The following is a 72,089-nucleotide window of genomic DNA, read 5'->3' as shown; positions in this document are numbered from 1 at the left end:
AGCACTTCCGATATCTGAGTCAGAAAACTTCGGTGATGTTAAACCCTAACCTCGAAATAAACACTTTTTTGACGGCAGAATAATCAATGAGCATGCGCGTGACATAAATTTCCGGATAGGGAAGAAAAACGAATTTTCCGAGTCGAAGTTACTTGGACATGTAAAAAGACTTACGCTTCGCGAACCTAATCATCTTTTCGATATGATTTATACGAAAACACTTTTCTGGAATTTTTGTTCAGTGAGCATAGCGTAGGCCAGTTACTTTTTTCACTCCAGCCACTGGTGAATTTAATTTTCTGGTGAATTATAATGGTGAAATGAATTTTAGAGTGATTAATAATGCAGTGGCGGATCTAAAGGTTTGAGGGGTCCGAACTCTTCTTTTGTCGTAAAACTTCGTGCAACATTTGGGAAAAAATTAGCAAATAATAGCACGAAACCCTCTTTTTCTGGTCCCTCTTTATTTGAACTCTCTGAATCCGCCACCGAAATGCTTTACCATCTATTAATGAGTTTCCTTGCAGGAATATTTCATTAAATGTCTTTATAATGAGTATATGTTGGTTCTCTAAATTTTTCATTCCATATGTATACAATTCTCCAACGTATTTGACAATAAGGGGAGGCTGGTTTTCTTCTAAAATTTTCCCAATATTTTGAGGTTCACCGACTGTAAAAGAAAACAATTATGGGTAATGCACGGGATAACATACAAAAGCAGGTATAAGTAACTACGAATTTAATTTTAAAAATATGTCATTCCTGTTTGGTCTTTACAATTGTGATTTGTTTGTTTGTTTTATGTCAAGATCAAGACATTGTTTGTTAGTTTGATTCAGTATGTGTATAAATGTTCAATTTCATTTGGCTCCAACACAATCAACTGGCCCATGCTCCCAGTTTACACAGGCAAATGTGCTACACATGAGAATCATATGGTTTGCATCATATGATTATCATATAAAACGAGCACCATATGATTATTATATGTTTCGGTTTACATATGATGATCGCATGATTATCATATGATAATCATATGTTTTTCACAAACATGATTGTCATATGTTTTTAAGCCAAAATTAATATATGAGAATCATATGATAATCATATGACTATCATATGTTAAATATCATATGATTACCATATGATTATCAAACGAATCGAACACCATATGATTATCATATGTGGCACATTTGGTTGTGTATAATGGAGTCCGAGTTGCTCATTTACTTTTGTGTCTTTGTAGTTATTGTGGTGATTTCATATTCGTTGTTGCGTACGTGGTTTTTTTTCTTTCTAGTCTTTATTCTTGAAATATATTCTTTTGATTACCCTCCTATCATTGGTCCCAGTGATTACTCTAACAAAAAAATTGACGCCTCTGTTGTACTCAAAATAACAAAAATTATCTTGTGTTTCTTTGAAAAGAATTTCACGCCCTGTGTAAAGAAGCAAGGGTTATTTTAATAGCAGCGTCACACATATGATAATTATTATGAAAAAGGCAACAGATAAAAAGGAACAATAATGGAGAAATTGTTAAATTAGAAAGGAGAACAAATGAAAGGAAGATAAAAGAAAACTGGCTTCTTTCGCTGCGAAGATTAGTGAGTGTAAAATAAGGTGTAAGATGATGTTACCTAGAGAAAGAAACTATGGCAAAATCTAGCTGCCAAGGAAGATGTCCGTAGTCGGCTTCCCATGCAGAACATATTTGAACATCAAATTTGAAATGAAAATTGGTCTACAGTTTTATTGTCACCCACCTATTTAAAATATCACAAGACGTCTTCTCCGTAAAATGTGAATTGTTCAAATTCTACGACATTTTCAATCCAGATCACAATGTTTACATTGTCAAATCGGTCGTAATTTTGTTTCCAAGACGATTGTCCTTTGTCGGTAGTTTGACGAAAACGGATTTATCGCCTTATTTTGCGTCAAAAAATCTTCTGAAGGTTATCGTTCCTACTAAATAATTGTTTATTTTCAAATTTAGAGAGAAATTTCATATTGGTCAACATAGAAATTTTTAAAAAGTACTTATCAGTATTTTGTCAACAATCAGCGGAATTACAACTGAAATTTCTTGTAAGGAATTATGAAATTCTTTTTGATGATGCATATCAATCGTAAGTACTGATGTTTGGTTTTTATAAACTGCGAAACGCATAACAAATAAAAAGAAAGACAACTTTCCCTCGATAAAAGAACAGCTGAAGAAAATTGATTAAATCGAAAAAGGTCTTGAACTGGCGTCGAGTATAAGAAAAAAAATCCTGCTTCCCAGAGCTGGCAACATGACAGGGGCCTAATATAAGTTTTAAATGGAAAATCTAGCTGTCTAGGGATGAAAATTGGTTAATATTGCTGCACAAAGATTACATCTAAGGTTTGCAGGCAGCTACCCTAAAGAAAAGAATTCAGTTAGGATCTAGCTGCCCAATGCAGATGTCAACAATGGAATATTCTAGTCTAAATAAGTCGTGATCAAATATCAGGTGCTTAGGATAGCGAGCAAATAGTAGATCTGGCTTCAAAAGGATGACACTAAGAGGTGGACCTGCATTTAGCCAAACGCGAATAGATCACATGATGACCGAGTTGTCTAGGAAAGGCAAAGGGAATGGTTTGATAAATTAGGTAAGCCTCTACCTGTTACTGATGTGAAGAAGAGGTGACTTTGTTAGCGAGAGATGAAAAATATTAATTTAACACTCGCAAGAAATACATTAATATTCGAGTCTTTCTTCCATTTGTTCTATATGTAGCTACACAACAATGAATCAAATAAGCTACTAAGAAATGGCAACAAATGGATGATCTTATTGCTATGGAAGACACGAATGGGGAATCTTGTTAACAGGAATTTGAATAGCTGGTCGATCTAATATCCTGGAGATGATACAAGGGGGATATATATATAGCTTTACTTAAAAAGAAAAAAATGAGGACGTCGCTGTCTATAGATGGTAAGAAGCTATGGTGTAATATAAATAGGAAGGCTTTAAATGTGGAGTCAAACTGGATGTCGCTGCACAAGGTAGAAGAAGGGGATACATGTACCATTAAAAAAGAAATCATATGAGGATATAGCTGTCCAGAATGAGCAGCAAGGGGAAATCTAAAATGACCATGATGGAGTCAAATTGAAAATCTAGCTGCGTAGAGATATTGACATGTGGTTGAATGTCTTAATGTCTAGAGATCCTTACTCGCACTGGCAACAAGGGACAAGGGAGTGATCTAGTATGAATAGGAAGGCATCAAATGTGAAATTTAGTTGCGTAAGGAGGAAAAAGTGTGATTAATCTTGCATCGCATTGAAAACAAGGGGAAGATCAAAACGCAGTTGCTATCCTTAAAAAAAATAAAGTGAGGATCTAGCTGCCAAAAATAGCAACAAGGGGAAGATCTATTATAAAATGAATGGTTCAAACAGATAATCTTGCTGCCTTTGGATTTTGAAAAGTAGTAAAGCTTTCAGCCTAGATATGACATCAAGCAAAGGATCTCCATGTATATATCCTAAATATATTCAAGAAAGGATGAAGGTGTCCATTAAGGGAACAAGTGAGGATATTGTAATCTTAGGAAGCTATGAAATGGAGAATCTATCTGACCAGGAATATGAACAAACTTAGAATTTATCCGCCCAGGGGTATGAACAAATGTAGAATCTATCTATAATTGGGCATAAGCAAACGTAGAATTTATCCACCCAGGGGTATGAACAAATGTAGAATCTATCTATAATTGGGCATGAGCAAACGTAGAATTTATCCACCCAGGGGTATGAACAAACGTAGAATTTATCCACCCAAGGAGATGAACACATGTAGAATCTATCTTTAAAGGGGTATGAACAGTGGTAAAATTTATCTGTAAAGGGTTATGAACAAACGTAGAATTAATCTACACAGGGGTATGAACAAATGTAGAATCTATCTGCAAAGAAGTATGAACAGAGGTAGAATCTATCTTCAAAGGCGTATGAACAAATGTAATCTATCTGCAAAGGGGTATGAAAAACGTAGAATTTATCTACAAAGGGATATGAACAGTGGTAAAATCTATCTTCAAAGGGGTGTAAACAGAGGTAGAATCTATCTTCAAAGGGGTATAAACAAATGTAATCTATCTGCAAAGGAGTATGAACAGAGGTAGAATCTATCTTCAAAGGGGTATGAACAAATGTAGAATTTATCTACAAAGGGATATGAACAGTGGTAGAATCTATCTTCAATGGGGTATGAACAAATGTAATCTATCTGCAAAGGGGTATGAACAAACGTAGAATATTAATTTATCTGCAAAGGGGTATGAAGTAACGTAAAATCTATCTGCCCAAGGCTACATACAAAGGGAAAATCTATCTACGGAGGGGTATGAATAAATGCAGCATCAATGAACGAAGGGGTATGAACAAATGTAGAATCTGTCTGTAAAGGGGTATGAACAAATGTAGAATCTATCTGTAAAGGAGTATGAACAAACGTAGAGTATTAATTTATCTGCCAAGATGTATGAACTAACGTAAAATCTATCTGCCCAAGGGTATAAACAAATGGAAAATCAAGTCTCCAAGAAGTAGCAACAAAGTTAGGATCTAGCATAACTGGAATTCATTCAAATTGAGAAGCTATGTGGTCTACGATGGGAAGCAATGAATATTTAAATGCTCATAGATTGCAACTATTTCAAAATTAATCAGCCCAAATCCAAGAGGTGTATTCACCTTTCCAAAGGTGAAAGAAAAATCAAGGGAACCAAGGCTATAGCGGTTGAAACGCAATTACTGCACCAAGTACTACTTGTCCAGTAAACCAGAAAAAAAGTTTTGCAGGTGAAAACAAAATAATTGCGTGATGCGAAATTGGGATTGTTACATCTAGTTTTAGGATATCACAGTCAATAGTTGATAATAGAACTATAGAGAAGATGCTTGGAACTAGTAGAGAGTCTAACCGCCAGGAATAGTATGTCTGTCTGTGATCTACAGTATTTGTCGGAAGTATAACAGCAGAAACATACCTTCTCTGAAGCTTTTGACTAATACAAACTTATGTCTGTCATTAATTGGAATATTGAGGAACGTTTCCTTTGGTCTGTTTAGATCGATGACTACTCGACCAAGAACTCGTGGTTGCTTTATCCAACGATGAATTCGAACAACCTTAATATGATATAAAATTTACTTATGCTCCCTATAAAAATCTCCAAGATATGTCATTAAAAAGATAAAAATATAAACATGAAATATATAACAAATGAAAACATACGTCTATGAACTAGGGACAGTTGATCTGAAAAACACAAGCATTCCTGTATTTTAAATTTAAAATGAAAAAAAAACAAAAAAAAAACAAAAAAAAACAAAAAAACAAAAACAAAAAAAAAAAAAACGCCAAAACGGTAAAAGTTATGTAAACCATGATGATTTATTTCTTGTTTATTTGTCCAATTACATGTTTCACAAGTAATATGCATATTGATGTAGGGGGCGCCACTCATAGAAGCCCGACACACAGAAAGTGCTTCCTCTTTGGCGACTAGAAGGTTGTTTATTGTACAAATAGACCTACCCCTTAAGATCCCAACGAATGCATTCTGTTTTTCTTGTTTTCGTTCTCGTGCTTAATCACTTCTTTGATTGATAATTAATTTGGAATGCTTCACATAAATGCAAATAAGTATTATCATTGGTTTAGTTAACTTTGTAAATTCGTCATACCTGATCATTACTATAATCATCATAATTTGTATTTCCGCAGAAACCACCAGCTACCACGACATACATGGGGAAATTGTCTTGATATTTCTTGAAAAATTCCGGGACTGGGTATTGTTCATCTTCGTTATACTGAAATTCGCATCCATCTGCCATGTTGTCTGTTGGAAATTAAAACTTTGGCCTTCAAAATAAATCACGGCTTCAAGACATATTTTGTGAGTCTCACAGGGAAATGAATAAAATCACATTAGATATGATTTATATTTGTACATATATGGTCTTTTCGTAAGAGTGAAAGAGAAAATACTTCTGTCCAGATCAAACACCAAAAAAAAAAAGAGCGGGAGAGATGTAAGTTCGTATTATCATGAAGTTAAACTCGTGAAGTTTTGTTTATTATATGTACATGATAAATGTGTACCTTATTCTCAAAATCATAAAATTGTTTTATTAAGCGCCAAACCAAACGCTATAACTTGATATTTTCTCGTGACACGTGCTGAAAAACAAGAAATTATCACAAAAAGCCATATACTTAGTATAAATAGTCATCTACTTGTAATACTGTCAAATACATGTAATTTACATAAAATACACACGAACACTTTAGTGAATATTTCAAGATAATTGAACAAGTTTTTTTTAATGACACGATCAACTTCCTGGTTTAATACATTTAGTATATTCAAATTAGTTAATAGCTATACAACTTCTTTTACGTAGTGAATTGAATTTGTTATCATAATCCCACTTACAGTTCTTGTTTGGGGAAACATACCCTTTTATGGTATATGGTGGAAGAGGTGTGGTGAATCGAGAATAAGGGATGGGGAATGTAGCTTTGGAATGGGAGATCAGTTTTAAAGTAATACAAATAGTATAAAATTTCCTTAACCTATTTTGATTATTCAAATGTTGAACAATATATATATATAAAAACGTCGCAGAATGTGACGACTCTATTCGCTACACTGCTCCATCGGATCAAATTGATACAGGGAAGATAACGTAAACTTATAGAAGGGTCTCAAAAATTCCCAACGATGTCAGTACTGTCAAATTTGCGATGCAAATTTGGTCGCTCCCTCCGCGGGACTTGACATCTACGGCAACACCGCCTACACAAAGTCCAGCGCCCTAGACCACTCGGCCAGCTGTTGTCATTAACAAAGATTGTTGTCATTTTAGTGGTAAATGCGACATGCTAATTGTTTCATTCAGTCTTTATTTGTAGGATTTAACAACACTCCATTGTTCTGTCTCTCCTGGCACTTGTTGGTGTGTTATGTACAGTAGAGTCATCGGCCTTTCTGTATGATTTACAGTATGATATGCCCAGGCTCTCTTTTTTATTCTGTTTTGCTAAAAACTGTATTTAATTTAATATTTAAAAAAACAAAAGAAACCGCGTTCCAACCACCGGAAATCTTTGTCATGATCCACCACAGGGTAGTCGCTTCTATTTTTCATTCAAAAAAAAGAACACCCGACATTTGTTTTGCATATCAATTATCACGTTCCTCTATGTTAGTATGTTAAACATTCGTTCACTGACAAGCTGCATGCATTGCAACAGTGCAATTTCAATCACTCACTTCGCTTCATGATTGATAGTTCTGAAACCAAATTATGTGTATTTTGACACTTACAGAACTATAAGTTCCTCTGCAAGATTTGCTCTCTGGTTTCCAGGGTTGAAAAATCTAAAGTCGTTAATTTTACCGTCATTAAGAATCGGAATGTATCAGTCAGTATGCATCGGCCCCGTGACTTAAGCAAATTAAATCTAATGCAGCATGCTTCACTGGTTCACGCTTATAAATTTGTAATAATAGGGTATAAGATTAAATCTATTCTTTAAACCTGTTAAATTTATTGTTATCTACATTGTTGGGGGTACTTTTTGAACTATATATGTATCTATAATTCACCAATGTTCCGAGGTTTAAGAACATATAATTATCTGTGTTCGTAAAGATATTAAATGACAGTCTGTCATCTACATGCAGCAAACAATAATTAAGATATTTGCATGAAATCAAACATTAAAAGCAACTATATAGCGATATTGAAGAGAACATTTAGTACGAGGTACAGAATATGCATGAGTCAAGGAAAAAGACTTGACAAAGACTTGACAAAAAAAAACAAAAACAAATATAAGAAAACAAAAATCTAAAAAAAAAAAAAAAAAAAAAAACAATCGAAACACCACAGATGAACAGATGAAACAAACTAACTTAAGGAATCCAAATAGACAGAGTAATCAAGGTAACCGAGATTCTCGCGGAAATATAAAAAATGTAATCCAGGGACAAAGACCAGCACTGCATTATAAACTGGGAGCGGGGACCAGGTACACCGATTGGGTAAGCGTCCTGCATAACAAATTAAAGATATCCCTTGCTCTGGAAGCGTTCAGTATTGTGTCTGCCTTAATGCGATTTTGAATTTCGATAACTTAAGTTTTGTAGTAAATAAAACCTGTCTGCAAACTTTAATATAAAATGGGTTTTTTTTCTAGAATGAGCTCTTACACTAACTTAAACTAAAATTACTATGAGAAAAGCTCACAAAAGGTAATATTGTACCACTATGACACAAATGCATACTTATATTTTCGTGACTTTATATTTAATTCTCAAAATAAAGTATAAAATCAAAGCAGTCCAAAATAAGATGCACGGAAGCTTCATACAAATGTTTAAAGATAAAGGCTAAATTGAATCATCTTGCTGGAATCAACGGTAAAGTTCAAGTAACGCTGTAATAATGCCAAAATTGTTTAGATGGGAAATAAGTATAACAAGGCAGAAATGGCACTACGTAATAATCCTTCAAACAATGTAGAAATTGAAGGATTAATACTATGGTATCTCTATCATCAATCTAATTTAAAGTTAACTTCCATGAACTGTTAATTGAAACCCCAAATTAATTGATACACAAGCAAAATTATTTCACATGATTTTCATACGAATTTCACATGAATTTTACCTGAATTGAGCAAATAAACTAACTGACAGAGTTCACGTGAAATTCGGGTGAATGGAGCCTTCACGTGGAATTCACACGAAATGTTCACATGGAATTCGTGTTTAGTGAATTTCACATGAAAATCATGTTAATTTTATGTGAATTTCACATGAAATTCACGTGAAAAATATTTGCCTGTGTATCAGAAACCAAAATAGCAGGTACACAATGGCATTACCTAAGAATCAAACACAAAGTCCTCAGGAGCAGTTAAGGAAGACATGATACAAAAGAGTGAGAGACAGACGTATGGACGGACAAGTTTGCTTTTGATCTCCTTTACACTATTCCATTCTCCTCATTTCCCATTATGTTGCTCGTTCCTTTAAACTCGTGAACAGCATACTGAAACTTTCTGAATTTATATAAGTGATAAATTTTGTTTTCTTAATAGAATGTCCCTTTCGTCATTGATTCTTCATAGATTATTTTACATCAATTATCGACAAGTTTATATATATATATATCTATATATATATATATATATATCTATATCTATATCTATATCTATATATATATATATATATATATATATATATATATATATATACAAACGTCTCAGAATGTGATGACTCTATTCACTACACTGCTCCATCGGATCAAATTGATACAGGGAAGATATGTAAACGTATAGAAAAGGTCTGAAAAATTCCCAACGATGTTAGAACTGTCAAATTTGCGATGCAAAGTTTGTCATTGACAACTAATAAAATGGGGCTTCCCAAAAATAAGACCGTTTGTTTCGATACTATTTTCAATTCTAAATACAGTTATGTGTATTTGTGTACATAGTCAGGGCCAAATACAGTCATGTTGAAACTATGTTAACGGTTTACTGCGTCAACTTAAAAGTTTATAAATACATAAGGGCGACAACTTTTCTATACCAATACGGCTAATGCGCACATAAAAAAGTACAAAAACACTACACGGGATTTTTTATGTATGTTCATTCTCTATATTCAATCACAAAGTTAACAAACTCGTAGAGACCTATGCATATGAAATATCGTCTGGCGCCCGTGTCCATCCGTGCGAGACCAAAAAATGTAGTCAAGGACGTTAAACAAACCCTCAGGTTAATGGTGTATATCAATTCAAACACACACATACACGCACACTTGCAAACATTTCACAAATTCGGTGAATAAATGAACGTACTAATAATCAGTGTTTCACTTACCGGTAATTATTCAACCTTATTTGATCCAAAAATATTCCCGAAGCATCGTGCATGACCGATATGATATTGAAACATCAAATGAGAAAGAAAACAAAAACTTCTGGGAAGATGACTACGCAACTACGTAACTAACTATAAAAAATTAACAGAGTTAAACTGAACGAAGTCAGTAAAATATCATTTACCTTTTTACAGAAACGCAGTCAGTCTATTTAATTATCATGGATTGTATAGACTTCCTGGATCTATACGAGTATGCCTTTTAATCGTCATTCATTCAGAACATAATCACAATACAGAATTATATTTTATCAGATAAGTGCAATTACAATAAATATTTCCTTTTATGTTGATGAACTTGTAATTTATGAATGAGATCGTTATACTAATTTAATGCGTAAGTGACGCGTTTGTGGTTCTAATTGAATGAAATATTGCAAGGATATATATAGCTCGGTACAAAAATATCTAATCGATATTTGCTAGTAATACAGTTTTAAAATCATATAGATGGTGATCCAATTCTCTACTAGATGTTCATTGCAAACTCCTTAACGCAACCTATGCTCGAAAAATTGACTGGAGTTTACAACTTCCAATTGTGTAGAAGTGTATCAATATTTGGCATAGAAAGATTGAATTAGGTCAAGCCATAATTCCCGTTGTACCCTCGCCAAAATCAAAGCAAATCAACTAAACAAACAAACAAAATTAAAATACACCAACACTTAAAAAGTTTAAAACAGTGTATATGCATATCAGGCATTTCACTTCAGCAATTTATTTCATTTTAAACTGCAGGAGTATGAAAATAAGAGTAATCAAGGGAACCAAAGTTATAGCGGTATTCAAAAGAATGTAATCCAGGGACAAAGACCAGACATGGAAAACAGACATACACTACAAAGAACATGAAATAACTAAAATCATACATACAAAGTAACAAAAGCAAATCAGCAACTCGGACTCCACTAAAACTGGGAGCATGGACCACGTGCACAGGTAGGGTAAACGTGAATAAACGTTGAAAAGACCCATCATTGCCTTTGGTTTGTATGCTGATTCCAATAGCAAATGATAGCTGCCAAAGGGCTACTTTATATTGAAACTATGGATTTATCTATTTTAAAATTCAGGAGCCTTTGGTTTATTCGGAGTTTCTTTCCAAAGGTCGACATATTCCCGTCTCATGTCTTTATGGTTTTCTTTTTATTATTCTTTCATAGATGAATAAACGCTTAATACGATATAAAAGTAATATACAACAATCATGCATGTGTGCCACAGCATCTCATGTTTAATAATCTTACAAATGCTACATTCTTTCGTCTTTTTCGAGCTGGTATATGTGCAATACAATCTCTGTTTGAGGACTGTCAAGCATCTTGGCCAAATCCTCTGTTGTTGGACAGGCATATATCTACACATTACTATTAACCGATGGAGGACAAGCAGGCATTTCTACAGTATCCCCTCCACCATATTGAAGGGAAATCATGCATTTTGTACCACATTAACTCCTGATGGAGAAAAAAATAGGCGTTTGTGTCAAATTTTCTAATTTGATTGACAAACAGGCGTCTACACTATGCGTCAGAAAGGTGATCATTGGCTTTTTAAAGACATTGCTTTACGTACAATGCTACTGGCTGCCGAAGGTCTTGTAACATTGGTAACGGTTTTAACTTAGTCTTGATTTCTATTTTTTTAAATTTTAGTATAGGTCAGTACAATTAGCTATGTATCACAATAGACAATTGTTCAGTTCGTAACAACTGTTTAAGACTGAAACTGAAATCCTTATCAAAATGAAATTTATAGCTACAAGACTTTTGAAATGGAATGCACGTTCAGATGTATTACCGCCGTTGTGACGTTTAAATGCCCTTGAAGTAGTTCATCCGTTTGGCTCAAAGTACCTACACTAACCTCTATCACATTAAAGTGAAATCCTCAAATGTGCTTCTTCTATAACTGTGTTCTTTCAATTCAAAAATTATCGCTTTAATGGTTTGTCATAAATTGCGATTAAAAATGAAAGCAACCGTTAAAACAACCCCAAAAAGTGTCAACTTGGATACCTTTACATGTAGATAGAAAATATCAAATAATGAAACTGTTCCTCGTTTTATGTGAACTTATGTATAACATATTTAACACATTGCAGATTTTTAATGCCAACTTAATATCAAAAACTAATAAACAGAGATATTTATCGTGACAATACGAAAACTGAATTTTAGCTTTGTTAAATCACGAAGAAAAACAAATCCTAATTGAAGCTGAACTGTAAAAGGCATGAATATTTTAAAGAAGTGTATCAAGATAATCAACTTCGTTCTCTTACAGGTTACACCCGCCTCATATAATATGATAATTGTATATGACATAAATACCACATTTCTAAAAGCAGTTTGGTAATCCATGGGCAATACACACATTACACAGGCAAAATATCTTAAAATGACATTTTATGAGCCACTCAGCTTTTTTGAAAAGCCGAGCATGCTTACTCTACCGATGCCCATGGTTCATGCACCCGTTTCGTAGTAGAGTATGGGTTGTTCAGTTACTTTTGTTTCTTTGTACATGCTACGATGGTTATTTCATTTATATGTGTGTGTGTAATCCCTGATTTGTCGTTATCCTCGGAATACATTCTTTTGATTATCATTCGAATCCTGGTTCCTCTGATTTCTTTTTTACGTGCATTTCATATTTTGACTTGAATTCCACTGGAAAAGAACAAGAAAAACTAAGAAAGATAACGTCTGAAGTTCATGTGAATCGACCCCTTTAGATATTAATTTGCTTATGTTTGTAAATCTTTTCCGTTTTGCGGAATTTTCAAGGCCAGATGTTTTAGCTACTTTATCACCTTTAGAATAAGAAATGACCTGTTTGCCAAATGATAATACTTTTTAAAAACATAAAATTCACACGAGTCAAAATATTAAACATATATAGTGAAACGAATCTAAACCAAACGCTGAATAAACCGAATACCTGTCAAAACCAAACATTAAATAAAGCGAACACCTATCTAAACCACACACTTTCAGAAGTCCCTCTATATACGTTGAGATATATTTTGAACCTGAATAAAGTCTTCAGTCCATAAGTGATTCGGTTCAGAAGGTTTCACTGTATATAATAAAGTGAAACCCGAATAAACAGACCACATTTCTCAACCAGAAACTTTAAAAGTATTTGATAGGTGCATTCGCTGCTCTAATATTTTTCTTCCAGGGTCTATATAGTATTGCGTACATGTGTCTTGTTTCGAAGCGGCTGTTTCTGCTTTCTTTGCGAACCTTTCCATACATGTCTTTCTGTCTCGCTTTGCATCCTTCTTTACATTTTTGCCTAGCTCTAGAAATCCCTCTATATATGTTTAAATATACTTCTAACCTGAATAAACCAAGCTCTACTCTTACAGTACCTGAACCGATCTGTTTCCGGTCAGTCATAGATCCGTCAAACCAATCCATTTCACTGATTATCGCATCACGTGGCCACAGATCGGTCAATATATTTTATTGTTTGCGTTGTTTTCTTTGTCAAATTTACACATATTTACATAACGTGATATATTGAAACATCAATTTTAAGACTTTTATTTTACATTCTTTAATTTAAAACATCATTTTACATAACAAAACTGCCATCAGATCGGTCACCGGTCATCGGTTATCGATCCATCAGCGATCAATAAGTCAACGGTCATCAATCCGTCAAATCGTTGCGCGGATCGGTTCGGGGACTGTAACTGAACAATTTTTAGTTCAAAAGTGATACGGTTTCACTGTATAGATAAGAATAGCATTCGAGCTTGAAATAATAGAAAATGGTTAATTCTTCTACTGATGATCAAATTCTTCCAGATAGGTCATTTTAATGTGGCATTTTAAAAATTCTTTCGTTTATAGATATCCATCACTTAAACTGGAGTTTAACTTGAGAAGGAAAAAACGTGTATGCTGAAGAAATACAGTGTCAGTAACAGAGACCTCCTAAACATGATTGTTGTCTCCATTATGTTTATTTAAAAAAGGAAGTTTTCAAATAGTTCATGTTGCAGTTAGATAAAAGTGGCCACAATAATTCTTTATAATAAGGAAGTTTTCAAGGAGTACAATTTGATAATTTGATAGTCACATGCTGAAAGTGTAACTACTTAAAAATATAGTAATATGTAATTGATAAACAACTTTTTAAGTTTTTGAAACAAAACACAATTATTAAAGATAAAAGCCATAATTATACAGATTTCAATAGTGTGGTGTCAGTGCATTAATTCTGCAAAGTGGGGTTAAGTGTTTACTTTTTGGCACATTGGCTTTTAGGATTTTGATTTCTAAATTCACAAATAGAGATTAAACGAAAGCAGACAAAACTAAGAAAACAGTTACTGGAATGATACAATACAAATACTAGTAGTGAAAGCTTTTACCCTTTGCGAATTAACCAGGACCAAAATCATATTACCAAACGACTGACAAATAATATTACAAGGAATTTAGAACCCGGAACGTGGGCGTTCGTAAAGACGTTCATATATGCATGAACGACCGACAATAGCTGTTCAATCCTAATAATTCAAAGTTACCCTCTGAGAGCCTAAGTCGGTTATACTGATACACTGTGTTTATGTTTACGCTTCAATACACACACATTCCAATGTGCATGTGATAAACTATTCTTACGGCTATATAATGCCTTCATTCGTTGCCACATTCTTTCGAATTACACGACCGCCATATTGGTTTCAAGTTGAATGGCGTTCATGCATGTATGAAAGATCTGGCGAAGTTCATGAATGTATGAACTTTCTGGCAAAGACGTTCTCGACCAATCAAAAACGGCTATAAGCATGAAAAATCTCATGATTAGAATTTTCAGTAATAAAGTCAGCCTTGTAAAAGTAAAGAAATAGGTCTCTTTTAAAAAAGACATGCCACCACACTGGACAAATGTGTTGTCGCAAAGAAAAGTCCACTATTTTGACATCGTCTAATGTAAATTAAAAAAATGAATTAGAATCTTTTCAACAAAGTGTGTAGACTCTTTACGAAGCAAGTCGTTGTTTGTATTATCTTTAAACAATCCTAATTTCGGAGATTTGATACATCGCATCTACCCCGAAGAATTTGAGATAAAGGATACTACAGACACTGTGAAGTCAGCCTCATATCGTGACCTACACTTATAAATCGATGGTAAAGGAAAACTATTGACCAAACTTTACGACAAACGTGATGACTTTTAATTCAGAATTGTCAACTTTCCTTTCATCTGTGGCATTATCCCTTCAGCACCTGCGTATGGAGTGTTCATATCATAACTCATACGTTATGCCAGAGCTTGCCGAAACTACGTAAACGTTTTGTATCGCGCTAGAACTTTAACAAATAGGCTTCTGGAACAGGGTTATGTTGCTAACCTTGGTTCTCTTGATTACTCTTTCTACAAGTCATCACTACAGAAGTTTTATGGTCGTCATCATGAACTCGTTGATCGTTATGGTGTATCCATCTGCACCATGAACAATGATTTATTCAACGGGTCATAGTTTTCCTTTCCTCGTTTGTCTACCCCGGACTTGACTTTATGAGCAACTCGGCGGGTGTTTCTAGAAAAGCAGAGGACGCTTACCCTACCGGTGCACCTGGTCCATGCTCCCAGTTTTTAGTGGAGTCCGAGTTGCTTATTTGCTTTTGATACTTTGTATGTAATGTTACTGGGAGCATGGACCAGGTGCAGCGGTAGGGTAAGCGTCCTCTGCTTTTCTAGAAACATTTAATAAAGTGACAAATTCTACAAATACTAAACTTGGATTTAACTTATTGACACTGCATAAAGACTTATTAAAATACCCAGTAATTGTTTTAGAGTTAACGGTTTATGTGAAATTGATATTTATCCATGGTTAATTTCATGAGAGATATTTTCATAAAAATGACACAAAATAAATTTCACATGAAAATTACCCGAATTTCATGTAAAGTTTGATTCACATGAAATTCAACGTAAACACCCTTGCCTAAGCAGGAATTTTGATAAAATTTTGATGTTTGTTTTTCCTCAGCCTTCAACAAATCTGCGTTAATTTGATTAATACCTGCCGCTGAACCTGGATAAACCAAACATTTGTCTTAAGTAAACCAAGTCTTCAGTCCAAAAGTGATTCGGTTAAGGTTTCGATGTATATGTAAGAATAAAGTGAAACCAAAAAGTCGTTTTTCCATATTTACGGAATGCAAGGCATTTTAGCAAGTTTGTTTTTTTTTCAAAGGGACGTAACCCGCCATCACCTGACAACCTGGTTGACGGTCTCATTGGGGAAAGGGAAAACAGTAAACCTTTTTCTGGGAAACTTAAACTATTTTTATATTCGGTAAGCACCTGAATGGTTTGGAATAAGTTGTTTACAAGTATCCAAGAACTTACCACGGCTCTAATAAATTGAATATTTGAATTTGAAGCCTGCTCCTTTCCATAGCTCCAACTTAATGGTAAACAAGTGTGTCGGATGACCAATTTCTGGAAATTTACTCCCTTTGCTTGAAATTAAAAAAAAACAAACAAACAAACAAACCAAGGCCGGGAATATGAAAAAAGACTATTGGTTTGGTTAAGACATGTTTCATTGTATATTGTCATTTATGCATGCCTCATATATATTTCATTAGCTTCCGTGATCCTTTAAAACTTTAAAACAAACGTTTTAAAGGAGTACAATTTGGTTTTAGATTGAAGTCGTTCACAACAGGGAAGTTTTCGTTTGTAATTGTATTCCCGCTTGTTGAAAGTGTTAAAACTTAATAAAGCGATATGATGCCAACATTTTATAGCCCTTTTTGCCTTTGTTTTCATCAATTAATGGTGCTCCACTTTAATCTTAAAGCATTAATTGTTCTTTACTTGTTCATTTAATCGGAGAGCAGGGCACATGCCTCTCGACTCTGGCATTACATTAAAGGTCTGGCCTTCGTGAATGTTCCTCTTTGATTATTGATAACACAATTTTCCCCAAAATGTCATTTATAGTAATTAGTAATTATACGATAATTACATTTTGGTCAAAGGTTGATCAACTTTTGAAATATAAATCATTTATGAAAATCCACTAAATTCGACTCTTAATATATTGCTTGTTATGACTTTAATGCATCTTGCAGTGTGAATTCAGACGATGCAAATACATTTATAGGAAATATTTAGATATGATCAATGATTTGAATGTTTTTTTTTAATTGAAAATATTCATATTAGAATTTGTGATACCCTAAACAAGCACGATCTTGTTGTTCGAATGGGAACTAATAGTGCTCCTCTCATGGCCAATATGTTTCTCTACTGTTACGAATCACAGTCCATGACTATACTCGTTACGGATGATCTTTCAAAACATCTCTTACATGTGGATTAAATAACACATTAAGATATCTTGATGGTAATTTGGCCGTAAATAAACTTCAAAAACTATGTCTACCAAAAAGACCTTGAACTGCCTAGTCTCACAATAATAATACTCGTACACCTTTGTTTAATATTACACTAGGAAATGGCTAAAACTGTCGACAAAAGATAATTTTGTTATACTTCTGATAATTTTATATTCCTAAATGATGATATTTCAGAAGAACCCTGCTACGGCATTTACATTTCACAACTGTTCTATTTTGCTCATACTTGTGATAAAATGTCTGATTTTAATGAACGCCACAGATTATTCAATGTAAAGTTTTTGCACCAGAAGTACAGACACAATTTTCTAAAAATATTTTCCATTTTATCTTATCATTACAAAACTTCGATACAAAAATGCTCTCATTTAAAAGTGGTGTTGCTTGCTCAGTTTTTTACGGAAATATAATTAATAAAGGACATTCTTTAACATAAACTGATAGATTCATCAATTGCCTTTAATAGATTTATTCGTAAAGGATATGTTTTTAAATCTTTGTCTTTTTTTTGCACCTTGGTTTCTTAAATAGAGACATTTGCCCCCTAATTTCACCTCTACGTAAAGAATAAGTCATTTCTTGAGTGTTGCAAAACGTTAAATCTTACCTATTGAGTACTGGACGTTACTTCTAATCCAGACAACTGGAATTGTTGTGCCTGTTTTTAATGCTGGTAGTTTTGATGATACTTTCATTCTTAAATATGTTCTGAACAACCTTTCAGTAACTGCGAGCGTTATTTAAGTTGATATCTCATTTCGTCTATATGCTGTTTGTTGAGGTATTCCATGGCAAGAATTGGATGTGTTATTTAATGAAGTATATGGGGTGCTTGTTGTTTCGGTTCTTTTTTTAACTTAAATTGAAACGGGGTTGTTGAGGCCTTATAAAAACAGTTTAACTCACTGCAGATTTCATGCGCCTATCTACAACCAGGAGGTGTTGATCATTAATGTGTCTTTGCTTTGTCGTTATTTTAATTTTTACTTTTATTTTGAAGATTGATTGATTATTGATGTTTAACGCCCGAGCTGCAATATTTCAGCTATATTCAGGCGATGAACATGAAATGGATGATAATATGAACATGAAATGACGATGATGATGAGATGAAAACAGGGAAGGTACACAAGGCCAGTAGGGTCGACAATTTTTGATTGCCACTAGAAAAAATATGGAGGGATGGTTAGGGTCGTGCAATTTAGCCTCCTGTGGTGGAGCGTAAAGGTTCCTACTCCTATTGAATACCATAACAGGGTTCTTTAACGTGGAAGAAACGTGGCATCTTTCCCAACACGGTGCACCACTATGGTTTAGGTCAGGTTTTCCGTATTATAGCCTGACAACTCCAGCATTTAACACGCCAGGGGTACCCCATTTCATCACCTGGGGTACACAACTCAGTTGCTCTGTGGGCAGAGCGCCCTAGCCCTGGCAAGGGTTCTGAGCACTATTTAGTCGCCGTTTACGACAAGCTTAACTCTGCCGCGGGCAAATTCTTTTGACACCCGGACCCACACGGGGCTGTTGAGAACCACAGTATATCAGATGTCATACAATTAGGACACAACCTGTGTCATGTCGAAAAAAGCTTTTTAATAGAGTGTGTTAGCTTTCTATGTAAAGACCCTATGAGTGAGTCAATGTAAATACCAAACTTAAATGCCAAGTTTATAGGGTGGGGGATACACGGAAGAATTAATTGTTTACAAACACATTTATATTTGAGAATGAGTTCCCTGTATCGGATGTAAAATTGTGTTTTAAAAAAACTTTTTTACGAGCTTGTGATATCAAAATCCTTGTTGTGGCAATTTCTTGAGTATATAGAGATTTCTTTCATTTTATTCATTGTTACAAATACGAGCATATCGAACTTGTTGTGATTTGAACACACCGTATGATTTTGACAAGGGGACATCACCATCTAAAAATGGACAGTTAACAACTTTTGTATTAAGTTTATAATAATCAATATGAATACTTAGATCAAGAAACGGACATCTTTATTATCAATAAATTGCGTTATACAAAAATAAGTTCTGTATCTTTAGAATTAATATTGATTGATTGTTGGGATTTAACACCCGAGCAGCAATATTTCAGCTATATGCAGACAATGAACATGAAATGGATTATAATGTACATGAAACGATGATAATAAAATGAAAAATGGGATGGCACACAGGGATAATAGGGTCGACAAATTTTGATTGCCACTAGAATTAGGGAGTGATAGGTAGGGTCGGGCAATTTAGCCCCTGTGGCAAAGGTTGCTACTCATATCAAATACCCAACAGGGTCCTTTAACGAGCGAGGTACGTGGCGTCTTTCCCAACACGGTGCACCACTATCGTTTCCAGTCAGGTTTCCGTATCATAGCCTGACGACCCCAGCATGTAACAAGCCAGGGTTACCCCACTCCACCTCATGCTTCACACAACCCACTTGATCTGTTGGCAGAGCGTCCTAGCTCCCGGCTAGGGTTCTTAGCACTATTTAGTCGCCTTTTACGAAAAGCTTAGTGCTGCTGCGGGCCTATTCTTTTGACACCCGGACCACCACGGGGCGAATAAATATTGAAGTTGTCGTTGTTAATAGAAAAAATGTTATCGACGGAGCTCAAGTTATCTCCTTTTTCCTTCTTCAACATTCGAATACAAAATTGGAAATTATCATAGGGAACATCTCAAGGGTGTTTTTCACAAATGATAATCTTTTTTATATTGTGACAAACTATTTAGCATCTCTTAAGGAACGATTGTAAGAGGGGGCCCGGGAGGGACCAAGAGCTCATTTCAACATTCATTTCATTATTCACCATTTGAGGTGGCACTGAGTTGGGAATTGTCGTATTCGACTCGGGAGGGGTCACGGATCTCATTTCAACATTCATATCTTTTTTCAGCAGCATTGATTTTATTATTCGTGATCTTACGCATACGAAATATATATCATATGAAAGAATTGAGACAGATGGATGATCAGACATCTGAAAATTACAAACTTTGTGCTTTTTGGTAGTGTATAAGGCATTGGTGTGAACTCAACAACGTTCGAAGAGAAATGCCAAATATCTCTATTTTTAAATGCAACTGAAATGCTTGAAAAGGTACCTCTAACGTGCTATATTGCAATTTTGTGAAATGGTTTACTCTGTCAAATTCAAAGCTCCAGAAAACATCTAATGACGAAAACAAACATATCTTTAAAAAGAAACTAGTTTACGTAGTCAGAGGATGATGCTCAGGAATTAGCCTTTTTGACGTTCTTTTTAATTTGAAGGTCATTTTGAAGAAGTCTCACTTTTCTGTTAACGTGAATTTTAGTACTTTTTCTGGAATTTTAAGGGCGTACGTGATCGCTTATTGGTGATTTCTGGAAGTATTAACTATTTTGTAATTAGGTAATATACTAGAGCATCTGTTGCATTCCACCAAATCAGTTTTATTATTATTATTACTGAATAGTAATCAAATATTTCCCAACGTTTGGGAAAAATGGTAACAAACGGTTTTAGATTTAAATCTTAACATAGGAATAACCTCCTTTTGTTTAAAAAAAATCCCATTATTTCCAAATTTATACTTAAAATTCTATTTAACAATAATTTTGCCTCACAAAATTTGAAACACATATCCACCAAATTAGCAAGAAAATTGGCAGAAGTGTTCTTGTGCTATTGTTTGTAGTGTAAACGACACTATTTTGGATGCAGGTTGTAGTTTGCAGAAGCAAGTTTGACTACATTTCAATTGATTTCTGATATAACCTTGGTTCCCTTGATTATTCTTCCGAAAATATTTTTTTATGATTTTTGTAATTATCCGAACTAGGCGATGATGTATCCTTCTAAAATGAATAATATAAAATATGCTACCAAAACTGCGGTACAATACATGAACACTGTAAACACGAGCGTCCATTCTTTTATATTTATTTTGTATGGAAGTAATAGAGGCAGTAGTTAATGACATGTCAACGTTGTAAGCGCATGCAATTATTTCTGATGGTATTGTTGATGTTATTTTTCATCTCTTATCATTATGAAATATGACCTTTATTGTCGACAAGTTTTGGAGTTTAACTGCACTTGTTCAAAACATTGAAAGCTCTCCTATATTCAGTACTGTTGGGATGTAAACACATACAGAGTAATGTAAATAATAAACTCAAGAACTCTATTTGGCGGCAATTAAGGATATATTTATACTTTTCTGTATATCATTTACGTTTTAAAAGATGTGTTTCACTTTAATTTTTTTGACACTGCCATTTTGAAATATATATTATCACTTCATTAACATGCTGAATTATTTATTCATGTAAACCTAAACATGTATATAATTAACCAAACAAATAAAAAAAAACTTTGAATAAGGTAAGAAAATTTTGTTTTGATTTGGCATGTCATTCAAATACAAACTCAAGCTCTAAGAAGCTTCAGACCAAATATAAAAAAAACATACATTATGTATTATAAACAAGACAAACTAGAATCAAAGGATGTGCACATAGAAAACAAAAAAAAGGGGGAATCCAACATAACTATGATATGCAAACCAATAATTTATTACACTTGGCAACACTATTGTAATGGCCAAAACAAAAGAGCATAATATAATTTCAATTGCACATTTGTATATCTAAAATGTGCTTTCGAAATTGTGATATTTCAGGAACTTTGATCATCAGGACTAAAAACTGCAGAAACACAAAAAAAATCTCCCATTCTATACAAAAGGATATTTAAGACTGATTAATGCTAATAAACCTACATGTTCTTGGTAAAAAACGAAAACAACTGTTCAACAAATCATCTAGTTGAGTTGGTTAATAAAATTGTCAATAAATATGTAATTTCATATTGGCCCTGTTAAAGATTTCGGTCAATCATATTGGCAATCATAATGCCTTTTACGACCGCCTCGACCATTAATGCCTCGAGACTTCAAACCTATAACAGGGCCACTATGACATTATATATTTATTAACATATAATATATAATGACTGATAATACTAAATCATATTCACGCAATAATTCATGCAATTATGATTACAACAATCGTCATTATCAAACTACATCAAAAGCCGTATATGTGAACACATAGAATTTTAGGAAATGAATACCATTTATACATTGTTTAATAGGAAGATCATTGAAATTCACATTGACATACAAATTTCCATTTTATTTTCAATGCATTTATTTCTTAGTAGAATGTACATGGAAAAATCATGCCTTTCGGTTGTCATTATGTCACTTCAAACTCATTTATATCGTACATTTTAGTACATAATGATAAGAACAACATTTTTTTAAATCTCGTTTTTCTTATCTGATATATTATATACTCAGTGTTATTCAACGAATCATAAATATATCAAGCATAGATCTTCTTCGTATTTTATACATTGTCTAAAAATTCAACAAAAAAAAATATCCACAGGAATGATAAATCATAACATGTACCGATGTCTTTTCTGCGTAATTGTTACATTAATCTTTTTTTGAGAAAACAGAAGGAACGTTCCGTGTAAGTAACTGCATTATTTTTTTTAAAGTTACCCGACCTGTCAGTAATGTTTCTCAACGAAAATGTTATTCCAAATTATAGGACTATTTAGTGCATATGGTTACGATTCAGACCATATTTTGGCATATTGAATATGTTTCGACATGTATATGTGATATTGTTTCGTCGAAATTACTTATCAGACACCTTTTTTATATAAAACACTAAAGAGTAATCAAGGGAACCAATGTTATAGCGGTAATCAAAAGAATGTAATCCAGGGACAAAGACCAGACATGAAAAACAGACATACACAACAAAGAACATAAAGTAACTAAAATCATACATACAAAGTAACAAAAGTAAATGAGCAACTCGGACTCCACTAAAAACTGGGAGTATGGACCAGGTGCACCGGTAGGGTAAGCGTTCTGTTTTTCTAGAAACACCCGCCGAGTTGCTCATAAAAAGTCAAGTCCGTGGTAGACAAACGAGGAAAGGAAAACTATGACCCGTTGAATAAATCGGTTTTCATAGTGCTGGTGGATACACCATAACGATCCATGCGTTCATGATGACGACCATAAAATTTCTGTAGTGATGACTTTAATCTAGTAGCAACATAACCCTGTTCCAGAAGCCTATTTGTTAGAGTTCTAGCGCGATACAAACAGTCTGCGTAGTTTCGGCAAGCTCTGGCATAACATATGAACACTCCATACGCAGGAGCCGAAGTGATGTTGCCACAGATGAAAGGAAAGTTGACAATTCTGAATGAAAAGTCATCACGTTTGTCGTAAAGTTTGGTCAATAGTTTTCCTTTACCATCGATTTCTAAATGTAGGTCAAGATATGAGGCTGACTTCACAGCGTCTGTAGCCACAGCTATCAGATAAGTCCACAATACCTCATAATGTGACGGCAAAACTTCATTTTACATTTGCATTACATACCTACATTTTTCAATCACATTTGGAATATTTTTCACCGTTTGATAGTAATGAGGGTCAAAGAGGCCAAAACCTTAACTTTTTGGTAAACTGTATTTTCTTTTATGTCATTTTATTGGTTTTGTTTTTGCAGTTTGTTCCTCTGTAAGCAAAATCTTTACTTATTTGGATTCCAAAAATATGTGCAGTTTCTATCAGTCAGTTGGATCCATAATAAAGTGTATGTCCGTATTATATGTTTAAAAAAACTAATATTGTGTCCAATATGTGACGGCTGCGGTTGTATCATGCTACAATCAGCGATGCTTTTATTTACTGTTGCAGACAAAGAGTATTTTTTAAAAATAATATTTGAACACATTTATACAGCGTATTTCACGATCTTTCACATTTCAGTTATTGTAAAATCGAATGAAGCTGAGCAAATTTAAATGTGTTCCCTACCTGCCATTTATTTGCACAAACATCTGTTTTGAATTATTTCGTCAATTAGCAAATCACGCCAAAATATACACATAGCAACTCTCGTCGATCTTCCTGTTGATCCAAGACCGTACGCGTATACATATTGCCATATGGGGCCAAGAAGATAGCATATGTAAATTGACGTTTGTTTTGTTATGGAATGAAAGACCATTTTTTAAACGGCTTTATGTCTATAAAGACGTATTATGGTATACAACTGAAAGGTCACACTTCGCACAAATGTCACAAACCCTTGCAGCAATGTCAATGAAACGTTGCTGAGTTGTTTATGAATATTGTTGTGAATAAGATCCTTTTCATTTTTTTTTATATTTCTGACTTTAAGATTAAGAGTTACGAGATATGATTATTGAAAAATTGGATTTCCCATAATTGCACAATGTTGTCAATAACTTCAAATGGCATCAGGTAATTTTCTTGTTATTTTTTCCTTGTTTTTAATATTATTATTTTATTGATATATATTTCATTTTCACTCTTATATCTTTCGCGTCAAGTATCAATTGTTTCACGCTTGAATAATGAATCATATCTTCACCGTTTACTGTTATTCCGAATTTAACATCTGCGAACGTATCTAGCTGATCCCCGCGAAGCATTTTTTTGTATGTAGTTCGCTGTAAAATTACGGATTTTTAAGATTAACATTTCTAATCCGCTAACAATTCTATTTTAATATTTTTCTTTGCAACTTAACGTACACGTTTTTTATTGCTTTTTTTTCAGGTCAAGTCAAAGAAGAGCGAAAAGGGTCGTTCAAAAACTGGTATGACAGATAGTTCATATCATCTCACCTATTGCAATCTCACACATAACATATCATTTCCCTTCATTGCAGTATTGTAGCTTATTACATTATACAATCAATATTTAATATATTAAATATCTTATTTTAATTCTATACATTGTATGTCACTTATATTACTTATTACGATTGGAAAAGGAATTTATTTTTCTATATCTTTTTCAAAATTTCTTTCATTTTTCTATGACATAATTGAATGTATTAGTATATATACATTTTTTCAGAGAAAAGCAACAAAAAAAGCAGGAAAACTATGTGGGATCTTTTGACAAACAATTCCAGAATGCGATTTCCTTAGACGGCACCTTGTAACACTTCATGTGAACAATCTGTTTTGAAATTGATAGATTACTTGATAATTCTCGGAAACAAAGACTGATCAAAATACTCACGTATGCTTACAGAATTAAAACCTTTATGAAACGGACTTGCTTATTTCATTCAGGCACTTTTATTAGAAACTTCAGTTATAATGATCGTTTTTCTATGCTCGTGAACAAGATTTACCATTGAAACAGTGTTAAATATGATAAAAATGTTAACCTTTATAGTGTTTGCCATTGTATATAGAAATGGAAGACACAATTTGTCATTATATGAAAACTACGATTGTGCATAAAACAAACGTTATATATTAAAGGCTGCTCTGAACATTTGCTACTTTTTTTTTAATAGATAAAAATGATCTCTACTTTCTCGTCTGGTGTACGTCGTATATAAAAAAAAATGGATTTATTTTTTTTATAATTATTTTTAACCGAACCACGGATTGTCATGAACGGGGACCATTCCCGTTTTTTTTTTACTTCTTTCTTTTCTCCCAGCTTATTACTTCATAACTGCGTCTATCTTTTGGTCTTTTACACTACGAACAATAGCACAAGAACACTTCCGCCAATTTTCTTGCTAATTTGATGGAATATGTGTTTCAAATTTTGTGAAGCAAAATTATTGTTAAATAGAATTTTAATTATAAATTTGGAAATAATGGGATTTTTTTTAAACAAAATGGAGTTATTCCTAAGTTAAGATTTAAATCTAAAACCGTTTTGTTACCATTTTTCCCACACTTTGGGAAATATTTGATTACTATTCAGTAATAATAATAATAAAACTGATTTGGTGGAATGCAACAGATGCTCTAGTATATTACCTAATTACAAAATGGTTAATACTTCCAGAAATCACCAATAAGCGATCACGTACGCCCTTAAAATCTAGAAAAAGTACTAAAATTCACGTTAACAGAAAAGTGACACTTCTTCAAAATGATCTTCAAATTAAAAAGAACGTCAAAAAGGCAAATTCCTGAGCATCATCTTCTGACTACGTAAACTATTTTTTTTTATTTAAGATATGTTTGTTTTCGTCATTAGATGTTTTCTGGAGCTTTGAATTTGACAGAGTAAACCATTTCACAAATTTGCATTATGGCACGTTAGAGGCACATTTTCAAGCATTTCAATCGCATTTTAAAAAAGAGATATTTGGCATTTCTCTTCGAACGTTGTTGAATTAAAACCAATTCCTATGATACGATTTTGTTACCCTATACTACCAAAAAGCACCAATTTTGTAATTTTCAGATGCCTGAATGCCTGATCATCCATCTGTCTAAAATCTTTCATATGAAATTTATTTCGTATGCGTAAGATCACGAATATTAAAATCAATGCTGAAAAAGGACATGAATGTTGAAATGAGATCAGTCACTCCTCCAGAGTCGAATGCGACCATTCCAAACTCTGTGCGACCTAAAATGGCGAATAAGTAAATGAATGTTGAAATGAGATCAGTGACCCCTCCGGAGTCGAATGCGACCATACCCAACTCTGTGCGACCTCAAATGGCGAATAAGGAAATGAATGTTGAAAAAGGAAATGGATGTTGAAATGAGATCAGTGACCCCTCCCGAGTCGAATGCGACCATTCCCAAATCTTTGCGATCTCAAATGGCGAATAAGGAAATGAATGTTGAAATGAGATCATTGACCCCTCCCGAGTCGAATGTGACCCTTCCCAACTCTGTACGACCTAAAATGGCGAATAAGGAAATGAATGTTGAAATGAGATCAGTGAGCCCTCCTGAGTCCAATGCGATCCTTCCCAACTCTGTGCGACCTAAAATGGCGAATAAGGAAATGAATGTTGAAAAAGGAAATGAATGTTGAAATGAGCCCTTGATTCGATTATCTTGCTTCAAGCAAACTGCGCAAATATGTTGTTCAACCCTGTTTTGACCCTGAATCAAGGCAGAATGAGAGGATGCTTTATGGGAACATTTACTTTGATTGAACAGTGAACAGAACCAAATGTATTCTGTCTTCGAACTACTGGGAATTGTTGGGAGACCCAACCCTGTTTTGGCATATAAGTAACAACGGAAGCAAGGACTGGTACTTCGATATTGGCGAGATCGTCCGATGATCCTGATGTTTGCAATGCTTCGATCGTGCAGAAATTTTCTGGGTCCGATAAGTGTTTGCTGTCGCTCCCACCCAACCGTCAGCTGTCGCCTCTGGTAGACAATACTCATGCAAGTTCTTGTAATTAACACAGACACTTGGGTCCAGAACTTCAAGTTGTTAATATGAATAAAAACGATGAATTTTCGATTTTTTAAAATTAAAATTAAAAAAAAATCCTGGACCCAAGTGCTGCCAGTATTTGACATCTTTCAGATCCTCTTATGTCAAACAATACTCCAAAAATGTCTTTTTCTAACACGAGCGTCGTACTGGAAAAATGACAAATTCACAACATCGGAGATTTTCAAAGGTTTGAAAAAGATATTTTAATGTTCGGAGACGTATTTCCAAATAACTATAACTATTCTTGTAGCCTTAAAATTTGTCTAATATAAAAGCGTTAACCAGTTTCCACTAGGTTCTAGGTAAAAAGCGAATATGTGAAAGTCGTCTATGAAAAAAGGCCTTCGTAGATGGCTTAGAATATTTGCAATACCCAAGGTGTAGTCCAAAAAATCATGAAGTTCGCTGAGGCATTTTTTTTTAAATCTGATGTTTACCGAGGTGACCAAGCAAAATAAAAATAAGCCTCCAATGACGACAAAAATTATTTGACTACCCAGGGTGACTATTTTGTTTTGGTAACTTCAAAAATCTAGTTGTACAATTTATGTATACAGCAGCACAGGTACTTGGGGTCAGTATTTTTTTTGTGTTTTTTTTTTTTTTTGGAAAATTGAAAATTGAAAATGCGAAATTATGTGTTACAAGGAGTTAAATATATACATGTATAAATCCTTTGTGTTATAAAACAGCAATATCGCTTTTTCAAAATATCATTAACTTCTTTTGTGTTGATAACAAATTATGTCACAAAGTTCTTAGTCTAATCTGTTTTTTGTATATACGTCCTACCTACCAGTCGATCCCATATACTCGAAAACTTCATATGGATAGTATAAATGCAATATTTGTTGTTATAACACAGATTTCGTTTTATTTTCTTTTTTTCGGAAAAAAATCCCGACCCCAAGTACTGAAACGCCTGACTAGCTCTTACAGGGCGTTAAAATAATAAGAGTATGTGGTTGTTCTAAGACTTTAATCAAGATGCATATCAAGATGAAATTCCTTATAAAACAAAAATAACATTATAACTCAAGTGCAAAGAGAGGTAACTATATCACCTTATAAGACAATTCATTGCACCAAATATCTAAAAAAAAATGTATACGAACATCGTCATTATCCTATTTACACTCATAACTTTATATATAAAAATATATGCCTGAGAAAACATAGCTCAAATGTGAAATGTTAGATTGTTTGCATGTCTATGTGATAAATAACACTTTTTCACCTCTACACAAAATATAATAGCAGAATATCAAGGCATGAAACAAGTCATTGATCAAAAATAGTAAATTTCATAATATCATAACGTCAATATTTAAACAAAATACCATACCTCGCATGAGGTGCAAAGGACTCATCAAATATCAAAAGTACAATTAGCTACTTCGCATCTCTGACAAATGTATGTCTACCTGTACAATAAAACAACACTCATAAGTCATTTTCTCCCATAACTACAACATATTTACCTCAAATGCTTATATCAATCAAACAATGTAATATGAATAGGTAAAACTGTCAAATATCTATTTTTACACTTTAATCATCATATGAGTTGATTAAATCACACATTCATCTAGTTCAAGTTGTTAATATCAGTTTTAACTTCTATTTAAATATGGAAATAGTTTTATATGATTTCAACTAGTTTATCAAGTTAACCATAATTTTACACATTCACACTAGGGGTCTCAGTCTTCCATAATTAAGGTATAGAATATTAGTGAATAAATGTTAAAAAATAAACGTTAACATAAGAATAACTGACCTCTGAAAACTTCAACTACAAACCCTGAGATATGATATACAACATAAGTCTTCAACACATACAAGAACCGTCATATTTCTACGTGTTTCTTGCGCTCAAAGTACTTTTATGGTGTAAACAAAACATTTTTGCTAAAATGAACTTTCATGTTACAAAATAATTACAGTTATGTTGGCGGAATTCCCACCAGCTGCTGAATTCCCCGTGATCGATTTATGATTTATATACTTCCGGTCGCTGTGCTCGATTTCTATCAATTTCTATAAATATTTTTTTTTACAATTCCAATAAGATTAACAAGAAATTTTAGTTCATTTTTTTTCAAACTGAAAATAACTCAAACAAAACATCTTTTTATTTCCATTTCATTCAGTATTTGATTTTATGTACAACGATTTTTAAAAAAATGTATATTTTATGAAATACTAATCATAATAGAGCACACCATTGTGAATAAACTTAGGAAAATGTCAACAAAAACAGATTGGACAAAGAACTTCGTGACATAATTTGTTATCAACACAAAAGAAGAAAATAATATTTCGGAAAATCGATACGTATTCTCATCATCAAGAGCTCCACGAGTGAACTAAAATGCTTTTGATCGAGGTTTGTCATGTTAGTGAGTCACCAATTCTGCACCCGTCTGAATTTTAGTTCGCGACGAGGAACCAGAAACTATATCTCTTACATATTGTGAAATTGTCTTTTATTTTGCCGTGTTAAATAATATGGGGTAGGCATTGCCTAAATCAGCGAGCACCGTGAGCTTTACCATACATAACGGAACACAACATAAGTTTGATGTTTAACTCTTACTCACTCCCAATACTCAAGGCAACAATTGATTATATCAACAACTGCCAAGCTTTCATTCAAATTAAAACGTTATAAATTTCTGGTTGGTCAAGGCAACAATTGATTATATCAACAACCGCCAAGCTTTCATTCAAAGTATAACGTTATAATTTTCTGGTTGGTCACCGTCGTCCACAACATTATACATGTAAATGATATCAATGTTTTGTTCATACAAATGTATGTGCATTATGTTATTATTGTGTCATGACCATTAAAATGAAAATGTTTTCGAAAATTTTTATAAGTGCAATATTTGTATTTATATTTAAGCAGCAAGCAAAATCAATATTTCTATTTGAAAAGCTGTCTTGTTAATTTATGGTTTTTTTTTCAATTAATGAAAAACTTGAAAACTATTTTCCCCAAAATTCCAACCCCATACCTCTCTTTCCCCCTGCTCTCAAAATGGTCAATAACTTTATAGCACTTCATAATACTTTACATTTTTTATCCCTTAAGGGCATCTCTAGCATCAACCATTTCAGTTTTGGTCTGTCAGATCAAATTGTACAGATACCAGAAATATTGCAGTTGTCCACAGATGTGGGAATATTTTACACGAATCATGTGATGTAAACAAAATTCAGACGACAGCTGCAAATTCAAAACAAGAAAATGATTGCCTTTCCTATCTTAGAAAAGCTGTGCTTCAATTTTGATAATATAATCGGAGTTATATTTTTCCCAGTCAGGTTAGGTGCTTGACAACAGCAACAGTGGAACAGCGGAGATACATGTACATACATCCACATGTTTCCCGAAGTTTTTATAAACATAACATTCATTTCTTTAAATAAGTAAAACAAATTAGAAAAGACTTGAAAACTATCAGAAAAGATGATATTATTTTTACTGAAACGTAATCTTAACCTATATTTTTTTATTAATTTGATTGAAGGAAATGATGAATTTTCTCCATAAGGACAGTAACTTTTTGTTACTTCCGGGACATGACTGTTTTTTTGTTAGTATATTTGGGAACCTTAAGGGAAATTTAGAAAGTACAGGTAATAGTGGTAGAGCTCACACCGCTTCGTGGTGCTCGCTACTAACTGTTCCATAAAAAAGCTTTAATGAACAATATAAAACTTTGGTGAAGGAAATGATTATGTCATTATATGAATATAATGCATATTGTCTATTGATCAGGTTGGGAACAACTCCTACATGTACTTACAATAATGACATTAACGTACATGTACATGTAGCCTCAGTAACACCTGTTTAGACTAGGTAGACCAATGTTACAACATCTTACTCATAGCCTGTCCCCACTACACCATTTTTTTGTTCTATTTAATTATGTTTTGTGTATTTGTCAATGATGATGGTCAATCTAAGGATAATCATAGAAATCATTTGGTGGTCATCTGTATTATGAAAGTTTTGGAACATGTAAAATCAGCTGAAATAATTTTGACCTTCTGTCAATTTAAAGATCCTTTTACACCTGGTCGACCTGTTTTTAATGATAGACACAACTTACCTTTGAGATGAAAGTAAAAATTCTTGGTAACACACAACTAGAAATCCTGATAACAGAAATCTATTTTAGCAGGATTGATGGCCATGCACATGCAATATACATTTTAATTTCTGTTTTCTTCTAGATTTGACGCACAAGCTGCATACAACAGAGATCGTTAAAAAGATATATTTCTTTTGAAATTAAAGTTGCTATCATATAGATAGCAGGGATTTACATAATGTTCCCTGTGTAAAAAAAAATGATATGATACTGTTAACTAAATGCGGTAATTTTTTCCTCTACAATTTGGTCACAATGACTTGAAGCATGGGAAGTTCATCATCAAAATTCCGTAAACATCTTAGCAATGGAGATGAGTATGCAGCTGTCAACCTCTACAACAATAGTAGTGAGTTGAGGAAGGCCCTTGATCCCAACTCGTCATATGGGGATTCACACAATCATGAGACGCCTTTACATTATGCTTCTAAGTTTGCCATGAAAAGTCTTTTGAGGTATACTTACAATGTAATTGCAATGAGAATTTAGTGTTATTTTTAATTCATATTTTTACATGTTCATGTATGCAATATACACTAGTTATTATATTCATTGTCTTCTTATTCCATATATATAGTGCTTCTTGACATTGATTTTCTAAAAAGGTACGAAAGGGCAGAAAGTTTTTTATGAAATTTTAACTTTCTAATTTATAAAATATGAATTTTAAAGTCAGAGATAATTTACATTTTTTTGTACATATGTGTAATATTTTCTTGTAAGAACTTCAAATTGTTTTGTCTAAGAGTAATCAAGGGAACCAAGGTTATAGCAGTTATCAAAAGAATGTAATCCAGGGGCATGTCTGAGAGATCTGCTGATCATACATTTCTTCATGCATCAGTATATGGCTTAGAGTTAGACAGTAGTCCGTTAATCCTGTGCCTACCTACAATTTAATTTGAGAGAGAACAACCTTGAAATTTTAATAGTCCTAAGGACAGGACTGAAACAAAAAAATGAAAACTACCTAATTTATCTACCAAATAGTCCTAATTCCAAAAATGTAGCTACCTGACAAGTCAAGTTTGTGTCAAACCCTGTGGCTTGTCTCCATAGAACAAATGTATCTTTCAGGATATTTCTAAATGAACACAATGGGAACCCAAACAAGACAAATGGGCACAAACAGACATGTTTACATTGTGTATGTATGGAGAAGTCAGAACATGCACAGGTTTACCCAGTCATGAAGAAGAGGGCTGATTGTATTGACATGTTACTGAAGTGGAGAGGGGCAAAACTGGAGGATAATGAAACTGAGAGGGTCAATATAGGAGCCCAAGATGAGGTAAGGATATATTTGTTTAATACATGTAATTAGATAGAGGCTCAAACTTGTCAAGGGTCAAATTGAGATAATGACAATCATGACAAAAATGAAAATTATTTTATTCATTGATTTTTGTATTTTATTAGTTAACATATTAATTAATTAGTTTGAATTTAATTATAAGGTTAAAAGCTATTTTGGAGGAGTTCATCAATTTATAAACAAGGTCAATTCACTCAAGTAAGTGAAGCCTGAAGGACTCCATGATCAAGTTCGTGAGTAATTTGGCGAATTCATATACCAATGGCCTTATCCAAAGCAGCTTTATTCCTTACAAAACCACACTTTGTAAAATATTCTCCCCTTTAAACTTTATAGTGTTTTCTTTTTATTTAAATTAAGGGACAATTTAACCATTTCACCAATTCACACGAAGCATCTGTTCATCAAAAAATGAAAGAAAACAGTCAACCAATTAAAGTTTACATAACAGCAAAATTTGAGTTAATATATTGCAAAAACAACCCAAAAGTTCATCACTAATATGGAAAAATTTCAAGATCAAGAATTGAACCATGTACTGGTATATAGTATTTACGTTAATTAAATGAAAAACCAGTATATACACCACCACAAAAAGGAACAGATATGATGAAACACAATAAATGCACTTTATTTCCATTAACTGATCTTAAATGGTTTAAGAGAAGAAGATTTTCAAAATTGCACATATACATGTGGAGAAATACACCTTTATGTCAACTCTGAAAGGCCCAAACCAAAAATGAAATCCATAGTTAACAGAACGATGACACTTCTTCAAAATAGATTAAGAAGTCAAAATAATGACACACATGGCATGGTATTTTGTGATACCCTCCGAAAAATCACATACCCGTCCATCTGTCGGTCCCTCTCAGACTATTCAGATGATCTGTTCGTAACATGAGGACAGATCTTTTAATTTTTTTTTTAATTGCACAGTTGTTAAGTACAGATTATGATGAATTTTCAGCAAAATCCAAGATGTAGTTTTCAAGTTTGATGATTTTCCTAATTCCCTTTTTTCCGACACAGTCGGTATAGTTTCACTTTTTACCGTTTGACTTTAAGGACGTTCTTCCATGGAAACGCATGTCACTTGATTGCAATTCTGTTTCCTGATTGGCCAAATACTGATAACTTAGTGGCATTCAAAAAAAAGGTATATATAATTTGAAATTGCGTTGAAAAAAACTTTATCGAAAATTTTAAATTGCGTGCCATGTGTTCTTTTCTTGAAAGAAATGTAGAAACTTTGAAGTAAAATTTTACTGTGTCGGCTATCTTTTTTTAAAGATAGCGCTTCTTTATCATTACATGTACTTGGTGGGTATCACTTTATGTTTCATTATTCCCCTATTTTTTGACTGTAAGGGCATTCTCATTTTCATATGATATATACTGTATTTTCAGGAATTAAATACAGCACTACATTATGCAGCATTGTCTGGACTCAAGCAATGTGTTGAGGTATTATATAATTAAGTATCATTCTGTGTAAACATCATGCAGAGTATGACTCATTACCCATACCTGTTAACCCTCTCACATTAGGGGGGAGACTCCCACAAAATCAATGAAAAATTAAGAATCTCCCACATACAAATGTACAATGAATGGAAGATTTTGGTTAAAATTACTTTATTTTCTGTGAAAAATACTTAATTGTTGAATTTTTGCACCAAATTTTTTTTTATGTGAAAATCTTCCACATGAGATTGTGTTAATGGCAGAGAGTCAGGTATGGTCAAATATGAAACAGTGTGAAAGATTTTGAGGTTGTTATAGATGTTGGCATAATATTATTATTATTTACAGTATTTGTATAGTGCCAATCTAAACTACATTTACTCTAAGCCCTTTACAGCATAAAAATGATATTATATAAAAGAAAACGAAAAATAAAAATATTATTCAGAACCGTAATTATGTATCTTAGATATAGAAATTTGTAAAACCAAAAAAGAAAAGACGAACAAACAAAAAAATTCCAAACTATGTAATTAAAACAATTAATTATTAAAGCATTATTTAAATAGTATAAAGTGGCAAAAATAAAAATATCTAGAAAATACATTATGTATTAATATTTTATCATTTAAATGAAATAAGAATTAAAAAACAATAAAAAATGTTACCATTGATAAAATAGAACATCAATAAAACATAGTAACATCAAATTTATAAAAGATCACCATAAGCTGTCCTAAAAAGATAAGTTTTCAGTCTGGATTTAGAAATGTTAATATTGTCTAAAACTCGTAGTTCACTGGGAAGATTGTCCCATAAAGTGGCAGCTGCCTTGTCGAACCTAGGATCACCGTACTATTTCGTTTTCCCTCTTGGCATTTCAAGTGTCACAGAGTTCTGGGAGCGTAGTGATCTTGATGGGCGGAATAGAAGCTCTTGGAGTTATACCATGCAGTGCTTTAAAAGCGCATAAGATGAGTTTGTATTGACATCGGAATTGAACAGGTAACCAGTGTAGGTCAGTTACCACAGGTGTTATGTGGTCATATTTCCTGCGCCGTGATATCAATCTTGCAGCAGCATTCTGAACTCTTTGAAGCTTGTTCAAGGCACTAGATTTCACGCCATATAATAGGGAGTTGCTATAATCCAATCTTGATGTTATGAGAGAACACACTGGAGTTTTGCAAGCACTGTCCATAATGTAACAACAAATTTGGTCAGTCTTTCTGAATTGAAGGAAACTTGACTTGGATACAGCGGAAATGTGTTGTTCCATGCTTAAAATGACTTGTCTAAGGGTACACCAAGGTTCTTTATACAAGTTGCATCTGACACTATCATACCATCAAGAGCTAGTTGACACTTAAATTCCTTGAGCCAGAAAGAAAATAATTAATTCAGTCTTATCTTGGTTGAGCTTTAACAGATTGCTCTTCATACATGAGCTGATGTCGCCAGTGCAAGCTTCAGGTTGTGTGGATATTTCAGACCAGTTGTCAATTGGTTCAATTACTAAATATAGCTGCGTATAATAGTGATTGATCATGGTACCACAATATTTACTGAAAAACATAGATACATGTACATGTACTAGTAATCTGCTCTTCGTTACAAATGTAATGCTGTATGATAGATATTTTTTTTGTCATTTCAGATGCTGGTTAATCATGGAGCCCCATTATTTTCTGAGAACAAAGAGAACCTGACACCATGTGACAGTGCTGAGAAAGGAGGCCATGCTGAGATCGCTTTATATCTGGAATCAAAAATGGTTTTTTCTGTAAGCTTTTATGACAATAAAGGTCAATGGTCAAGTTCAAAAGGTCAAACTTTTACATATTGATAGAATGCTAGATTCATGTTGATGCTATTTATTTTACTTGAATAGACTTTTTATGCCATTAGGTGATAAAAAAACCACCAATTAGTATGATGTACGACCCCTTATAAGTTTACTCATCATATGTCCATGGCATTCTATATGTATAATAACAATGTATCAGAGAGTTTTCGGAAATGTCCATTAGACAACCACCCAAGCAGTCTATACTTATGAAAACTTTTTTTTTTGCACTGTATGATAATGAATTCAGTTGTTTTTCTTTTGTAGTTTTATGCATGTACATGATGGTCCTTATAGGTAATGAAATCTGACTTATGCTTTTTCAGTGATGATTTTTTTTCGCTTTGTAGCGGAATTCTGCTATTTCAAATCCAGATTTTACTGTTACGATTCTTTTTTTTACTGTATATTTACTCCCAACTTTGCCAATTTCCGCTTTGTTGTATACCTCATAAAATCATCCCTGACATAACCAGACCATACACATAGAGTTAGATCTGATGTAAATACGCATACACTGTATGATACAGCCTGACATATAAGGTGACATGACACGTATGATCTGGAACATACTGGTAAATATTTTGACTATTACATCGTTGTTTATAGGCAGATGGTCCTGAGATAGATGATGAAGATATGTTTATAATGCCTGATTCTGAGGTAAGTTTCACTAGTCACCTATGCTGTGTACAGAAATAATGATAAGTAGTTATTATTCACTTCAATGTCAAAGGTTAACAAGGACAGGGGAAACTTAATCTTTAGAGAAACTTGCTTTTTGTTCATGTCACAATACAAAAAAAATGTATTGAAAATTTACAGTGGAGGGAACATGAAAACTGTCTTTGCCACAGAGCAACTATTTTATTTTTAGGGTTGAGGGGGTGTAGGGGTGGGTGGTGGGTAAGGCAAAATTGGAAGATAAATGGCAAGACCATAATTTGTGGTAAAGAATAGCAGTTATTCCATCTGTGGCGTCGATCTTAAAGTAACAAAACTAGAAAGTCAGGATTGATAAATGTAGGCAGATTAAGAGGTGGGATGAGGTATGGGTCCTAGCCCCTTATGTTAAAAAATTATGGTTGATTATAAAGAAAAAAAATAAAGTCACTGGATCTGACCCCCTTTTCAGAATGTCTGGATTGACCTGCCTCTGATGTTTTTTGGAAAAGTTCCAAAAAATTGTAAACTGACTTATTTTCTGAAAAATAAGTCTCTGCAAAGAAGCTTCTTTATAATAGAAAGTGTAGGATGCAAAATTGAAAAGCTGTGAGATGGTTTAACATACAAATCAATAAAATAAGTATCCACAAAAATTGTTTTATAGTAAAAACATAGTTTCCCCATACAATTAAATGGTTGCTTCCCTTCAATTGTATTGACTTTTTTGCAGGAATACAATGGATTGAGAGCCCAAGATCTTCAGGAAGCTAAAGACCAACTACTAGTCGAAACAGCAGATATGTTGAGTGTCCCTCTATTTACTGCGGAAGCTCTTCTTAGAAATCATGGTAATTCTTAAAAATATGAAATATTTTTTTTGCTCACCATCAAAATATGTAGATTTTCTGTCAGTTTTTACATCCCATCATTTTGTTTGTTTTATTTGTTTAAGTTTTTGTCTCTTACAGATGAGATTACAATATCATGAAACTTTGTATGCATGTACATTAATCTATTGGCTTATTGAAATGAAATTTGATTTGTTGACTAATTTTACTCTTCAGTTTTTCTTTTCTGGGATAAACCACAAGTCACTAGGGTATTTACACTTTTCTGAGATAAAAAACACAGTACACAAGGGCTAGTTTATACTTTTTCTGAGATTGACCAAAGTACACTAGGGTAGTTTGTACTTTTCTGAGATAAACCACAGGTCACAAGGGCTAGTTTATAGTTTTTCTGAGACTGACCGAAGTACACTAGGGTAGTTTATACTTTTCTGAGATAAACTACAGGTCACTAGGGCCAATTTATACTTTTTTTTTAGATTGATCAAGGACACTAGGGCTAGTTTATATTTTTCCTGATTTTTTTCATGTTTACTATGAAAATGTAGAAAGTTAGATATGGTTTACGTCTTCCTTTTGCCACTGTCCTGAAAAAAATATTTAATGCATATGTTTCTATCGAAAATGTTTAAGAAATATTCATAGAAGAGGTCTGACTATGGCCTAACAAAAATATAACATTTCTTTAGGAACTTTTTTACAAAACATTGAATAGCAAGTAATTTTTCGCAAGGCTTATGTTAGGGGTCTGTCCTAAACCCCTTGATAAATTCTGCAAAATGTTTGCCTATGGCATGAGTGCACCACATGGCATTCTCCCAAATTAGAAACAACAAAATTGTTCATCTGGTTTTTGCCTCAAAATTGCCAAATTTTACACCCACCAGATAACCTGCCATACAGTAAAAAAAGTTGGAACCTTATCTGCATTAACCATGTTAATGCTTTCATAAAATCTGCAAATAATATCTTTTCAGAGTGGTCAAGAGAAATCCTTTTAGAAGCCTGGATGACTGATGCTAAGGCCTGTTGTGAGAAATCAGGAGTTACTCCCCCTCCATCTGTGTTCTCAGACAGACCCCATGTTCCACATTCTCTGTCATCTTTAGAACCAACTTTATCCAGTACGCATGATGTAGAGGTAAATATGAAAGGATCAATTATTTAAATATTTTTAAAGGGATGCTTCACAACCCCTCTATAAAAATACTGCAAAATAGTTTTGGTTCATGAGTATCTACATGTAACTTCATGGTTCAGACAGATATTCATGGATGCATTTGGACCAAGATTGACCAATTTTATCCAGTACACATGATGTATAAGTAAATATGACAGAATCAATACAAATTTTTTTACATGCCCATTTTTGACAAACTTATTATGGTACTCTATAGTCCATCCAAATGTAACTTGTACAAAAGAGGTTTAATGAAATTTATTGGAAAGTAAGCTTTTTTCTTTCCGTTGTACAATTAATATTGTTGTCGGTTCAATCTTATTATTGATTTAACCAGCATGTTTTCCTTTACAAGAATAATTCTCAAGTCAGAGTTGTCTTTCTTCTCAGTCATGATTTGATTATTGATTATAGAGAAAACAAAACAACATCAGTATTTAGTTATTTTAATTGTTTAAATAAATCAAATCTTATAATTCCTTTCCATAATTATTCTGCCATCTTTGTTTCAAAGTGGTGCATTGTTGTCAAATAATGATCAGATTTTTTTATTCGCTGCTGACAAATGCATGATTTCCTGCAAAGTTATTAAGTAAATGAAGAATTTTTAGCAAAAGTAACTTGCAGAAAGATTTTTAGACTTCAAGTTTGGCTGTAACATAGGTTTAAGTCAAATCATTAATTATCAACATACATCTTGGTAATGAATTCTCAGCTGATTTGACAATGTAAACAAAGCCATGCAAAATTATGATGTTTCAAATTTGAACAGTTTTGAAAAATAGTTTGTGCGTATGAAACTGTTGCTTGAAAACTTTATTTAAAATACAGATAGGAGGCTACAAACATGTTTTTTTATTTCTAAAACAATTTTGGGGAAGGGGTTCAGTTCAAGTGATGTGGAGCAAAGTTTTTGTTTTATTTTGCTCAGAAATGTTTTTATTTACAGTGTGATATTTGTACACAAACATTTGTTACCAATGACGACCCAGTACAGATGGCGTGTTTGCATCAGTTCTGTAAAGATTGTTGGCAGACGTTAGTATTTATATTAAAATATTCTTAGTTATTGAAACATTTGCAAGAAAAATGTTTTTTACTAGGGTAGGTAACTCATAGAAAATATCTACCAGACCACAAGGCTGGCTACATGAAAAAGTTCCCTGCCCTGATTAGAATTTACCAGCCCTGAAAATTTATGCAATAAAATGCCAATCAACTTCCTTTTGAGATTCTAATGGATTTTGATGTTTAAAATGTTAGCATGACAAAAAAGTATAATTTGATATATAAACATAAAAATGTTCTGTAAGATGTACGACTTATGATTTGTCATTTGATGAAAACACACTCCAACAAGTGCATATGTAATTTAGACACTACTGGCGACTTTAAAGAGAATTTCATTTTTAGCAGGTAGATTTTTGGTGTACAAATAATTCAGCATGCAATCTGAAAAGTTCGGCTTTAAGTGATTAAAAATTAAATTTTGATTTCATTTATGGTTACTTTACTTTAAATAAATTGAAAAACTCAGTCACTGTCAATAATTATCCTCGGACTCATCTCCAAACAACTGAATGGCATAGTTTACTATATAACTTTACATGTGAGTCGCCGCAAATTATTCATTTGAAACTCCGTTTTAAAGCTTGGAACAATTAATCACTTTGGTTTAGATTGATCATACAATTCATTCTTTTCCTTGGAATCAGTGTTGCTTTTTTGGGGAGGGAAGTCCAAAATATTGTTGTAAAGACATAACTTTTCTAATTTAACAACAGCAAATTCATTTATTCCCTTTCTGTCAATATTTTTGTTTTATAAGCGCGATCGCTAGTGGTTGATTCAATAAAAATCAGCCTATGGATTTGATTTGACTCATACAAGGGTTTACCATGCATCCTGCAGAGATCGAGTCAAAACCTGGGATAATGTAACATTACTTGATCGGTTTGATTGTTAAGTTCCATTATTAATGAGGTAATACCGAGAACTCATTACAAAAATAGAAAAGGGTAATCCCAATCACCTGTAAAATTAGCCCGATAGTAAAACAGGCAGTCTTAGGCGGTTGGGCGGGCTATAATTTCCAACTCTGTTTTTACATTCTGAACTCACCTTCAAGTGAAAGATTAATGCATTATTTTTTTTTTAAGTCTAAAGGTCAAAGGGAAACTTATTCTGGGATCATGCATGGAGCGAAATGTTAACTGAATTAGATACCTTATCACCATTGTTTTCTTGCCAGGAGTATTTCATTGAAGATATTGTAATGCATCAGGCTGTCTGTGTACATGTACTTTTAGACTTGCCTGTATTTGATTTTTACCCCACAAAAATTTAAATTTGCAGCTTAGTTGTTTTTCAGCATCATGATTTTAAGGTCATGTGATCAGTTATTGACAGTGATGGGAATGTTACAGTTCACAATATCTGTCTTTTCAGTTTGTCCCTTGATGTACTCCAAAATATTTTTTTAGCTGTTTTACCTAAAACAAATTCTTGTTCACATTTTTGACCAAATTTTACATAGTAAAAATTGTGTAGTTGGTAAGGTGGGCGGGGAGGGCGTGAGTAATTTATTTTCGTAAAACCTCAGCAACTACTAATTGCAGCCTCTTGATATTTGGTATTCAGCATCAAGTACAGGTCTTATATCATGGAATTCGATATCAGTTCTGTCGGACATTTACTATCTGTTAAACTAATTTCATCCATTTCTGTCTTAACCCAATTTTTTGCTGATACATGGTACATTACATTCTGATGCTTGAAATATCTATGCAGGTATTTAGACTTGAAGATCCAAGAAGGTGATGCTCACAACATAACTTGTCCTGCCTACAATTGTATAAAGCTGGTTTCTGTAGAAGTTATAGAGAGTGTAGTCTCCAGAGATATGGCAAGAAGATATCTACAGTTTGATATAAAGGTATAAACAGTATTTTATTCTCCTCTTCTGTAACAAAAGATTTTTCTTCCAGATCAGCTTTTTAAGAAATGATTTTTTCAGCTTTTTAAGTGGAATTCAATTATTTTAAATCCTGATTTTGCTATGATTCTTTTTATACGCCTACAAAGAGGAAAGTACTTAGTAATCATGCTGTCCCTCTGTTCTTCTAATTTTACCAATACAGACCACAAGGCCTGCAACATCAGTAGGTAGTAATAATAAAATCATAATGCTGTGGAGCACTTTTGTGTTATAAAGATACCACAGGCAAAATTATTTCACATGATTTTTACATGAATTTCACATGAAATTGAGCATATAAACTTTGTGATAGAGTTCACATGAAATTCAGGTGAATTGAGTCTTCACGTGAAACTCAATTAACATGAACTTCTTATGAAAAATATATGCCTATGAAGGTGAATCTAAGAACATTGATGAACCAGTATTTTTATATATTGTCAACATAGTATTTTATGTGTGCAGTTATTCGTTGTATTCTCACAATGGACAAAAAAGAGCTGACAGTACCAATTTATATATTTTATAAAATGAATTCTACAGAAAATATATATAAAAATGGAATAATCAATTGGTTATTGCAAATAATAAAAATAAATTAATACTCATGTCAAGTGAAGATTTAACTTCGGAGCCAAAAAAATTCCTCCCATTCATTAAATCTGTGCATTCTTTGGCATTATGATTATATTTTGGTTTTTTACTCTTTCAAATCATTCTATTATTATCTTCTCCAGAAATGTCTAATATATTTCATGTAAATGTAGCAACAAGCACACAGTTAAATAATTCCATAGTGTTATCTATGTTTCAGGCCTTTGTGGAGAGTAACCCAAACATCAAGTGGTGTCCTTATCCTGGTTGTTGCCAAGCTGTTAAAGTACCAGAAACTCATGCAAAATTGCCAAGTGACACATCAAAAGCAGTGGATTGTGGGAAGGGTCACCTGTTCTGTTGGTAAGTATGTCACATGATCATCAGTGATACATATAAGGTAGTGATTATGTGAAGCCTCACCTGTCCTGTTGGTAACCTTTAACCCTTAAAAACCTGAATTACTAAAACTACTTTATGGCTTTGATGTTGATATTATTTATTTGCATCTATTTGTTAATCAATTAGGTTTTAGAATTTTCACTTTGCAAAAATTTCTCTAGGTTTTATTGGATATTCCATTTATTGCAGCCATTCCTTTAAAATGTTAAGGAGAAGCTCGTGTCTTTGTTTCATAAACTGTTGTGTGCTTAAAAACTGTGTATTTATTCCCCCTCCCACACAAAACACTAAGTGGCAATATATTATGTGATTCTCCTGAAAAGTTGTGTCCATCCATCAATCCATCTGTCCTTCAGTCTATTCCCCAACAGTTCCCGGATGATTTCTTCGGAAGAATTTAAAGGATCTTCATCAAACTTATTATATTTATTGAGTATCATAAAATACAGATCAATTTTGATTTTCAGTTTGTCCCATTAGATGCCCTAATTTTGACAAGTAAATCTTATTCCTCCAATTTTTAAAAAAAAAGTACCACATCCGTTCTTTTTTTTTTAATACAGTATTTATTTTCATAGGGAATGTTTAGGAGAAGCACATGAACCAGCAAGTTGTGAGAACTGGCAGAAATGGTACAATAAGATTGGTGAAATCAAACCAGAAGAATGTAAGTCTTCACAGTACTAATCTTTTTAAAATTAAGGCAAAATAGAAAACTTCAGAAGTATGCAGGTCAGAAACCCACCAATCAAATAATACATTTGCATTCATAGCAGTTTTCTGTTGTATTATTGATTGTAAGAAGCAGGGACTGCTCACCCTCCTGGAGTACCCAAATTCACCCTTGTGAAGTCATGTTGTTTTTTTTTTTCTTTTTTGTGGTTTGATTTTTCATATACATATATTTAATACCCTTCTGTGTTTCTGGTACTATGTTTTCCAAGGATTTCAATGTGATTCATGCAACCCTTTTGTGAAATATTAATTTGAAAGAGTGAATAACCATAATATGATCACACACGAGTGCTGAAAAGCACCCAGATTTAAGGAGGTAGACTTAGGGTAAGGGAAATAACTCTTGAAATAGTTGATATGTTTGTATCATATTCAATTTCACCAAAGCCTATCAAGCATTAATTTGAAACAGAATGAAATCAATCCAAGTTACTTTGAAGCTTACATGAGATTGATGTAAAATGCTTTACACAAATGATTTGAAGAGTTATGCCCTTAGACTAGGTCTACCTCCTTAACAAGTGTGTGGAACATGTTCCAGGAACGACTTAAATCTTCTAGTGGTCTAGGCACAAGTGATCTTATTGGTTGTTCATGATAACAAATTGATTATGCTTCGTGGTGTGACGTTTTGACTGGAGATTATTAAAGTCCAAGAGTGAAATTAACAAATTTATTTCACAATGTGATTTATCAAATTTTGTTACACTGGGAAAATTGGATTAATCACTGCTATCTATATAATAATCAGTATTTACCCAACAGGTGAAGAGATGGGAAATTTGGTGGAAATTAGTAGGGGTGTAATGATTCCATTAACTCATGATACGATACATATCACAATACCTACTTGATAGAAGATCTCCTTTTATGTCACTGAATATTATTGCTTCCAGTAATCAGATGGCTTGTTGAGGCTTTAGTTTATGCTAGTTTCTGTCTCCACGCTGCAGATTTATACTCCATCGGTGGAGCAACTAGTGTTCTGTTTGCCATCCAAGCACATTTTTGTTTACTTTCTGTACTCCTGGTCAAGGTGATTATAGAATCAGATTGGAATTGTGTAAATGATTCCGGTGTCAAAACCCAGAAACGTTACGATGAACCAGTACACCATTGAATTGTTGCCGCTATAGAAATGAATGAAAATAGGTTTTACCATCTTTCCCTGGTTAATAGTAATGTTGTATAACATATTTGTTTTGTAGTTGACAAAGACAAGAAGAATTTCTTGAAGCTAGTGCTTCAAACGGACCAAAAAATTGATGTTGAACAGTTTCAGAAATTTCGTTAGTTTCAAAAATGTGAATTGACACTCACCAACTAATTTTTTTCACACTTTACGCATATATAATTTTGTGTGTTTTATTATTACCATTACTGAGTTACTTTAATCTATTTTTATATTTTTGCCTTTTAACAGATGTATTATGGTATACTGCTGTCTGTCTGTCAGTCTCTCCTTCCATGACAATGTACCATACAAGTTATTCTCTTATCATGTTTATATTTTTTGAAAATGTAATTCTTAAATCCAAAATGAGTTGAGTATCTAATTCAAGAGTATCTCAATCTTATATCAGTGGTTCAAATTAGCAGACCCTCAGCACTTCAAAAATTACTTGAGTCTGAGAAAATTCTTAACTGTTTGTGACTCAATCTATTTCAGTGACTTAGATTGGAGTTATCATGTGTTGAAAAAATTCTCAGACTTAAGTATTTTTAACTTTTGTGGCACCAGGGCCAGTATATTCTGAACCAGGATTTTTACCTAAGTGCTGGATCTAAAATCTACTACATTGACTTTATTGAGGACCTTTTATTTCCTCAAGAGAACCCCCTTTGATTTGATATTTGAATAATACCCAGTGATGATTTTTTTTCCACTATTTCAAATCAGGATTTTATCATTGTGATTCTTTTTTTTTGGTGTATATTTACTTTCGATTTTGCCAATTTACACTTTGTTTGTAGACCTTGTAAAATCATCCCTGGATACCTAATCTTGCAAATTTCAACTCTGCATAGATATGGTCAAAATTTAGGGTAGATATAGATATATTTTGCAGTTGTATCAAGCTGTTCTTAGTAATACACTTGTCTAACTTTTTAGAAATTTTTGACTGTTTTCTCTCTTTTTTTAAAATGCTTTTACTAACAACTGAGGAGTTTGATGGGTTGTATATAAACCACTTTTGCATATAAGCCATAGCAAAAAATAGCATTATTTCTTATTCAATCTCCTGCATAACAACTGCATAACTTTCATGCCGAAAATTTAATTTGAATAAATACATCTTTGCTTAAATGTTGTTTACTCAATTGAGGTATTTTTTTATTTTTCAAACTATATACATTAAACATACAGACCTGGAACTTATTTAATTCTGTATTTTACAATAAAAACAAAACAAAGAAAAAGCAACAAAAAAAAATGAAAGATTGTGAAAAATGAATTAAAAAGTCAAATAGTGTTTTTACAAGAATTAAAAAAAGAATTGAACTTAACATTAAATGCATATTTTTTATGTTGCTAATTGAGATGAAGAATTATGTTTTATTTCCTTTAAAAAAATGAAGAGTACTGCTTGCACAGTACATATTTTGTAGGGAATTGTGGTATTTATTTACAATTTATGGGGTACCACTGTACCTGTTTTTCTCTGTGTGACTTTAATTTTTAGAGTAAATGGTAGTCTTGCTGTTACAAAACTCACAGATAAAAATACCTTCACAAGAATATGCATGTTTATGCAATCTAATTGAAATAAGACATACTAACTGGTCCATTCAGTCACTGTATGTATGGTCCAAAAATACTCCATTCTGATTTATGTTCAGATGTCCTATCAGATTAGCCAATCAGGTTCCAGCTTTCATTAGTATGAAAGTGTTATGCCAAGGGAAAACCCCATAAAATCTGAAAGTCATCTGAACAGATAGAAGAATTGAGTTTCGGATTATTCTACATGCATGAACTGATATGTCTTACTTTAATTACATTTTTGTGTATGTTGAAACAACTGAAATTTCACCATCATTAAATGTTTTAAATAAAAATCTGTTTTGAACTCTTTGAAAGTACTATTGTTCACGGGGTACCAATTTTCATGGTTTTTGTGGGTAAGCCAAACCACAAAATTTGGTTCCCAATGAAAAGAAGATTTCCATTGATGTATCTACATAAAACCTCAAAACCACAAATTCAAGAATCCAAGAACTTGTTTTTTCTCTTATCCATGAAAAATTTATATCCAAGAATTAAAGTACTTTCATGGTAAAGTATGATAAGGCAATAAATTGATCAATTGATTGTCACATAAAGATAAGTATTTATTTATTATCTAGATTACTGCCAACTTCTTCAATAACAAAAGAGGAATTTAAGAACAGGGGAAAGAAACAGGAAGAAATATCAGATCCACATTATGTACCGAACTACCACAAAACAAAATTTGAATTACAACACACAGTATTTTATTTTTTGTTTGTCTTTACAGTAAAAAGTACAGAGGTGGAAACAGAGAATGCTGCCAACTGTCTGTGGCTTGTAACTAACTCGAAGTCTTGTCCTAATTGTAAATCTCCTATACAGAAAAATGAGGGTTGTAATCATATGAAATGTTGTAAGGTAAATATAAAATAAAAATTTGTTATGAAAGCACAGTTGACTGAGTCCTGTATTGTCCTGTCATCAGTTTTGTTGTTCTAAGGCATATTTTCTGCATATAAAAAAAATATGTTTGGGACCCAGGGAATGTGGTATATGTTTGGGACCCAGAGAATGTGGTATATGTTTGGGACCCAGGGAATGTGGTATATGTTTGGGACACAGGGAATGTGGTATTTGCTTGGGACACAGGGAATGTGGTATATGTTTGGGACACAGGGAATGTGGTATTTGGTTGGGACACAGGGAATGTGGTATATGTTGGGTGAGTTTGATTCTCTTCATGTTTTGCCACCCTCCCATATTAATTTTGTGAATAAAACTTCAGTTGGGTGCTTTTTTTATACTTACGATTCTATTTTAAGTTTAAATATGACTTCAGTTTCTTGTGTTAAGTTACCCTTTATTCTATTTTTAGTGTAAGTATGACTTCTGTTGGGTGTGTTAAGTTACCCTTTTTTCTATTTTTAGTGTAAGTATGATTTCTGTTGGGTGTGTTTGGATCCATGGAAGAGGCACAACTCCAGCACAGGTGGATATTTTAAATGCAACAGATATGAAGCCGTCAAAACTGTCAGTGAGAAGGCTACAAAAGCTCAATCTGAGGTATTGGACTCATTATATACTAATGTATTGGACATAGAGAACAAGTATTCATGGATTATGTTGATGACTAATAGGATAATTAATTGGAAAGAATGAATAACCAAAATATGATCACGAGTGCCGTAGAACGCCTAGATTTAACGAGTGTGTGGAACTTGTTCCACATGCAAGTTAAATCATTATGCGTTCTTGGCACGAGTGATAATATTTTGGTTATTCACGGCAACCAATTGATTATCCTATTTATTATATAGATTTCCTCCATTATTTATTGCAATTTTAATATTAATTTTATATTACTGAATTTATTTCACAATGTCAATTTTTAATTTTTTTTTACACTGGGGAGATTCGGTAAATCACTGCTATCTATATAATAATTACTTCAAATATTTATCAAAAAAGTTTCATATCTAACTTTCAGATTTGAAGAGTATTTAGAAGTGTATGAATTTTTTCATGAAACAAATTTTAAGGCAACTTTTCTTTAGCATTGAAATGCAGATTATACTAAAGGGTAATTGCATTTTATTGGTGAATATAGTCCTGAGCAGATTATACCAAAGTCAATTTGATAACACATGGTTTTTTTTTCATAAAATCATTATAGTTTTTTTGCAAACACAAGGATAAATTACACAGTTGGTTTCTCAGGGTTTTGTATTGGAATAAGCAAGCAATACCTTTCAGTATTTAATAACAAAAATACTTTTGCAGTTATAAAGAATGATACCTATTATAGACCTTACGAATGAGAATAATACGTTTTCACATTATCTTTCTGAATTCAAAATGAACTCTCCATGTTAGATCTGAGGTTGTAGTCTAATCCAAGAGAGACGACCTGTTTTGTCGTGTTGGCTTGGGTCTCACTAACCACTTCCGGGTCAAATGGCCACCCCCACTATGTAGTACCAAAAACACACTGAACCTTGACGTATGCATTGTAAGTGCATTATTTGTGTGTATTATGATTAAAAGTAATCAAAATAAAGCTGAGAATGTGTACTTTAAAATCATATATGTAATTAACTACAAAAGTGTATGAATATTGTTTACATGTGTGAGTAATTTGCCTCCATGCTGTCAGTTAGTAGAACAGGTACAAATGTGGATTTTCAGTATTATTTATTCAAGTAAATTTTGTGAAGAATTTCTACAATCATCATACCATTAGCATATTGATTTTGGAAGCCTTATTTCCAAGCTTTGCAACAGTATGCAACTTTATTTTGCCCTGTCATTTGTCATTTGTCCTGGGAATTCATTGTGAGACTTTGAAAATTACTTTTTTAACATGTAAAGTAATGGAAACGTTAGAAGTGGTTAGTGAGACATTGTCCATCTATAGTCTCTATTTTGCCAATTTTTTTAATACCTCATAACTATTCAGTACTATTCATTGATGTGTAAGGCATGTTGCTGATATATTGGCCATATTCATTCTGGTTATGGTATATTCAGTACTCTTCATTGATGTGTAAGGCACATTGTTGATATATTGGCCATATTCATTCTGGTTATGGTATATCCAGTACTATTCATTGATGTGTAAGGCACATTGCTGATATATTGGCCATATTCATTCTGGTTATGGTATATTGTTCATAGATCTATCTTTGTGGGGGGTCAGGGTTATTTTAGGTATGCATAGACTAAGGCTCAATCTGAAAGGAATTTTGTTGTTGTTTTTTTTTTAAAATCAACCAGGATTTAACTAATTTTATTGCTTTCTTCTTTATAGGCTGAAGAACATAACTCACAGATGCAAGAGTTGAACAAATTTGTACATTATTACACAAGATTCAAGAACCATGAGAATAGCTACAAGGTATGAACAGAATTTGGGATGTCAGAAAAGTATAAAGTATCTTCTTTTTTATTCGACCAATCCTTAATATATTATTTAAAATATATAGTTTATAATGTCAATTTTTGCCATCTTTTGGTAACTACACAATGTCACAATTATTTATTTACCACAAATTGTTTTGGGTTATGCAGTATATTAAATTTTCAATGTTTTTTATTTCCAGCTGGAAGAGCCTTTACTTAGTACTACCAAGAACAAAATGATGAAATTAGCTGAAGCTGTGACAGACATTGTTACAGCTAATGCTGAGACCAGATTTGTAGAAGATGCTGTCCACCAGCTTCTGAAGGCCAGGAGGGTTCTGAAATGCTCTTATGTGTATGGGTACTACCTAGATGGACCTGGTTATAAGAAAATTGTCTTTGAGTTTATGCAGGTACATATGATATTAGAAAATTGTTTTTGAGTTTATGTAGGGACATTCAATACAAGCAAACTGTCTTTTGATATGTTGTATGTGTAAAATGTCCATTCAATTCTTGTGTCTTAGACACTCCCTTGGCTCTTTTGATGGTGCCTTGTTACCCATTTCATTATTTTATCAAACTGAACAAAAAAATAAAAGCACTTCCAATCATGTATTTCAAAAAGGCACCCTCATCACTTTTGTTTCGGTTGTGGTGGTGGTTGGGGGGGGGGGGTGGATTGCTGTCTCCCTCATTGGTTTTCATAATATCAAAAAAATAAATATGAACCACTAGAATCAATAGCCTCTAATGAGTTTTGTCTGAATTTGGAAGGAGTTTTGTCCTGAGAAAAAAAAATGTGCCACTCTTGATTTTTATGGTCAGAAGTCAAAGATCAAAACCACATTATATATGGTTAGGGGCTTAGTGCTTCATGTTACCCTTGTTAGTACAGTGAAAGGTTTAAACATTTAAACTGTTTTTGTGTTTCAATATGCTGAAATAAGATATATACGGGTAATAAAAAAATTCAAAAAAAATATTTCTGATCAATATAAACAGCAAAACCTCTCTACAACGAACCCATTATGACGTAAAAAATGGTTTGGTTTAGACAGGTGTTAGGTTTACTAGGATTCAAAATATATTTCAGCATTCAAATGTGTTGGTTTAAACAGATTATTGGATTATTCATGGTTCAGTGTTTCATTGTATAACAAAATAATCAAGGTGGTCCTTTAAGATTTGTTAAAAAAACTAATATTGTATCTCAAATGCAGTTTTTATACCCATTTATTTCGATCATCCTGTCCACATATCTTTTACTAAGTATGGAATTTTTACTTTTCAAATGAAGTACATTTGTAATTGGACTATATTTTTCAACAACAGACAGAGTTAGAGGAATGTACAGAGATTCTATCACAGATGGTCAATAGACTTTATCTACGTACTCCTAGGAAACGAATCATTGAGCAGGCTCAGATCGTGCAACGTAAGCGTCAAGAATTTCTATCAGCTGTAGCTAAAGGACTGGTTCCCCCAGAAACACCACCTGGGTTGAGGAAACAGAGGAGAAGGAAATACAGTATGGACTTCGAAGATGTAAGTAGCTGTAAATGTGATATTTAGCCAAGTCTATTTTTTAGTCCTTCTAAGGGTGATAGGATATATAAAAGTGTAGTTGTTTTAGTAAACCTTCTTTATGCAAAAAAAAAAAAAAACAACTTCTATCTTCACTGGATTAGCTGAAAATAATGTAAACATACCTTTTTTCTGAAGTTTATTAAATTTTGCTACTTTTGCGGGGTTCCATAAGTTGGAAAAATTTGTGTATTACTAGCCATGTTTGATCATGTTGATTTTTAAACTGGAAAAAAAAATAGCTTGCAATTATAGCCATTTGGCTAAATGTGCAAAAATTAGCATTTTGGAAAATTTAAATTTCATCTTACCAGTACACCTGGTCCATTCTCCCAGTTTTTAGTGGAGTCCGAGTTGCTCATTTTATTTTGTTTCTTTGTACATGTTATTGTGGTTATTACATGTTCTTTGTTGTGTGTGTCTATTTTCCCTGTCTTTATCCTAAGGTCTTTTTGTTATCCTCATTCGTTTGATTACACTTTCTGTACCTGTCAATATGATGAAAATACTAACTTCAAATAAATTAATTTGAGATAAATACTGTAATCTGATTGGTTAAAATAATTTTGTTATATCTCAATGGATAAAAAATATTGACACGCCCCTGTTCAGTTAAATTCAGAGCTACTTTGAAAAAATATGTTTAAAATTAATTTATAAGAATTGGCTATGATAAAAATGTTGTTTATTGAAAAATAACATAAATTTTCCATGTGCATATTGTGTTTATTGCACTTCGCACAATAAACAATATGCACATGGAAAATTTATGTTATTTTTCAACAGACAAAATTTTTATCATTGCCAATTCTTAAATGTTTACAATATATTCTAAGTAATTAAAACTAGGGAAAATATTCAGTTTTACATTGAAAAAACCTTATCAATTAATATTGGTAAAATAATCATAATAATACATAAGTAATTGGTTGATTTTTATTGTCAATTTGCTATCATATAATTTCATCATATGATGAAACTTTTTTTGAAGGATGATTTGAGGTCAGCAGTCCTAGCCTCTATACAGGATGTTGATCCTGCTAATCCCTGGATAAAAGATGCTTCTGGTCGCCATACCAACGTTACTGCAATGTTGGATTGGCCTGATAGTGACGATAGTGACTCAGAAGTTACCACCATTCTGAAGCTCCATGGTAAGGTCTCATAAAGTTAATAACTTGGTTTTCATGCCCACCTTGTCTCTTTAAAAGTGTCTCATTACCAATCTTTATTGCCATGTCAATAAAAAGAAAACAAAAAATTACCTCCCTCAACAGTTTCTTTCTATCAACAATGTAAAAAGCATCCTTAGTACTGTTTTGATACAATAAATGGCCTCCCATCATTATTATATTTTCATGAAATGGCAAGAAATCAGCTTTGAATGGCCTCATTTATAATTTTAGGCCACTACAAATTTGTTGTTGGATTTTCCCTTGACTTCTTAAAGTTTAAGTGTTATAAGGTTTAGAAAAAATTTTTTTTTTTTTCACATTTAGAACTAAAATGAAATAGAATAACCATATTCAGGTTAATTCAAGATATGATAAATTGAATCTCCACAATCTTCACAATTTAAGGCAAGACTCAAATTATCTGTTGAAATTTTCAATCTTTCATTCTTGTACCAGTGGAAAGAGTGGTACATGAAACTATGTTTTTTTTCTTTCTAGGTACCTGTATGAGGAAAGGTTGTAGTAAGACGAGAGTGAAGAATCCAAGGACTGGGGACTGGCATGATTACTGTAGCAGAGCATGTATGCAGGCAGATCAAATACAAGCCTCTCAGGAACAAGGTAAGGCATCTTGCAACCCTTTTTGGAACAATTTAAGGCAACATGCATGTCTGTTAGGAACAAGGTAAGACAAAATACAGGCCTCTCCGGAACAAGATAAGGTTAAAAAACTGGCCTCACTTGGACTAGACTAAAACACTGGTTATGAACCATATATTGACCAGGTGCAACATTCAGTATTTTTTCGGTAATTATCTACAGCATTGTTAACAAGTCAGTTCTCATGGTGGTGATGCCTGCCTTGGATGGTAGACAGGTGGAACCTAGAGTAAGAGGGTGATAGGAGACAAGAATAAAGGAGATAGGAACAAGTTGACTGGGAGTGAAATGTTCAGTACTTGTGTTTTCTTTTTGCATTTCCAATTTCAAAAAATGGAGGGAAGTATGGATTCAGGGAAGGAAAGTCGGAGTAGAGATGGAAGGAAGGGGAAGATGATAGAAACTTCGACCCCCATGTCCATCCCTTAGTCAACTCCCTGTTTTGTGTTCCTTCTGTAAGCTAGGAAATTAAAAGTTCAGGTTTTGATTGACCAAATATATGCCAAGTAAAGTGAAAAATTGCAAATAAATGTCATACCTGTAACCAATATAGTTTATTGTATATTTCAGAAGAATCTCAACAGGAAGTAGTTGTAGATGAACAGATGGACCTTTTAAGGGCATTAGAAATGTCTAGATTACTGTATCTCCAGGAACAAGGCATTCTGTTTGAACAGCAAAGGTACTGTGCAATACAATGTTGCAGTTTTATTTCTAAATAGTGAACAGAAGCATGGATAGGTTTTTGTATAATTTGCAGATTGTGAGATAGAACTGAATGGATTTTCTCTTATTAAAACCATATTTTAGAAAGGTTTATTTGGAAGAACGTCTTTTCAATGAAAGTCATAGCTTTATGATTGAATAGGAAGAAATGAAATCATTTTGATGAATCTGGTTGTGTAGACATTTGTAGTGTGTAATGTTCTTCTTCATGTAAATGATATTACTTCTTTTGTAGCAGAGAGAGTATGTTAATTGGTGAAGCACATACTCCAGAGGAACAAGATGGTATGTTGTTTTTTAGCAAGTTTTTGCAATTTTTTTTTTTAAACTTTTGATTGCACATCTATGCTGGTAATAAAAAATGTAGTTTTTAACTGCCTACCTAGATTATTACCTCATGAAATTTATGATAAATTATGATCAAGCCAACTATTGAAAATCATGGTCTATAATTTTTTTTTCCTTTATAGGTTTAAAAAAATAAACAAAATAGCTTTTAATTTGACGCTACTAATTTTGCTTTACTTGCACACAGAATCTTAGTGAAAACTGCAGCTTCTGAACCAGAAAATATGCATAGTGATTAAATCTTCTATATTGATTGTTAACCTTAATTTTTCTGTTTCAGCCATATTGGATAGCACAAAAGTCAGTGCCGAGCAAAGGTCTAGAGATTTGGGAGATATTGTTCAGAGTGCTCCAAATAAAACAGTCAGTGATATTCACCATAGTGACTGTATAGATTGTAGAACAGTCCAGAAATTACTGGCTGATACAGGTATTGGTGACCTTGACCTTGGACCAGAATTTTTATCTGATCTCACAAGAAGAAGCCATAGTCCCAATGTAACAAAATATGTTGAAGAAGGGGGAAGTTGCACTGGAACGAGTGGTGTTGACAATGAGAGGGTACCAGATGAATTACTAGGAGCATGTGCAGCAGATGATAAAACAGGGAATGAATCATCAGACAAAATGACAATCATTGACTTTGATGGTGCTTCAGTTAATAATATCAATTCCACACCAGGCGGTGTCTTCGGTATCATAAAAGATATCTCTGTGTCAAACATTGATTTCGGTGAAAATGAAAAATTAAGTAATAAACCAAGAATCATAGACTCTGTTACTAATAACCATGACAACTGTGTATCTAGAACGTCCAATAAATGTTGGTCTACCATCCAGAATGGCCAAATCAGAAAAAGCAGCCATGATGAGTCAGAGTCATCTGAACTCTTGGACCAAGCTATAGGAGGTAAGGAAGAAACCTCTGCAGGGGAAGATAATTTACCCCTTCCTAATATACATGTAGCTGAGGAAGAGGAGGATGAAGGCCTATCATTGACAAAATTTATCAAAGAACTTTCTTTAAAAGGTTGTGAAAATGATGAAAATATACCTTCTCAAGAACAGTCATTTACAAAAACAACATCGGAAAGACATCCATTAGATTTCCCTCCACGTATGATAACATGGGAAGATAACTCACAAACTTTAGATCTTGACATGTCTGTTAGAAGTGGCTACAATTCATCTGCCAAGCCTTCTCAAGAAATGGTCGAGGCAAAGCATACAATTGACCAAGATTTAAGTATAGTTGATTTTGATGAAGAAATGCAAGAAGCTGAAGAAGTTGTGAGCAACTTTTTAAATGCACAATTGTTAAAAAATTTTCCTTTAGAATCCCAATTTGACAATCTTGAAGAATCTTCAGATTCCTTTGTTTCTGCCAGTGCCTCTGAACTTCAGGTGATACCAAATCTGCCTACTCCCCCTGATCATGAATTGGAATCACCCAGCTATGATTTGGGTGTTAGTCAAGATAGAAGCAGGAAGATTAAAGAAGCTGTTAATGAAGATAGTAGCTCTACTTTTGTGTAGTTTTTTGTGCTATTTTTTTTTTCAGCAGCTTTGGTCATGTACTAGGCAAGTTAAGTACATGATGGGCTTGTAAGTCTTGTTCTGGATTTATTTTTTTGGGAAGCATGAAAGCATTCAAAAGAAACATGTATGACTGGTTTGAATTTAGCTTGCTACTTCAATATGATATTTGTTATTCCTGAACTTTTAATAGTTTTAAAAAAGTTTAGCAAGTACTGAAGGTAAGTGTTTTTTTATAGGGAAGATTGTAGTTCTTAATTTGATAAACAATCATATCCTTTGCTTTTAAGTAGAAGTTTAGGACACACTCCTGTGGATTCACAGGTCACATGACGATACTTTCAAGCCCATAGAAAGCTAATGCAGTAGAACATTTTGTAACCTTCATGCTGAGTTCACATTTTGTTGTGATTGGCCATGATAGTAAAATCTCACATTATCATCTCCACTTTTACATTTTGTCATATTTGTTAATCTCCTTCTTTCATTTACAAAGGGGAAGTTAAGAACAACTGTATATTGCAGTTTTACCTCCGTGGAAGAACACATTCTTAAATAAATTCTGTCTTAACCAAATTCAAATCAAATGCAGTACTTGTCTACAAAAGACATTTTCTGGGGTCCTGTTAATTTGATTCAAGTAGCAGTCTTTATAAAAATCAGACAGAAGGTGATTCACTCATGTTAAAACCCCACAGATTTCAGTTTTATTTCTGGTTCAGAAACAGTTACTGATCACACAATAAGTTTTAGTTTTCATTTGGTTTTTGTGCTTTTGAGATAAAAATTATATAGTTTGTACATGAAATTGGTTGATTACAAGAGTTATCTTTCTTGTTTATGTTTGATTTGGTTGATTTTAGTGGAAGATAAAAGTATAATATTCTAAAAAGTGCGGATCTAAATACAGAAATGATAATTATGTACAAATAAAGCATATATAGACTGAAAAAGCTTTGTTTGTTTGGTGTTTTTCTACAGCATGAATCAGTTTACCATTGACAGTGTCTGAATTTTATGTAGACTGGCACTTAAATGCATTTTGAACCTGTGTAAACTGAATACCTGTCTAAACTGAACAAATTCTTCAGTCTGAAAGGGGTCCAGTTTAGAGAGATTTGACTTGAGTTTGTGCTTTAAGAATGGCAACAATGATTATTAAAGCTTGTGTCGATACATTGTTTGAGGATTGAATAGTTTTACCAGAATGATTGTATTTGAATATAAGTTCACAGATAGATGTTTGTTTTAAATTTTAATGTACTTGTTAAGGCTTGCCTAAGTGTATGTAGAAGTTTCATCATACATGTTATTATCAAATAAACAAGAAGTGATTTGTGAAAGTACTATTGTTTATGGGGACCAATTTTCATGGTTGTCATTCGTAGGCCAAATGCTGAAATTTGGATTCCAACGGAAAGGAGATTTCCATAGATATGTATACTGGAAACCTCAAAACCACAAATTCAAGAGTCCATGAACTTCTGTTTTTTCCTTAATTAATCCATGGAAATTGGTATCCAAGAATTTAAGTACTTTCACAGTACTATTGTGTTTCATTCTTGATGTAAACTGTATTCCATTGAATCTTAACCTAGTTTCATAAAAAAAACTCAATTTGAGATTTTCGTAAAATCTTCAATTTAAAGCAATATAATTTGTATTTATTTCATATCAGTCAACCTTTGGAACAGCATGTGTGGGAGATTCTCTTGCATTGACACTCTCTTGTGGAAAATTTTTACATAATTTTTTTTTTTTCATTTTTACTTTAAACAAAAAATCTCCCAAAAATCTTATATTTTTATGTGGGAGTTTTTATTTATTTTTTTGGGATATTTTTGCAAGTCTTTCCCCTAATGTTGGGGTGTCAACAGGTATGCAAAATTTCAAGAGTTTTATTTTAATGATGAGGGATAGAAATATCTGTGTCACCTTCTTTTAAAAAAGGGTGATTTTTTACTAAAGCTGTATTCCATTTGACCATTGTTCTAGAAACTTACAAATGATTTTTTTTTATGAAATTTGCTTTTTATCTGATTCTAAATCAAACATTTTATTACAAATATTTGATGCTTTATTGTATCTTTAAACTATTTTATCTCATTGCCACTTCAATGCAATTTAAATACTATTGTCAGATCCTAGTTTTTTTTTGTATTACTTATTTTTAAAATCTTTTATTATTCTCATTGACATTCTTTCAAAGTGTCACTTTATATACATGTATCTTCTACAAGAAATTAGCACATGGTTAGGCCCTTCAAAGTTACTTGGTTCCTGGTCATTGTTCGTAAAAAAAAAAAACGATTGAGGGAGGCATTTATTTCATAATTTTATTTCCCACAAAATGTCATGAGGCATCCTCAGATGAGAGGAGGGAGGGTTTAAGAACCTAGTAATTAACTTTATGAGGTTTTAGTTTCTTCACAGATTGAAAAAAATTGTATAAATTGATTGACGATGTGTTTGATGCTGCTTTATTACTGTTGTTATTTCATATTCGGCCATTTTAAATCACAAAAAGCCATTTCAAGGTTCAAAGCTACTCTGTAAACATTAACTAATGTTTTGGATAGAAAGTCATTTCATACTGTAAATCTCATGTTTTTTCAGATTATTTTCGTATATATTAAATACTTTCTTTAAAATAATTGGCAATTGTTAAGCCATGTATATTTTTTTTAATTTTTGAAGTTAATATGAATACACTACATGCGTAAGCGCTACAACTGAAACTCAAAAATTAATACTTACCTTTTGTACCGTCAATATGTGCTCATATTAAGTAGCACTCCAGCTAAGAATCGTGCAAAATGTGATTCCTCATTAAAAAGCCTACATATTTTTATTTTTGATAGTTTGTTTGAAATGTCATAGTAAACAGAAATAAACATGTGGTTTTTCATATAACCCATGCTCTTAGGAGATAAAAATTATATAGAATGCACTGTAGATTTCAAAATCTGTAAATGGCTCTCAAATACAATATAATCTGTATTTTCAATGTCGATTATCTCCTAAGAGCAAGCAGATTTGAATGAATAATTACACATTTCATAGTACAGACCCATAAAACAACTTAATTACAAAAATAAAAATATGTAGCCTTTTTTGGGGTGTATCACATTTTTCAGATTTTGCCTGATTCTTACAAAGACAGCTACTTAAATGTCATGTTTTGTTCAAATGAGTTGTTGCCAAAAGGTTGTCCCAAGTGTTAGAAAATATACATGGGTTAAAGTTAAAGGCCTAAGTGAAAAGATTAATGTTCAATGTCAAAGATAATAAATAAGAAGTTGTTTAATAAAGTGGAAGAAAATAAGAATTGTGCTAATTACTTGTAATGATGTGTTTGTTGGATATTATAATTTTTTTTCGGGTATCAATGCCAAGAATGACAAATGATTGAGGCCCTCAAATTCTTTTAAGCATGTGCAAACATTATTTTATAGATTCTTAATTGCTTTTTCCACAGATATATTTAACATTTGTATTCAAATTTGGATAGTTTATTTATTCTTTGTCAATCTTAATATGATATTCACGAAGATCCATATACTGGCTCTACCGACACCTGACCAGTAATTTCATTTTGTGTCCATCAGATCACTGTTTTTTTTTTTTAAAGACTTTAGTTTTATGATTAACTTGTAAAATTGCTTTTTCCATAGAGAGAAGCATAATTGTAATCATGATTAAATGTAAGTTTTTATAAGAATCAGGCAAAATTGGGAAAAATTAAAAACATGCATGTCAATAACTCACCAATCTGACAATATGATTTCACTCAAGGATACTTTCTCTTCTTGAAAAGATCATTATTTGATTTCTGCATCACTGGATTTCCATGGAAATTTTTCAATAAAATGTTAGAAAAATTAAGTTTTTGACAGAGTTATCTGTCCTTGAAATGTCCATTTTCAGTGCATTTCAATGAAATAATAACTCAATTTACCAGAAAAAAATACAGAAAATAATTGTCTTTTTCCTTGATGATTCTGATGGTGTAAATAGTTGAATTAAACTTTCAAAATGGTGCTTTTTATACAATATTTCACCCTCTGCCTGATTGTTACAGAGACTGGCACTTAATGCCTCAAAATCATCATATGCATTACAGTTATTTTCTTATATCACTTCCATCATATAAGGTCATTGTCAAGTTGAGACAAGTTCACTTAAATTTAAATTTACAATTAAAAATCCTTATCACTTTTTAAGATGCAGAAATTTAGTTCTGTTTGTGTGTTATGGTAATTAATTGTGTTCATTATAAATATAAAGTTCAGTTCATAACAAGTCTTTCAAGTTTTATGTAGAATAATTTTTTGTTGTTGTCCATTTTAGTTTGTTTTGTTGTATGTTAGGACATTGTTTTTTTTTGTTCTGTATTTAAATTATATCACTATATACATTGTACATGACATTATCTATCAAGTTGATAGCTTGTTTTTCTGATAAACTTGATCAAAACAGAGATTCCAATACCCTGCAATAGATTTTCAGATATCATATCTATGTACGTGCTATTTCAGTATTTTTTTCACCATTCAGAACCTTTGTGGAAGACGCTTTTCTTGAACAGTAGGTTAAAATTTTCATTCATATACCCCAATACTCCGTCCTGCCTAAATACAAGTTGAAGCAGAGGATATTATTAACCAGCTAATTTTTGAAAACCATTAATATTCGCTTATTTCACAAGAAAAAAGAAAAAAAAACATAATAAATGGTAGCAAAAATGTCTCTTTATATCAGAAAACTAATTAATTAATTCTTAAAATATATGAATTAATCAGGGGATTTAAAATGAAAGCATAAAAAAGATCAGTTTGATGGATCAGTGACTGACCAGAAACTGATCAGTGATCGATACCATATTGTATTATAGTTGCATAGATTATATCAGGTACTGTACTATCTTTTGCAGAAAAAAAAATAGACATGAAATTAGATTGACATCCTATAATGTGAAAATAAGTATCTATCAGAGTAAATTGATTTAAAGTATCCTTCAGTTATTCAGTAGGCAGTTCAGCGTGTAGCTTATCATGTTTTTTATATCAACAAAGGTTTTGAATATTCATTTACTCAGATGAAAGTGCCACATTTGAGAATCATATGCAGTGCAATGAATGATTGACATATGTTTCAGTTTACATATGATAATTACTTGATTTTTATATGATTAGCATATGTTTGTAAGCCAATATCTAAATATAAGAATCATATGATAACCATATGACTCTATATATGATATTCATATGATTTCAAAGTTATTGTATGATTATCATGTGCATTTAACAATAAATGATTATCATGTGGCACTTTTGTGATCATGTAGATCATTTTGATGTATGCTTAAAGCTGTGATTTTGACAGAATGTATTATAGATGGAATGTGTTATTTGTCTTTTCAATCAAAGTCTTTTTTATACCTGTTTGTTAATACTGATTTATAAAAAAATTGAAATGTTTTCATTACTAATAATTATAGATATGTGAATCTATAAATAATCTTTGATTTACAAATTAATTGCATAATTTTAATTAAAGAAAAACCATGTGTTATTTGTTTATTTTCACTATGAGATTATGTGTTGTGTGATGTATTTATAGCTTTAAGCACATTTTTTTTTTTTACTTATTTTAACACCTGCTCCATGACCATTACATACCTGTTAACCCTTGGAACAGCCCATGTTAGAGATTCTTCCCCATTGTTACTGACTCGTGAGAGATTTTACCTAAAAGCAAACTTTAAGTGTAAAAAATTCAATTATTTAGTAGTTTTCACAGAAAAAAAGGAATTTAAACCAAAAACTTTCTACATTTCTAAGATGGAGATGCAAATTTTTTTGTTGATTTTGTGGGAGTCTCCCCCTGTTGGAGGGTTAACAAATTTTTTTATATGTCTTCATATGTTTGTTGATAATAGAACTTGTTGATCTCAAACAAATACTTATTTTTATTTCAGTTGTGCTCCATGTTTAAAGCATTTATAGCCAATTATAGAAAAAAAATATTTTTGTTCATGAATTCAGTCTGATAAATTGCAATTGTTAACGTTTTATTTGGTACACTAATTCACTGGTATCTTAATTTCAACAATTTTTCAAAATTTAGATAGTTTGTGAGTTATTTAATATTTCCTTTTTTACCAGTATATTGACTATTTTCTTTGTTCTTACTGCTTTATTTTTCTATCTCAGTCTACTGCCATGAGGCAAAAAAAAAATAAGTATCCAACTACCAGCAAGTAAATTATATTGTAGGTAGGGAAATTGTGTTAATGGGGAAACAACTTTTGGACTGTAACGGTGCTTGAGCTCAAATGGCCATAAAATGTTTCGAGTAGGCACAAAATTAGGGTAGGTAGGGTAACAGGAAACAGACATACTATTTTTTTTTTGGCCTGTTACAAAAAATATAACTTTTACGTAAAGTCTACTATGTTTTTGCCGATTTTTTTTTATTGTTTTGACAGAACAATACATCTCGCCCTATCAGGCTCAATGTGATATTTTCTGTTTTGACTGTTGATATTCTGCATGGAAATTTAAGTTCTTAGTAAAGAATGAAACTTCGAAGATTGAATCAAAATTGATACCCCATGAAAAAAAAATATTTTACTGTCCAATTTTCTAATTGTGCCAAGTGACCCCATTTTGTAGCATAAAAGTATGTGTAGTCATTTACTAGAAGGTGTTATATTACTTTTGCTGTATTTTAAATTATTTCCATTGACAACACAGCCAAAAATGTTACATATGGTAATTTACATATGATAATCATTTGATTTACACATAATTCTCATGGATAAATTTTAGCTTGCTTACTAATTCTAATTTCATATAAGGAGAGCATATTATCTTCATATGAAAACCAATATGGGAATCATAAGAAATTTATTTCGTATATTATCTTTTTTTCATATGATTTACCAGTGATTTTCATATGTATTTTTTGGCTTGCTTATGCATGAAAATTATTGGTCGGTTTAAAAATATGATACTGTGAAACCTGTCTAAACTGAACCCCTTTCAAACTTTTAAATACGTTTGGATTAGACAGTTGTTCTTTTTACTAGTGTTAAAATACATTTAAACTGATAATAAAGAACTTTTAAAAGTGTCTGGTTTAGATTTTGGAATGTTTACAGTTTAGTTTATACAGGTTTAACTGTATTCATATGAAAATCATGTGGGAATCACATGAACATTTATAGAGGATAATATGATTTACACATTTTTTTTGTTTGATTACGTATGATTATCATAAGTGAGTTAAAACATGCTTTTTATGCATCATGTAAGAATCATTTTCAAACTAAAACATATGAAAATCATATCTCACTTACTTCATATGTAAGTCAAGTGTTGCGGTATGTCTGAGTTTCATCTGGGCAGTTTTTGGCTGTCAAATTACCTATTTTTTAACATAAGGCCTTGTATCGTTGCAATGGGGTGTATTATTGCGTTTAATTATTAGATATATGGTACAGATGTACATTGTTTCAATACCACAAGAACTTGTCTAAATACATGTACAAAACAGATTTGTGTCCTGGTGAATTTGCAATATATACGTCTGTGAGAACTGTCAAATCCAGCTAGTCCATAATCCTGTATAATTTAAAAGTTACGTTGAACAAATGATTTTCAATTGTTTACATTTTTTTCCTACCCAAAAAACCTATCAATCTGCCATATCAGGCTTTTTTTTTTAATTTCAAAATGTAAACATAGCAGCCAAAACTTCCCTATGAAGTATATGCAATTGAATAGGTCTAATCCTCGCATATTAATGGTTTCACAATCAATTTCAAACTTAATTGCCAAAGTAAGATATTTCATTGGATGTGGATTGTATACATGTTACTGATGAACTAAAGATAGACACTACATACTTCTTTTTTATATTTCACATGTATTAAGCAGCAGACTTCATAACCAGGGTTAGAGATAACAAAAATATATGGATTGTTCATAAAATTGGTTCTTTGCAAGATTTATCTTTCTTGATTTGGTTGATTTAAGTGGAAGATATATAGATGGTATTTTCAAAAACTAAGTCTAGTATGCAGAAAAGACTATAATTACATAAAACTGTGGTATATTTGAATTGAAAAAAATCGGATATTTTTTTGTTTTTTTTTTAGCACAAGGAATTAATCACTTCAACCATGTGCATGGTCTGAATTTCATATGGATTGTTTTGTAAATGTCAGTCTCTGTAAGAATCAGGCAGAATGGGTAAAATTGGAAACATGCTTGTCAAAACCTTTCTAATCTGACAATATAATTTCACTCAAGGATGATATCGCTATTCAAAAAGATTATTATTTGAACACTACATCACTGGATTAGCTCAGAAATTTTTAAGGTTTTTAAACCCTCGAAATGTTCATTTTCAGTGCATTTCAATGAAATTATAAGTCAATTTACCAAATCGATATGGATGATCTTGTTTTTTTCCTTCATTCTGATGGTGCAAATAGTCAAAATAAACTTTCAAATAGGTAGGATTTTTCATATCATGTTTCACCCACTGCCTGAGTCTTACAAAGATCAACATATAAACAAAGTGTCAACCAAAGGTTTAACAGCAATGAACTCAAGGGTACATGATATTTTTTTTAATTATTTAAAGGAGAACGGATATGACGCATGTATGATAAAATGCATCAAATGCACGAACGCATTTCCTTAATACAAACATGTGAATACTTTCAGAGATCACTAAAAGGTCTTCAACTACTGTAAACCCTTTGAATATTCAATTGACACCATTTAGTGTCTACTTATATACTTCCATGCTTTTGTCTAATTTAGATTTGTTTGTGTGAGAAATAAATAGTTCCCAATAAATATTTTGTATGGACCAGAGTCATCACTATGTATTGCTTTGTTATCGATATGTTATTTGTATCTGTTTGATATACTTGTAAAGCTTTTTTGAATGTGCATTAGATTTAATAAATATTATATTGCTATATTGTCTTGAGTCTTTGTGTTAAACTTGTATTAGATTTATCATTGAAAGTAAATCTTTTGATCATATGTTTTGAAATTTATATTGTTTGATGTCATATACATTTTTGTAATTTTCTTCTTACAACCTGCAAGAAACCATAGTATCAGATAACCCGACCCAAAACAGCGTATGAACTTCTGTCATCACATGACGTCAGTCAGCGTCAGTCTTTCTCCATTGAACTGAAACAAACCCACTATGAATTATATATCTGATCGCTTGATTTTTTATCGCGTTCATCAATAGAATATAATTTCAAAACATTGTATCAGATATCCCCATTAGGTATAGATAGACAATGTGGCAGACCCCATTATAAAGATAATGTGTTTGAACAGAACAAGGACCAATTACATTGCGATGTAATATAGTACAATACTATTACATACTGAATCTACCATAACACTGTCCCCGATTATTAATTAATAATTAATTTATCCCCATATGCAATACCTTACAATTACATTATTTTTAATAAGAAATGTATTAAATTATAATTGTAATATTTCTCTCCATAATGAAACTTAATTCTAAAACTTCCATAACAGGGGTATAACATTACATTACAATTTTTTCCAGCATAGGAAGAAACATTTGAAAGAAAGATTTGGTGAAATCATATAAACATATTTTATTTTTGTAAACAAATACATATGTAATTTACTTTATTCTTACGATTGCCGTAAATTAAAGACCAACATTAGAAACGATAAATTAGTAAACTAAAATTGTTTTTTTTAAACAAAATTTGACATGTCTCACCCATTTCCTGGATTTTCCACTGACACCCTCTTAATCAGTTAATGCCCTTAAGTTCTTGTATCAGTCTATAAAATTCATTTTTTTAAAGATCGTTTTGTTTTCAGTACGTCATGCGATATAACCAACAATTGGGCAATTAGCGGTTTTATGAACAAGCGTGAATTGTCCTGAAGTTTGTAATGCAAGCATAACATACTTTGAAATAACAGAAATAACACGAACAAAGAACCAAAAGCATAAGAGCAACTCTAACTCCACCAAAACCTGGAGAATAACCTAGGTGCACCGGTATGGTAAGCAGCCTCTGCTTTTCTAGAAGGACACACCGAGTTGCTCATAAAATGTCAAGTCCGGGGTACACGAAATAGAAAAAAAATCTATGAAACGTTGAATAAATCGGCTTTCATGGTGCAGATGGAAACACCATAAATTTAAAACGATCCTAATGATTTAATTTTAAATTAATTCCTTTTTATTATTTGTAACATATCGCTGACTTATTGACTTTCACATCCACTACATTTTTTACAGGAGCAACGGGAATCAATAAACTTAAATAAAGTTTTAAAAAAGTATTCTATGGTTCATAATGTATTTGTGGCATTTATATTTTTTTATGTACAGAAAAACTCTTTCAAAAATTAGTAATTTCACTTGACGTATATAGAAATTAGAATGTCATCTCAGAATAATGTGTTCTATTGGGGTATATGCCTACGCACTGTTATCTCTGTGAGTTTACACAATAAAAATCTGACTCCGCGAGTCGGTATAGCACAAAACAGGGTCTGTTCGATTAGTCGATTAATTCTTGTCCTGAAATGCAGGGGATATCTGCAAAATGACGTTAAACCATTATCACTCAATCAACAAATATAACGTTTATGATATTTGACATTTTGTGTTATCAAAAGTATATGTCAGGTCAACGATATGTCCTTGTAATAAAACCACTTAAATCCTAATATGGTAACGGATATCCTAAAAGGGAAACGGATGTGCAATATATATTATCCCATGCCATCACTTCAATTTGGATTGTGAATCTTTTTTTAGTAACTTCCTTATGTATACAGAATATTGAAATTAATTAAACATTTTCAAATGTGTGAAATGGTATATTACATTCTTATTTTACCGTTTGAATTTTGTTGACACAAATGATTTCTAATGTTTGAACTTCAAATGTAAAACCAATGACACCTTCCTTAGAAAGACTTATAAAGACAACACGTTCTTAATCGAAAAAAAAAAATGACCAAAAGCAAAAGATTTACTTTAAGAGTGACCAAGGGAACCAAGGTTATAGCGGTAATCAAAAGAATGTAATCCATGGGACAAAGACCAGACATGGAAAACAGACGTACTCAACAAAGAACATAAAGTAACTAAAATCATACACACAAAGTAACAAAACCAAATGAGCAACTATGACGCCACTAAAAACTGGGAGCATGGACCAGATGCACCAGTAGAGTAAGAGTCCTCTGCTTTTCTAGAAACACCCGCCGAGTTATTCATAAAAAGCCAAGTCCGGTGTAGACAAACGAGGAAAGGAAAACTATGACCCGTTGAATGAATCGGTTTTCATGGTGCAGATAGATACATCATAACGATCCACGAGTTCATGATGACGACCATAAAACTTCTGTAGTGATGACTTCAACATAACCATGTTCCAGAAGCCTAATCGTTAGAGTTCTAGCGCGATACAAACAGTCTGTGTAGTCTCGGCAAGCTCTGGCATAACGTATGAGTTGTGATATGAACACTGTATATGCAGGTGCTGAAGGGATGTTGCCACAGATGAACGGAATGTTGACCATTCTGAATGAAAAGTCATCACGTTTGTCGTAAAATTTAGTCAATAGTTTTCATTTACTATCGATTTCTAAGTGTAGGTCAAGATATGATGCTGACTTCACAGTGTCTGTAGTATCCTTTATCTCAAGTTCTTTGGGGTAGATGCGATGTATCAAATCCCCGAAATTAGGATTGTTAAAAGATAATACGTCATCTATATAGAGGAAACTGAGATTAAAGGATCTAGCCAAACGATATTCGTTCTTTCAGATCAGATCAGCTATAAAGTCAGCCTCATACGAGTGAAGGAATAGGTCAGTACAATTTGTTCCCATTGGAATGCCGACTGTTTGTTTAAAAACACGTCCACCACACTAGACAAATATGTTGTCGTTTAAACTTCCAGCATTTTCTTAGACATACACAACAAAGAACACAAAGTAACTAAAATCATACACACAAAGCAACAAAAGCAAATGGGCAACTCGGACTCCATTAAAAATGGGAACATGGACAGGTTCACCGGTAGGATAAGCGTCCTCTGCTTTAAGTATGAGAAAACAAAGACAAAATTTACAAATTTAAGCAAAGAATAACAAGTGAAATTTTTTAAGGGAAATTTTTTGACAAAACCATACATCAAATGTAAAACAGTAAAGAAGTAAAAAGGACAGGAGGAAGTTCACAAAAAAAGACAAAATATTGCGTTTTTCTGGTGCCTTTCAAGGTTTTTTATATCAAGTTCTTTGGATAGATGAAATGTATAAATTCCCCGAATTTGAAAATGTTTAAAGACGAATGTCATCCATACAGCGGAACTGAGATCAAAGTATCCTTTCACACTGTTTGATATCTCTCAGTCTATGACACTTGCGTTAACCTTTCTTAAAATAAGTGACAAAATAAAAGATATTTCTATGCTTAGAATTTTATGAAATTAAGCTGTCACCAAGCTTTACACTCAGTAAAATGAATGGGACTATGTACGGGGCGCCGAATGGGATTTGATATTTTTGTAATCAGAATCAATTTTGTGTAAACAAAATGGAATCCGTCAAAACAAAATCATTTTTGTCGTACAAAACTATGTTATAGACTTGTAATGACAAAATTCATTCTTTTAGACAAAAGTCAATTTTTTGTCACAAAAATCAATTTCGTGAGACAAGTCAATTTTGTGTGACAAAAGTCAATTTTATGAGACAAAAGTCAATTTTGTAAGACAAAAGTCAATTTTGTAAGACAAAAGTCTATTTTGTGAGACAAAGTCTATTTTGAGTAGAAAACCACAGCAGTCCCATTCAGCGCCCCGTACTATGGTGTGTGTTATTTTCAAAATTCAAAATTCAAATTTCATTGTGATTTTATCCTTTGTGAGTGTTAAAAAGGTACAAATTTCTTTCATGTATTCATTTAATTTGACTAATTCTTTTGATCTGCTCATTACAACAAAGAAAAAAGAAAAACAGACATTGTTGGTGGCCTTTGTAATTGTGATTGCAGATTTTGACAGTAAGTGATAAACTTGAAATTTCATGCTTAATTATAAAACAGTCTTAAGCAAGAAATTGAAAGAAGTGTAAAATATGACGAACAATCAAGAACTAAAACAAAATATTGTGCATAAGGTCGAAAATATCTCCTCAATATTCTACAAATGCTATAAAGAAATGCTTAACCCACAGTGTTTTTTTTTGACGATAATGAAGATAATAATGAAGTAAAACATTTGTGCCTACTCATTTCTACTTTACCTCGTGTCTTCATTTTCGACGAAAAGGTGAGAGTCAAATAGTACATGTAAAACATTTATCTGAAAACCCCTTGCATACAAAATATTATGCATTATTAACACTGTTTTACAGAAGTGTTCATGTGGAATGATGAAATATGCCTTGCATGGAAAGTTGTTGGAAATTCACTGGTTATTACTTGCCGAGTTCCTTGAATCTCTTTATTGTATTTCAATAACTGATCCGAGTGATTTCAACTACTGTATTCCTTCACTTCAGGCTTGTAAAACCACGGACGAAAAACATGTGGAATTTTCAATACTTAGACACGAAGTTGTTTTACTATGCTTTTTAAAAAAGACAACGCTTAGAATGGAACTTGGAGATGTCTTCACCGGTCCAGTGGAGGTATTGTGCATGCTAAAAAAAGGTAAAACTAAGATAAGAAACACTTCTAAGTCCTTTTAACAGTGCTACAACCACTGTTGGAAACAATGTCTCTTTTGCATATTGAATGAATTCAAAACATTTATTACTAGTATTGTTATATTTTAATAAACAACTTACTGATTCGTTTATTTAGATGTTAAATCAATCTAAGACTTGTGTCTTTTGCCTCAATTTTCGTCGTTCATGCAAAGATATTTAATACCCATCAACTGGGCAACTGATGCCACTATTTAAATATCAAAGATTTAATTCTTTAAAAAGTGTGTAAAAAATGTAAGTCAATATTTTGATCAAATTAAACTCTGTAAAGTATCACAGACATAACTTTCTATTATGTAAAAATTCACTTAATATGCCGATAACATTTACTGAAATGAATGACCAGAACACTCTCTGGATATTTCGAATGTCAATAAGAAAAGTTTGTTCTCTCTATTTTGTAAGATTTGCTAACAACAAATTAATATCAAGAAGAAGAGACAAGACAAATTTCATCGATATGGCGAGACGAAGAAGGTTCTTTGGTTTATAAATACCAGAAATTAAAACCACAGCCAGCCTCAAGGACGTCTAAATTAAAATGTGTATAAAAAAACTCAATATACGTTGGAAATTCGTTTCAATCCCTAATTGTAATAATAAAAGTTTACTTTGACTATTTTTGCGTAAATGATTCAATGATATCATATTTAACGAATGGAACCTACTTTGTCTGTTGCAGGAAGTGTTCTAATCCAGAATACTACATTGTCTAGGCAGTTAATCATCGCAACAACTGACATCAGTACTAGGGAACATATTGGTAAGTTTTTGTCATTTATACCAAAAGTACCATTCTGAACAAATAATGTATAAGTAAACCATAGTTCACTTCAAAATTAAAGGTATTCACCAAATAGATGCATGAAAGTACACATTTACTTCTGAAGGCGGCGTGAATCAAGTTATTGACGTTATATGTTTCAGCCGAATGATCGCCAAAAAAAAAATCACAGGACTTTAGCTACGCTACGGTCTATGTATGTCACCGGCGACCAACCGGTTCATATAGTGTCATATGACCTTGAACATCATTTATTTTTTGCTAGATAGAAAATACATTCAGCGGATCATATCGATATCGCGGGAAACAAAACTTAATTCATAATATCCATTTAAAGGTTTACACACCATTAGTGTTTTTGCATAAAAAGCTTTGTCAAAAGTAGAAAGTGTTTTATGAATCTTGAGCAAACAGAGATTCACTTATTAATTTCTTTTTAAACTATAACCATTTTAGAACAAGAGGTAAAATGGAGTAATGGTGCATCCATCTTCATCGTAAGAACCGATGTATCTATCCTGTATTCATTGCCGATTCATCTAACCCGATTTGACATTTTATGAGCAATTCTGCGGGCCATGTTCACTTTTATGTTGAGCCTAGATTAATTATACATATTTGCGTCTATCTGCATGTTGTTTTACTTGATTTCCCTTTCCATTTAAAAACTTATTTTGACTTGGTTTGGTACTTGAGTGTCAGCCTCAGACAGAACGAGAAAAATAGTAACAGCATTGTCAATACCCACCAATCTGACAATATAATTTCACTCAAGGATACTATCTCTTTTTTGAAAATATCATTATCTGAAGTCTGCATCACCGGGTCAGCTCAGAAATCTTTTTGAAAATGAGGTTTTTGACAGAGTTATCTGCGCTTGAAATGTTCATTTTCAGTGCATTTCAGTGAAATTATAAGTCAATTTATCAGGGCGATATGGAGAATATTGGTTTTTCCCTTGATTCTGGAAGTGCAAATAGTCAAAACAAACTTTCAAATATGTGGGATATTTGATACCATGTTTCACCCACTGCATGAGTCTTACACAGACAAGACATAAACAAATTGTCAACCATTGATTTAACAGCAATGAATCCGAGGTTACATGATATATTTTATAAGAGGAAGATCAGACAAGTGTAAACACGCCCCTAAAAACCTATTGAATATTCTGTAGACACCATTTAGTGTCTACTGATACTCTTCCATGCGCTTGTCTAATTTATTTTTGTTGCTTGTTTGTGTTAGAGAAATAAATAGTTCCCAATAAATATCATTATGTATGGACCAAAGTCACCACTATTAATCGCTTAGTTATCGAGATGCTATTTTGTATCTGGTTTGATATACATGTGAGCT

At 32.6% G+C, this 72,089-nt stretch overlaps 2 protein-coding genes and 1 long non-coding RNA gene across 6 annotated transcripts in view; 1 reads left to right on the top strand and 2 right to left on the bottom strand.

The window, feature by feature from the left end:
* Positions 1-10,320, bottom strand: part of LOC148598300 (uncharacterized) — an 11,819-nt gene extending 1,499 nt beyond the window's left edge. Inside the window, exons 1-4 of one of the 3 annotated variants that reach the window (XM_088561990.1) lie at positions 10,142-10,320; positions 5,738-5,918; positions 5,038-5,179; positions 503-673 (exon numbers count right to left, since the gene is read on the bottom strand). In XM_088561990.1, coding sequence (XP_088418116.1) covers positions 503-673; positions 5,038-5,179; positions 5,738-5,890 — 466 coding nt within the window. In that variant the 5' untranslated portion in view covers positions 5,891-5,918; positions 10,142-10,320. Of the gene's footprint in view, positions 1-502; positions 674-5,037; positions 5,180-5,737; positions 5,919-6,158; positions 6,729-9,956 lie in introns of those variants that run through there. The other 2 variants (XM_088561989.1, XM_088561991.1) reach the window with 2 other exon arrangements.
* An 18,414-nt stretch (positions 10,321-28,734) lies between these two features.
* Positions 28,735-29,761, bottom strand: LOC148598299 (uncharacterized). The gene is made up of 2 exons (XR_015918455.1): positions 29,555-29,761; positions 28,735-29,198 (listed from the first exon to the last, which is right to left on the bottom strand). It is a non-coding gene; the product is annotated as an uncharacterized LOC148598299 (long non-coding RNA).
* Positions 29,762-29,994: 233 nt separating this feature from the next.
* On the top strand, positions 29,995-65,118 carry LOC148598298 (ankyrin repeat and IBR domain-containing protein 1-like). Of its 2 annotated transcripts, XM_088560672.1 has the most exons (23): positions 29,995-30,163; positions 32,026-32,398; positions 33,021-33,234; positions 34,672-34,728; positions 36,386-36,511; positions 37,184-37,237; positions 37,971-38,088; positions 39,066-39,229; positions 40,218-40,306; positions 42,059-42,203; positions 43,060-43,202; positions 43,820-43,908; positions 45,185-45,265; positions 47,477-47,607; positions 48,118-48,252; positions 49,997-50,083; positions 50,289-50,501; positions 51,424-51,636; positions 52,667-52,829; positions 53,349-53,471; positions 54,081-54,192; positions 54,472-54,521; positions 54,865-65,118. In XM_088560672.1, exons 2-23 carry the CDS (start codon positions 32,211-32,213, stop codon positions 56,118-56,120), a joined length of 3,951 nt encoding a protein of 1,316 aa, XP_088416798.1. In that variant the 5' UTR covers positions 29,995-30,163; positions 32,026-32,210; the 3' UTR covers positions 56,121-65,118. The 2 variants fall into 2 exon arrangements, with proteins under 2 accessions (XP_088416798.1, XP_088416799.1); XM_088560673.1 differs by lacking the exon at positions 45,185-45,265.
* The last annotated feature ends 6,971 nt before the right edge of the window (positions 65,119-72,089 follow it).

Source organism: Perna viridis, chromosome 14, assembly GCF_037379345.1.
Source record: "Perna viridis isolate PV_CMFRI_1.1 ecotype Kerala chromosome 14, ASM3737934v1, whole genome shotgun sequence".
Taxonomy (NCBI): domain Eukaryota; kingdom Metazoa; phylum Mollusca; class Bivalvia; order Mytilida; family Mytilidae; genus Perna; species Perna viridis.
Note: the sequence above shows the minus strand (reverse complement) of the source record. Positions and strands in the feature narration are given on the sequence as shown.

Coding starts and splice junctions, on each gene's coding strand:
- LOC148598298 (XM_088560672.1), top strand. CDS start 32,211: ATGGGAAGTTCATCATCAAAATTCCGTAAACATCTTAGCAATGGAGAT. Junction 39,230..40,217: donor CCAGTACGCATGATGTAGAG/GTAAATATGAAA, acceptor TTTTATTTACAG/TGTGATATTTGTACACAAAC. Junction 48,253..49,996: donor CTACAAAAGCTCAATCTGAG/GTATTGGACTCA, acceptor TCTTCTTTATAG/GCTGAAGAACATAACTCACA.